The sequence below is a fragment of the Cornus florida genome, unplaced genomic scaffold (genome assembly GCF_030987335.1).
Source record: "Cornus florida cultivar Cherokee Brave unplaced genomic scaffold, ASM3098733v1 CherokeeBrave_3.0.0_Hap2_Chr03, whole genome shotgun sequence".
NCBI lineage: Eukaryota > Viridiplantae > Streptophyta > Magnoliopsida > Cornales > Cornaceae > Cornus > Cornus florida.
Genome location: NW_026775573.1, coordinates 21,679,720 through 21,751,808, shown reverse-complemented (window position 1 = coordinate 21,751,808; position 72,089 = coordinate 21,679,720). Strand labels below are relative to the sequence as shown.

Here is a 72,089-nt window from a genome sequence, read left to right as displayed (position 1 = left end):
GGTTGTTCATTTTAGCATGTTTATATGCAGCATATCGTCATGCTTCATGTCTTTTTCCTATATACACTGACATGCTTTATGTGATTTTTTCTACTTATGTGAGTAGATAACCTGTTGCTATGCTATATGCTAATTATTTACCTTTGTCTTATTTTGACATTGTATGCTATTGTAGCTTAGTTGGTAGAGATTTATGCCAGGGCATTGTCTCTTGGGGTCTATCGTATCCCTTGGATGCATTCTTGTCTTGCTGAGTTTCTTCTTTGGGTAGGAGAAATTCATTCTATAAGGAACCCACGACGGGAACCTTCTTGTTCTTCTTGTCAGTTTGGTTGTTTCGAGACCTTGGTTTGACAGTTGATGCGAGTAAGGCTCATGTGAGCGTAGAATCACAGTCCTTGTCTGGAGGAGTGAGACGTGGGCCAAGGAGGCACCGTTTTATTTTCTTTTTTCTTCGTGGCTTCACAACGTGGTCGGAGAGTGTCCGGGGTGTTGGTTTTGTCTCTTGGGGTTTCGTGGTGACCTGGATGTGATAACGTCATTGGGGTCTTATTTCCATCATCATGGGGCAATGAGTCGGCATTGACTCGAGTCCTTCCTTGGGGATTTGGGAAATTGCCACGTAAGCATCAACGATGAGGTTCTCGTGTCTTGCCTTCTTAGGGCGATGGTTGGAGATTTGATAAGTGCGTTGACCTAAAATTCTTCTTGTCTTGCCTTGGATAGCTCTTACGAGCTAAGGTTGGGGTATGAGTGGTTTCGTGTAATTAATTGCATTGGTGCAATTAATTACTCTCCCTTGTCCTTGGAGACTTGAGATTTTATGTTTAGGGTTCCGATAGGATCCTGTAGAGTTCTCATCAAACTCATTAGCATCTTGAGTTGAGTTCTCTTGTTGGTGTCTCGTAATGGTTTGTATTGGGACTATCCATTACATCGTTGTTTATTTTGTGTGGCGTTAGGATTCCACCTTATGTTTGAGCCAGTCTTGGGAAGGACTTGTAGACTCTTTGTTTCAGGGACTTTAGAGTTCACTCTGGGAGATGATTCATTTCCTCACAGTGAGAGATTGGAACCATCCGGGTTTTTGGAATTCACTTTCAGTGAGTTCGTCTTTTTAAGAGGCATTTCATCCAATCTTGCTTTTGAATTGCGGGATTGTTAATTGCATAGTACTTTTTACATATTCGTATGCCTTGTTATTTTGAGTATGCCTTAGAAACATATTTAGGATATGTGACCATCTAGTAGTTATGTGATGATATATATGATGTGTTTTTCATTTACTATATCTGTTTAGCATGCTAGCGTCTTAGATGATGTATAGCATGTCCTTGATGCCTGACCCCTATTTGATAGGTAGCATATTTGATTGCCCTGGTACACTATGTGTTTAGTTGTATGGTACGATGTGGTTTTTATGATTTGATTTTATGAGTCGTGATATGGTTACCTTATATATGTATGTCTTATGACTGATTATTTTGTTTAGTTCACACTTTTATCTTTCCTGTACTGTGCCTGGGGTTGTGTGACCTTGGTTGCTGAGAGTGTGTGTGTGAGCTTGATCCGGTGTCTTGATTCCTAGGCGTAGCCTTGTAGTAGGTCAGCTTTAGGATTATATGAAGGATTTTGGGTTATTTGCCTTGTTAGGAATCGTTGTGACTAGGGCGATGGTGAAGTTGTTTAATTTCATAAAGTCTAATCCATTGGCTTGAGGGCATAGACTTGTCAGGCTTTGGATTCTTGATTGGTGCTGTTGACAACGATGTTTTGAGACTTAGGGTTGTCAGTTTTCTAGTATTGAGGATTTAAGGCCTTAAGCGTAGCGGTGCCTATGACATTGTTGTCAGAGTTTTGGATTAGCCAGAATGGTCCAGCCGGACATCTTTGGACCATATCACAACTCCCACAGAATGGCTGGTTCCTGTGGTGCTTTTGGTAATGATTGTTTAACATCGATGTCATTTGTATCGATAAGTTTCATGGGTAAGCTTGTTGAGGGCAGATGACGAATTAGGGCTTTATACTATCATGTTACCGTACAGGTTGTGTGTGGGCGAGTGCTAGTTGCCGTCGATGCTACCTTGTATTACCTAGATAGTAATATGAGTGTGGGCGGGCACTTGACACTGTGGATGCTACCACACCTTGGGTACGTTATGGGCAGGTTCTAGTCGCTATTCATGCTGCCGTGTTACTTCTGATCGTGTTCCTTGTTTTGGCGTGTTGTTGCCTTGGTTTCCTTTGGGAGGTTGACTTTAGGTTGTATGTCAATTCGTTTGGTGAGGTGTTGTCTTTCGGTTCGTGGTTTCACATTCCTTCAGTTGGATCTTGGGGCTTTTAGAGTTGTCCTTTAGTGCTTTATGACGGTCCTTGTATATTGATGATCTACTTTCGAGTTTTAACCTAGTATACTTGTGTCTTGTATACTTGTCTTAAATGTATTTCAATATTGATTGTATACTTGTGTATGTATACTTGTATATTGATTATCTTGTTGCGTGTACCGCATGCTTCTATGTTGTTTAAATTACATACATGATGTGGGTTATGCTAGAAATGCTTTAAGGTAGCTTAAGATGCTCCTTGAGTCTCACCTTGGACATAGACGCTAGGTGGCATGACCATTTGAGTTAAATTATAGTAACTTAATAAGTTTGTAAAACGTTAGGTCTTTGCATGCTCATCTCCTACGAGTAGTTTTATGTTACTCACCCACGTAGTGGGGACATTTTTCAGGTACCGGGATCAAGATTCGGGATTCACATCATGCTTGGATGATTTGTAAACTTGAAGTTCTCATTTCTTGTAAATGTTGGCTTGAAATGCCATTTATAGCTTTATATGTCCAAATGTGTAAATTTGATTCTATTTGTGTAATGTGTACATAAGTACACTCTTTTCAATGTATTTGACATGTATGAGATGAGGCCGGAGGCCAATGACGTTTATAATGCATTTTATGTAATTCTTGACTTCATGAAATATTATGAAAATATTGAAAAATCACAAGTCATTGTCTTACCATGGTTGCATTAGGTGTGGGAATTCCATTTTTATTCTTTCATAGGGTCTCAGTAATCATGTTTGAAGTGTGGCCAAGGGCCAAACAGTAATTTGAAATCATTTGTCAATTTTGGTTTTCAAATTTACCATTTCATGTGCATTTTTGCCTTTTTGGCCATTGGGGGGTCGGATTTTGCATCGGTTTTTTTTTTAAGCCATGGACCATTGTAGCGCATCCAAATAGGTAAGTTACATTTGTGTGCATGGTCGTTTCTGGGCAAACCTTCTTCTTTGGTGAAATGAACCTCCTATGGACTCATTTTGAAATTTTGTTGAATAATCTAATCTGAGGGCATTCTAGACTTTTCACATCAATTTTATTTTCTTCTTTTGATATGGTCGCTTAGAAAACATGGTTTTGGCGCCTCCTTGACCTTTACCTCTAGCAGGTCGTCCTCGGCCTCTACCAGCTCCCGACATCCTATTTAATGAAAAATGATATAATCATTAATTTTAACGATCAATCAAACCTAAGATGGAGCATGCTACGGAAGCAGATAATCTACGCATTTCATAACACATTTCATATCTTAAATTCCATTCTTACAACATTCCCTTCACCCTAGGATTCTTAAACCCTATACTCTGATACCAAACTGTCACGCCCTAAAAATTATAACATAAGAATCCTTATCTTATACTAAAATCTAGTACTTGACTCACATCATACATTCACCATAATCCATGATTAAATCAATAAGAAAACATTTTATTCAAAAATCTATCAATCCAAATGAAATTTATTACATCCTCAACTAATTTAAAATTCCACCAACTAATTGAATCTTATTACAAAATGTTTAATCAAAATATGGAAAACCGGCAAATCTCCATCTCCCATTGTGCCTCCTTTGCAAGCTAAATTTATGTGCACCTGAAAGTAATAAAGGGGTGAGCTCACAAGCTCAGCAAGAAATTGCTAAATACTATCATCGTTCAGCAAGTCAATCCTTACTTAATCCGTATAAATATACATATATAAGTGACCACGAAAATATCTACTAATTATCGTCATTCTATAATATCAACTCAAACTGTGAACTTGTAACCCATCTAGAATTTAAATTACTAAAATTCCACTTACCTCACATGAGCCCCTAGCTCCCCTCAATCAGTTAGCATTTTTAATGCCATTACCTCACATGAGCCCCTGGCTCTACTCCGATTAAATGGTGTGAATTGCATAGTCCCTGACTACCAACTACACACATGTGGCTGGGTTATACGTCTACTCACCCAGATGGCCCCTGACCACGTCCACAAACTAAGGGCACCTTTAGCCCAATGGCCATAACAAAAGAGTATTTCACTCCCGAAGACAGTCCCTGACTGCACTCAACAACCTCATCATTATAAAAGTCCCAGACTACTGCTCCAACTTGTTTGATCACATCAATTAAACACTGAATATATTTAAATAATTCCTACTCATAATATCATGAGTTTATCCAATACCATAATTAATAATTAATTAATTAATAATGACATACCAACTTATAGCCCTAATTACAATAGGTTGCAAATACTATAAATTTCAATCTCAATATCATTAAATTTGTATACTACCTGCTATACCAACAAATTCAAGGTCTGTCATCAACATAAAGCCAACCTTAAATATCTAATTCTAATTACTCCAAAATGTACCAGTAACTAAGGGCTTAAATAAAAATTATATAAATTAGTGGCCATATTAATTCATGATACCTCAAAACCCATTTACTGCCAACCAAAACCTTCATCCTTTGTCTAATTCATTCATTACTCCAATTAATCATGTACCCATCTTTACATACATTCAACCTATTAGTAAATCACTTGCATCTCTTGAGCCTTATCTACAACTACTGACATAGGTAAATCGATATATATATATATATCCATCCAAGGTGCATATAGAGCCCAGTCCGAGAGACAAAAAATGCGAACAGATGGTAGCATCATTCTGGCGTGAAGGATACTCTTGTTTTAAAACCCTTTGATTCTGACTTTTGAATTACTTGTCAGTGGAAGTATCAATCATGTAGCTTATACAAAAATCACATCCTAGTAGTGACCTACAATAGATTAAATTAATCCCACCAATTATTATGTACATATGTCTAGACCATATATATATATATATATATATATATATATATATATATATATCCATCTGTACAGATCCATCCCATTCTGAATGTATACGATCCACATAGTTCAAATAACACTATTCATACCTATTATATAATTATCCCAGATTATCCAATGAATTCAACTAAAATCATACACTGATATTCTCTTATATATATGAAAATTAAGAGATTCTATAACCAATTATTTTGATATATCCATAATCCGATCAAGGAAAACACTAATACCTCGATAAAATAAATCATTCTAATTCACATATAAATTAACTATCAACTGAAATATAAACAAATTCTAATAAATCAGTAACTCCATGTGTAATCTCCATAAATAAGTCTAATTAAACATAATTATCATGAGTTCTATACTTAAATCATAGATAATCGCCTTACTATCAAATCACATAATTATATGCAGGATATAAGCAAGAATTAACTTGCCTGACAATGGAATCTGCTTAAGCCTCTTCGTTACTCACAGAATAGTATTGCGCCTCTTCGTTACTCACAGAATAGTATTGCACGTAAAAAAAATAATACCGATACACCAAGTCTAGATATATATCTAGTAGTTGAGTTCTATAAGGACTCTTTAAAAAAAAAAAATCAACTAAACTGATAACCTGATATCTCTCAAATTCCATTATACGATAACCCTCATAATTCCACATAGATATATATTATATGGATAAAACATGAATTCAAAAAAAAAAAATATATATATATATATATATATATATATATATATACACAATATATATCTGGGTGTTACATTCTACCCTCCTTAATTGAAATTTCGTCCTCGAAATTTACGTACCTTCATTTATGGTCCAGCAACTCCGCCTTAGGATCATCCTCTTCACTTTTCATTTCTTTGAGAGGAACTGGGTTTGCATTGGGTCCATAAAATTGAGGCCAATCTCGTACACTAGATACCTTTCTTGGTTTGTACTTTGGGATAATACCTATTGGAATAGAACTTTTGGTATCCATTCCTGTCTTTTGAGTTCTCCCTCGTATACAAGCCGATAAATTGATCTTTTGCTCCTGTTTATTCTCATTAATTTTCTTTCCAGTCATCCTGATTCTAAAGTGCAATCAGAAAAAAAATAAATAAATAAAAGCCCGTCTAACTTTTTCACTCATAAAAAAAAAAAAAAAAAAAATCAATGGCAATCGTCCAATAATAATCAATGAATTTACAAGACTTATAAATCCAAATTTATTCATGTCCAAATGCAAAGAACAAACCAAATGTTCAAAGATAAAATAAAAAAAAAAAAAAAAAAAAAAAAAAAAAAAAAAAACTTAGCAACCATTAATAGGTAACCACAAACCTCTACTTTATTCCTATGCCAAAAACTAAAGAGAGAAAAAAAGGCAAATCATAATAATAAATTCCCACTTCTTCATTCATAATCTCCTTCTCCTACTTCTGCGGTTGTGGTTCCTTTTCACCTGCCTCAGAACTCTTACGTGGCTTTGGACAAAACTTTGCCATATGTCCGCTCTCCAAACAATTGTAACAATTTCCCCAGAATTTATATGGCTCCTATCCCCTTTTTGTCGGCCCTACTGATTTGATTTGTCCAGAACCTCTTTGTCGCTTCCATTTCTGTTCATTTTGTCCATCTCTTGAACCCCATTGGCCACGTTGGAACTGATCATTTTTACTTCCTTGAGCTTCTTGGAAAGTACCCTTTCCTTTTCCTTTCTTTTCTAATTGTTGCTCATTTTTCTTTTGAAAAATATTGTTGTTATTTTCTTCAATTGCCATGGCACATTCCACAACCTTTGCATAAGTGTCACACCTATACCCGACTACCAATCTTTTAACATGGGAGATCAAACCCCACTCAAACTTTCGAATCCTGTGTTCCTCATTAGCCACTATGTGAAGAGCAAATTGAGAGAGTTCCGTGAACTTTGTCTCATAGTCACTTACAAGCTGTGGCATGGCTTAGATGGATGAGGCACTTCAAATACCGAATCCTAATGTGGAACAAGTTCCCATGACTACATAAAAAAATACGTAACATCCCAGGATTCGGTATGTTGTCATGGGAACTTGTCCCTTTATGTTTTTCCAGAAAATGTCATCTTGGTACCGAAAATCCCTCGCAAAGTTCAGTTTTCAGTTTTGCAATGCAACAGCTTTTTCACCCTCACTACCAAATTTTGTGGAGGGGCATTTTGGACATTTTACAATGAGTTTTTTTCATTTTATCACGCGTAGCCGAGTAGAAAATTTGATTTCAGAAAGGGTTTCTTTTTCGTGTTTTTCCAGAAAAATTCATCTTCTAGCCCGTTTCAACTCTCAGATCAGGACAGTCACTGTAGCAACTTTTGCCCTCTTGTCCAGTTCTGATGTAAGGGTATTTTGGAGATTTTGCAGTGAGTTTTTTTCATTTCCGTCCATGTTGTTGGGTAGAAAACTCGATTTTAGGGGGGGTTTCTTCTTCGTGTTTTTCCAGAAAAACTCATTTCGACCTCTGTTTCAAGCCTCAGTTCTGGAAACTCATTTTTTTTTTTTTCTTCTTGTTAGCATGTGCATGCCCTTGGGTGCCGCATTGGGCGCCGGCCTTCGTCAAGCTACCGCGACGTCTCAACTTCAAACACTCGTTTCTCCCTCGTCCGAACTCCAAATCGAGTGAACTTTTTTTTAAACTTGACTAATTTTTCGCTGTCTTTCCAACGGTATACTCGGTTGCACCCGGATCTTCCTAGATTATTACCAGTTTACCTTTTTAGCCTTAAGTGCTCGTTTTTCTTCGTCATGCCGTTTCTCCTTCGTCCGAACTCCAAGTCATGCGATTCTTGAGTCCATCTTGATTAAATTTTCATTGTCTTTCCAGCAGTGCGCTCGGTGGCACCCGAGTCCATACTTTTAAAAAATTACCATTTTGCCCCTGGGGGCTTATTTGTCATATTTTTTTATCTTTTGCTCCCGCATCAGTTCTCATTGAGTCCCACGATCTCATGGAAGGTCACTTTGACTTCTTAGAGTCTTGTTTTCTGTTTTTGCTTTCGCATTTCGAATCCGTTATCGGATCTACGTTCGGTTCAGGATGCGCTGGCCTAAAAACCAAGGCCGTCACATGGTTTTGGACATGGAACCCTCAAGGGCTGACTTGGAGGTTGGCATCATCATCTTCATCCTTACATTGTTCCTAAAAACCTAGTTTTAGAGAGGAAAATTTTCTATTCTATAATTGGTAATCAAAAAACTATCTATCTAATGCAATGATTGTTCAATAAATCAATTACACCCCTTTGAGTAAGGACCAAGTCAGAATAATAGCCTGTGATTGGACGAAATTCGTAACTATGTAAGGTAAGTAGAAAACGGCACGTTGGGGAATTAGACAGCTCAATGCCAACAGCATTTTCGATCAATCGAAGATGTTCGACGATCAAACACTTGAGCTTCGATCGATCGAAGCTGACGTGGCACAAAAATATCTTCAGACTTTATCCAAATGGCTGAGCTGGCACCGCCTTAATTTCGATAGATTGAAAATCACTTCGATCGATCGAGACTCCCCTTCGATCGATCGAAGTTGCCCTGATGCATTTTTCTTGGCTTCTTTCCAACTTTGCTCCTTAGCTCCAAAAATGATCTTAATGGCTCTTGTTAGCCTGTTTGAACATTATTCACCTAAAATAGGCAATAACACAAATAAGTATATAAGACATGAAAATAAGATAGATGATTGGACTAGAATACCCTAACTTAGGTGCTAAAATGCGTCACATTTGAGCACTCATCACACCCCCAAATTTAGCTATTGCTAGTCCTTAGCAATGAACTAAAAAGAAAACAAAGGAATAAACAACTAAGTAACTATGGTGAGTAAAATGCCACTACCACTTCCAACTAAATATTTTTTTTTTCTTTCTTAAGTTTCAATAAAAAAAGATAATTTATTTATAATTTTTGTTGGGTCAAAATCTTTTTTCCCGAATGGGCATTTTATTTTTGAATCCTGTCAAAATGACCGAAAACACTAAAGATTGGAGAGAAGGGAGAGTGGGAGACTAACCATATTTGGAAGGGTTGTTGTATAATTTGAAAAAAAAAATTATTTAGGTGTAAAAGTTAAGGTTAGATGTATCATTTTATTTTAAACGGGAGTGCAGGTGTTGAAAAGTGGAGTACGAATATCGCAACCCTTCAAAATAATGCTTGGTGTTTATTCATGTCCAACTCAGTAATTTTAAAATTTTCATTTATTTGAAATTTAAAAGTTTGACTCTATATGACCCTAAAAAGTCTCCTAACTTCATATAATTGTGTGTGTGTGTGTGTATATATATATATAATTTTTCCTCTTTGCAAATCTCTTATATAGCCTCTTTAAATGTGTGTTTATATATAAGGTTAAGTGCAAAAAACACCCTCCTTATATACAAAAGGTGCAAAAAACACCCTATTATTTTTTTGTGTGCAAATAATCCCCTGTTGTATTTTTTGGTGCAAAATACCCCCTAATCAGTCATTTCACTAATTCATTTTAAAAAAAAATTCCAAAATACCCTCCTAATCTAGTGAACACCATTTCCAACCAAGCCTTCACCTTCGTCCCTGTAATTCATCCTTCTCTGAGAAATTCTTCTATGAAGTGAAATGAGGTAAAGAATGGGTGAGTTATGGCGGCAGCAAAAGTAAGGGCAGATTGGCGGAGAACAACTAATTGTTGCTTTGTCCAAGAAAATGCCAAAATAGCTCCTAAATTAGCATGCAACCCATCAGCATCTTCATCATGCAGGCAGGGAGATGCAGGACCTGCAAATGCAAAAGGTGGGAAAAATAATCCCACAGTAGGTTTCATGCCTCTTCACAGGAACCCTTCATATTCTAATTTATCCCGACTCGAGATGGTGGCTCCATCTGCAACCTAATTATGAATATCAAAGGGGTTTAACAAATGAAAAGTTAAATACCTTGTTATTGTCGACGCTTGAAGCAGTGGTGGCTTGGAATGCCGGCGGGCAATTGCCCGGTTAGCACAGTGACGGCGAAGGTGAAGGCTTGGTCATAAATGGTGTTCACTGGACTAGGAGGGCATTTTGAAATTTTTAAAAAAATGAATTAGTCAAAATGGCTTATTAGGGGGTAATTTGCACCCAACAACATAATAGGGGTTTATTTGCCCACACAAAAATAGTAGAGTGTTTTTTGCACTTTTTGTATATAAGGAGGGTGTTTTTTTCCACTTAACCCTTATATATATATTCTAGTACTACAGCTTGCAATATTCCTGATAATTTGGGATACTACAATGTGTCCCAGCAAAAGCCCTGATCCTATTTAAGCAAACAACTAATGACTCTGTTACATAACATATAAACCTCCTCTCTAATCGTATGTACCACAAAAAGAGTAACTGATCATGACTCTCTTTTTTCAGCCTTTGTCACTCATAACTCTTCTCAACACATTGACAGAATCATGTTCAAGGACAAAGATTTCATAATTTCTTTGTCCAATGTGGTTTTCAAGAACACCCAAGATGTCAATATTGGTGGATCCAAAATCAACAAGTGTGTTAAGTGTACGTGATAACAAGTCACAGAAAATTGATTAAATGTTACACACAGTCACATTCTTTTGCAGGGACAGATTCAGATGCATAAGTTAGAGGTCAATGTGAAATTTTTACTAATTTCAGGACGGGCAATAGCATAATTTTATAGATATGTGTGTGTGTGTATATATATATATATAAATCAAAATTCTAAAAATATTAGGACATAATACTAAAAAAACATTTCAAGTGTGAACTCTCTCTCTTGCACTGTATATATTTCGGCTGCCACATTTATAAGTGTCAAAGTGTACGTGACTGACAAGCCACAAATATTGACATTGTATCTTGTTGGTTTAAGTGGTAGGTTTTCTCTATAAATAGAGAAGAGCAGAAGAAGTGAGGTATTGGGGGAGTGAGATATTTGTGAGACCCTTTAGTCTTTTTGACAAAACACTAAACAGTGTTATTTACCGATAGATAGATAGGTAGATGGATGTATGATTTTTTAATTTACCAGGGAGTCACTATTTGTATATTCTTTTCATTTTCATTGTAAATATATTTTTGTTGTGTCTTTGATGATCTCCATCAATGTGGTGGAGGGAAGGAAGTTCCAGCCGTGAATGAAACAGAGCAGAGAATTCGTGGTGTTCGGCCCAATTGCTGACAGATTGCTTGTACTGGGTCAACTCCTTGTGCCTTAGGGTTTTTTGGTTGCTGCCTGGGCAGTTTTCTCTCTTGGGCCTATTCTCTTAGGCCCAAAAGCTTGTTTGTTCTGTAATTTCCAATCTTCTTAATAATATTTGATTTACCGTTTAAAAATTAAAAAATAAAATGTGAAAAGAGAATGTCAAGGTTCACAAATATTGTGTATATATTAACTCACTAAAACTGTGATTTTGATTATACATTAATAAATAATTTAGTTTTAAATCAATGAAGGGCTAAGTATATATTATTATTACATTAAATTCTAAGTTGCTATGCATATTGGGGTGTATAGGGTTTTAAATCAATGAAACCCTGATGGGCCTGGGCTTGGGATGGGTTAGCCTGTAACAAGCTCAGGCTGGGCCAAACCCCAATGAGTGAAATGAGTCTATGTCTCCTATTTTCTGCCAAAAAAATTTTGAAGATGTGAATCAGACAGAATTCATTTCAAGAACCACGAAAGAAGCCTGCAATTATCAAGATCACCCAATGTGCACCAAAGGTAATGTAGATGCCTTCATATATATATATATATATATATATATATATATATATATATATATATATATTCTCTTCTTTAATTGCCTTCAAATATATATATATGTATGTATGTATATGTATATAAATTCTCCTCTTTAATTGCCTTCCATATGTTTGTGATAACAAATGGGTGATATAGATCAAGAGGAACTAACTAAGGTCCTGTTATGAGGATAAGATGATGTTAAACAGAATGAGGAAAGTTCATAAATTGTCTTAATCCTTGAATTCTTAATACAGACAACTGACATGAATTTATTCCTTGTTGAAACCTCAAACACTTGTTGATCAAGTCCGTAACTATCCAAGCATGTCAACAACTACTTGCAGCAGTCTAGTTCCTCCCCATTATGTGTTTTCTCTATCATTTTTCAAGAATATACATATTTATCAAAGAATGGACAAAAAAAAAATAAAAAAAAAAATGATTTCATACAATCTCACTGCAAAATACCTCCTCATTACACATCTATTAAGTTTTATTTATCAAAATTAAATGTTTATGAAACATTTTTCCTTTAATTTGGAGACGGTGAGGCACACCTATAGTGGGGAGCTCTGTAAAACAAACTCTAAGGCAGATGAGGCACACCTAGAAGTGGTGCAGGCCCTAATACTGAGAAGGTTGATTTAAGTTTTTTTTTTTAAACCCTGTTAGGAGGCATATATAATTTTATATATATATGTATTCAATCATTTTTACAATTTTAATAAAATTATTTAATAATCATTAAAAACATAAATTAAAGAGTTTGTAAAAAATGTTGGAGAATTATGATTTTGTATTATCAAAAACTATTTATTGAAACTATAGTATATTGTTTGTAGCATTTAATTAATTACTTTTAAATAAAAAATAAAAAATGTCTTGTCACCACCCTTGTCTGACTTTAACCTCTTGATCTTCAAACCTGTCTCATTCTCCACCATGGCCTTCCACTTCTTGAAAACATCAAATACCTAGATTTGTGCTTCAAAAAATAAATCCATACCTTCCTCGTGTGGTCATCAATGAAAGTCACGAAGTAGGATTTTTCGCCAATGGATAAGACAGGGCTGGCCCCCAGACATCTGTGTGAATTAGCTCAAGTTTCTCCTTTATGAGATCTCTGCCACTCTTCTTGAAATTGACCCTCTTCTGCTTCCCCATTACGCAACTCTCACAGAAGTCAATATCAATTGCCCGTATACCTGGTAGTTTCCCCTTTGAGTGCATAATCTTGAGCCCCCTTTCACTCATGTGACCCAATCTTTGGTGCCAAAGGTTGTGATCTTCTCTGTTTTCTGCAATTGCTATAGACCCACAAGCACTGGTAGTTGTGTAGAGAGTGCCAGATTTCTTACCACGTGCAATGGTCATAGTGCCTCTGAAAACTTTCCATGAGTCTCCATTAAAGGCTGTAACAAAACCTTCCTCTGACAATTGTTCCACCGAAATTAGATTCTTTCTCAAGTCAGTGATGTGTCTCACATCCTTCAACTTCCAAGCTTATCCATTCAACTTGATTTGCACTTCACCCTTGCCAACGATGCTGCAAGGCTGATCATCACAAAGATACACCCTGCTAAGGTTACCCGGTTCATAGCTATTAAATATCTTTTTGCTTGAGGTGCCATGAAACGATGCGCCAGAATCTAAAACCCATGACTCTATCTTGCTCTCCAAAGAGCATATCAATCCATCATCTGATTCTTCTGAGACAACATATGCTTCAGTTTTTTTTTTTTCGATTCCTTTCTTTGAAAGTCTGCAATCAACACGGTAATGTCCCTTCTTCCCACAATTCCAACACTCAACATCACTGAGATCTGTGGAATTACTGAAATTTTGAGACTGTGTCCTTCCATTCCTTAACTTGGATCTGCCTCTATTTCTATTACCGTTGCCTTTATTCTTGTTTGAACCCTTGCCTCTGCTTTCAACATTCAATGCCGAACCACTGGTGGAAACCTCTGTTGTTTGCCTTCTGATTTCTTCAATTAGAATCATGTTCACAACTTCATCAAACTTCAACGTGGTCTTCCCTACAGAGCTACTGATCGCTATACTGTGCCATTCCAACTCTCGGGTAACTGTCTTAGAATTAACAGTGCTCGAACCTCATCTTTGAAGTCGATATCAATAGACTCTAATTGTCCAACTATTTCATTTAATGCATTTAGATATTCGTTGAACTTACCACCTTCGACCATCTTCATATTGAACAACTTCTTTATCAAGTGCACCTTATTTGCTGCAAAAAGCTGTTCATACATACAAGAAAGGGCTGTCATGAGAGACATCATCGTCTTCTCATTCTTAATGTTGAAGGTGACTGACTTTGACAATGTCAATCTAACGGTGCCAAGAGCCTTCTTATCAAGTAATTCCCAATCCGCATCATTTATATCCATTGGCTTCTCTCCCAAAGGCTGATACAGATTTTTCTGAAACAAGAGATCTTCTATTTGCATCTTCTAAAAACCGAAGTTTGTGCCATCGAACTTCTCGATCATATATGTGGATGTCTTAGCTTCTGATGCCATTACTCCCACTCGAACAGATAGATCTGATCGAAAGACTTTCAGAATTTTGTTAAACACTGGGTTCTCAACCAAAGGCTCTAATACCAGTTATTAGAGTTGTACTGCACAATCAACCGGATTTGATACCAGTTGTTATGACAGAAACGCAAAATAAACATGTAATGTTACCGATTTTCTCTTTTTTCTATTCTCGGGAATTTATGTGATTTTTCTGGATTATTTTAATCCTCACCTCGTTTTGCGTGCCACCGCGGGCCCTGAGGGGCGTTTTGGTCATTTTTTTGAGTCAAGGGTTTTAGAAGTATATTTTTAATCATTTTAAGTCAATTAGAAGTGACAATATCATTTTTAAAATTTTTCCAAAGTTGGGACGATTTCCAGACTTGGGAACTTCTCCCGGTTCTCTCATCTTAAGTGAGGGGCGTCATTGGCATTTCATATGTGTGTGTGTGTGTATGTGTGTGTGTGTGTATATATGTATTCATTGAGAAGATATTTTGGGGATAGACATGTTATTACAATGGAAGACCAAGGGCAAGGAGGTAACTTTGCCCAAATTTAGTAGTCCATAAGAATTGGACACATGGTACACTTAGAACTATGGAATTATTGCAAAGAAATCAATCCCATTCCTCTTCCTCTTCATTTGGCCTAAGATCCCTTTCTCTTTTTTTAGTTTTCTTCATCCTCTCTCTATAAATCAATACATCTATATACACCTATCTTTCTATTGTTTCAAGCATTGATTTGAGGTGTTTAGAGTGAGGTTTTGGAGGTGACCAAGAAGGGAAGTTGGAGAGCTTGGAAAGATCTTCCATTTAGCACCCATATTGCTAGGGTTTTGAAGGATTTCAAAATTTTGGGAAGCTTAGGGCTTGTTTGGATTGCTCCATTGAGGTAGGGGAAGTCTAAATTACGAATTTCCTATGATTTTAGTAAGTTCTATGAATTTTTTTATATGATTATTTTGATGTTATAAATCATGTTTAGTTTATAAATTTTGGTTGTGATATTAAGTATGAGATGGTATTGAATTAATTGTTATGGGTTGAGAATATGATGATTTCTTGTATTTGTATCAAGCATGCAAATTTTTCTATGAGAAAATGTGAAAATATGATTTATGTGATCAATCTTTATGCTTTGATGTTTTAATGTAACTATGATATAAATCATGACTTGTATGTTGATGAATGGTAGAATGATATACATATTCTTGGTATGGGGTGAGTCGAGAAGGTCAAGAAGTGATGTAATGATTTATGTTGTAAGTTAAGGTGGAGTTTATGAAGGTGTTAGTGAGATTGGGTTGTAAAGGAAGAAGGGGGCAATTGCATTTTCATGTGTGGTGGAATGGTTTATGAATTTGTGAAATTCGTGTATGATTGATATGCTTCATAATCCCATGATTCCTTTTCTTTGATTCCCTTTCTTTGGTTATGACTCACGGGATTTTTAAAAATATGATTTAGGCTTTTTCTACTGAGCTGTTGAGCTCACCCCATCATTATTAACATTTTTTAGGAAATCTGGAGATGAGTAGGTAAATGTTATGCATCCATGGACATTGGTGTAGTTAGGAATTTATTTCATTTTATTCATATTAAAGCTATGTAAATTTTGGCCATGGAGGCCTCTTTACTTGTATTTAATCCTTTTGAAATTGTATAAAATGAGATTTGTATAATTCGGCATTTAAACGATGTATTGGACTTGTATTCAATTCAATTGAAGGCACGGGAGTTTAATTATGTTTCATATACTGTCAATTGCATGCATTGAGATAGGCTTAGACTTTAAATAAAGTCATCAATGGACCAAGGGAGTACCTATATACACAAATGCTTAGTTTTAGGATTTTCTGGGCTATTTTTAGGTTTCTGGACTTCGGGAAAGGGTGTTTTTGGTTTGCATGGTGACTTTCTGTCCATGTAGAACCAATACCAAGATTTGGGAACCAGTTCCAGCCCTCCAGTGTATATTTTTGCCTTGACAATGTATCAACTTTGACCGTCTGACTTTGTTTGGCCATAACTTCTTCGTTCCAAATCCGAATATGGTCATTCTTGAGCCCATTTTTAAGGATTTTAAGTTAGATTTCCAATGAGATTAACCTCATCCTCAAATTCCATTTATGTTGAGAGTTATTGCTGTTTTAGTGAAATAGTGTCGGGATTTCCCTTGAACCGTGTAAAGGCGCTTTTGGGAAATCACATCCAATGACCATAGAACCTTCAAAAGTCATGAAATGACTCGAATGATTGTTTTAAACTTTATTTGACTAGTTTGAAGGCATAATACCCTCTCATATTATAAAGTGACCATTTCACCCCTAGAGTATTCTCGGGTTCGGGTAAGGACCCGGTTAGCGATTCGGACCCCCGGGTTCGGGTCGTTACAAACTTAGTATCAGAGCATTAGGTTCGAAAACCTAAGGACAACGAGCAGGGTTAAACCAGGTTAAGTTAGAATTGAGTTTGACGTAATTGCATACTTAGGTTGTTGTTTGTTTAGTTCGAAAAGCATGATCAGTTGCTATGTGTTTGCTTACGAGTTAATTTTATAATTTATGAACTCACGAATTAAATAAAGCATGTTAAATGATAATGTGTTATTGTTATTAAGTTTATTATTTAGTAAATGTGAAAGCATGTTTATTTGCTAAATGTTTATGTGCAGTTAATTATATGATTAAGTTACCTAATACATGCTTGAATTATTACATGTTTAATTGTTAACCGTTTACTATTGATGTAAGCATACTTAGTTGATTACATGCTTAATTGTTAAATGCTTATTTTTTTTTTAAAGCATGTTATACAAGTTTTTATTGTAAGTAATTGAGCACGAGTTATGTAAAGCACAAATTATAAAATGTGACAGCTTTTATTTTAGCACAATAGCTATGATCCTGCTTTGGGAAGTAGTTGTACGTTTAGGTTTATGTTGTGGTTGTTCATCCACTAAGGAGTGGATGTTTGTGTGACTAGTTTGTTTCGTTGTTGATGAGTTTGAGGTTTCGAGGTAGTGTTGTGTGTTGGGTTACGGTGGTTTCTGGCCTATGTGTGTGAGGAACTTGATCATTCTTATGCTTGGACATGTTTTAGTTCTTATCGAACGGATAGTGTGATCACCGTTACTCGTGGATTGAGCTATTTTATGTATTCTTATATTAATCGTGTAGTTACTTTTATAGAACCGTGTTTGAGGGCAACGTAGGGAGATGGATCCAGATGAAGTTGGTGAGCGAACAGGTGAAGGGCCATCCCAGCCGGATAGGGTTTTAATGGGATAAGGCCGAGATAGTGAAGCGGATGAAAATCCACAAGTACCGGAAGACGATGTTTCATTAGCAAGGGCTGTAGCCTTAGCCTTTTAGAATTTAGCGAGTACCATAGCTCCTCAAGTGGTACCTCAACCGACTATTCAGCCACAGGAGACAAAGATGGAACGGAACCTTAGGTACCTGTTCCAGTTTAACAAACTCATAAAAGTAGTATTTAAGGGAGGTCCAGATCCGTTGGTAGTGGACGATTGGTTAGATGAAGTTGAAAAGCATTTCAGGGCAATAAACGTACCCGATGATCGGTTGAAGATCACTTTAGCTACGTATAAGTTCATTAGCAATGCGGCAGCATGGTGGAAATCCATGACTAGCGCACATGATATTGACAGTATGAGTTGGGATACATTTAAGAATATTTTCTTTGATAAGTATTTCCCACAGACCAAGAGACGGAAATTGAGGACGCAGTTTGACAGGCTTGAACAAGGTGACATGTCAGTGACAGAGAGTATGAGAACAAGTTCACTTCTCTTTCATGTTTCGCTACAGACGTGTTAGGGAAAGAGGAAGAGAAGACATGGCGGTTTGTGTACGGTCTAAATCGTTTTATTAGGCCAGGGGTGACACTTTTGGGATTAAAGAATTATTCGGAAGCGATTACGAGAGCACTGATGGCAGTAGCAGAAGCCAAAGATTAACAAGAAATGAGTGGTATTGTGGGTTCTCAGGGACAAGGTACAAGTGTGGGTACTTCTTTCGGGAGCCAGGATAAGGAGAGGCATAGAAGTGCTTCATTGTTTTCTCAGTAGCAGCGAATGGCAGGTGCTACTCCTGTTGTTGGTGGGTCTTTAGGGTCCTCTAAGACAAGTTTGGTGTGTTATCATTATAGGCAGCCAGGACACCGTAAGGCGGAGTGTCCTCTTGATCGACCTAGTTCTGGAGTTTGCTTTCAATATGGTCATATAAAGAGGTATTGTCCGCAGAGGAAATAAGACATTACTGTGATTGATTCTTGTGTAATAGGGGAAACCTGTGAGATTAGGCCTGTGCACAGTTGTGCTGGATGTAACGGGGGTTACCTGTAAGTTTTGTAATAGGGGTTACCTGTGACTGTGTTGTAACGAGGGATACCTGTGAGTCGTGTCGGTTGTAACGGGGGAGACTTATGAGCCAGCCTGTGTTATAACGGGAGATACCTGTGAGTCATGTATTGTTGTAATGGGGGTTACCTGTGAGTCATGTCGTGTTGTAACGGAGGACACCTGTGAGTCGTATTGCATGAATGTTTGTGAGTCGTACTACATGATTGTCTGTGAGTCATACTATATGATTATCTGTGATTCGTATTACATGGTTGTCCGTGAGTCATGTTGCATAGTTACCTGGTAGTCATGTTGCATTATCATATGTGCATCTTGTCATGTTGTTATCAGTGCATCGTGTCATGTTGTAACGGGGGCTACCTGTGAGTCGTGTCGTAACAGGGGATACCTGTGAGTCTGGTACAGTAACGGCGGTTACCTGTGACTGTGAGCAGGGGATACCTGCGAGTTTTGTAGTGGGGGGATACTTGCGGATTGAGTGTGATAGGAGATGCCTGTACACTGTTGTTCTAGTAACGAGGGCTACCCATGAGTTTTGGCAGAGGCCTGTACACTTTGTGCAGTGTCAGGATTCATCTATGCCAGGATGGTGGACATATCATGTAGTATGGTTCCGGACTGGGTGATGTTGATGATGCCAAGTGTAAGTTCTTGGGGCAGGAGATAGTTCGAGATATTTTGTATGAGTTTTTAAGTTATAATGATGTACCAGTTGTGACTGTTATGTATTAAAGTAATGATGTATTTGTAAGACTATATGTGAATTCATAAATAGTTTTATTGGATAATAATGTATATTTTGTGAGCAGTTGAGCTCTTATGTAATGGTTTTAATGATGGATTAAGGACAGAAGGGTTTTATCCATGTTACTTTAAAGGTTATTGAGGTTATGGTCAGCGTTACCTAGTTGTTTCTACAAATGAAGGGCATAGATTTTTGCTTATAAGGTTCTTCTTTGGGCAGGATAGGACATGATGTCCTACCGTAGTGGTTGGGAAGGGAAAATATTCTCTTGTGCATATGGATGTTAAGTGTACAAGTTACGGACCAAGTTGTTTCATCTCCGTATATTTCCTATTTTTTGGCATAGCATATGCAAGGTATCGATAGGTGCGTGTTTGGTTCTATTTCGGTAGAGGGATTTGATCTTCCTTCTTCTTGTGTTGGTCTTAGCAAGGACTTTATTGTCTGGAAATTTTGTATCTCTACATAGGAGTTGCACGTGTCAGCGGGCGAAAGAATTTTTTTTTTTTTTTAGAGCTCACTCAATGTTAAGGATCCCAAGTGAGGGTTTGATCTTGATCATTCGACTTACCTTCATGGCAGGAGGTGAAGTCCATGGTTTTGTGGGATTCGTTCCTAGAGGTTGTGATCGATTCGGCGTGAGCCACGACTTGTTGACCGGTGTGTACGTTTTCTTAGAGTTATGGCGTTAGCAGTGGTGTCTAGTAGTTGGGACGTGACTTGTGTGTTAAGGATGGTTAGATCGTGTGTTGTGAACCATGTGTCTAAAGTAGACGTAGAGATTAATGTGTGTGTGTGTGTGTGCTTAAGGATTGGACCTGAGGACAAGAACGATGTTAGTGTTGAGGTCGGATCGACGATGGGAATGGCCTGGCCAACCATTTCTCTGAGTCAATCTTTCCTTAACACAATGTCTGGTCAAAGGTCAACGATCATTAATTTTAGTGTGCTTAGTGACAGTCAGAGAAAGATGTTGTGCGTTGTATACGTATGGTAGTACAATCCCATTTTAGAGTGAGTCTCGCTTGGGATTGATGGTATTCTTTGTACGTGTTCAGGTAACTTGTTGTGGATGGTGGTCTACTTGGTACGGAACTACGTGTCCAAGAAGTTCAGTTACTAGATCAGTTGATCCTTGAGCTATGATGATGGGTTATTTTCCTGGGTACCTAAGGGTACATTGGACAGGTTGAATGGTTCTCTTGATTACAGTCGTGGGTGTTCAGCTATGATGTAGCTATTGAAGGCAGTAATTATCAAAGATCGATGGTTTTAAGGGTATCTTGGGATAGTGAGTTGAGCTCATATGTTGGTTCATTGAGCGGTTTTGTAACCACTGTTTTGTGGGCCTTAGGGCGTTTAGCACGGATTGTGTGAGGCACTGCTGGTTGGACCTACTGTGTATGGGATCCAACAGTTTTCTGGAGAATGTCTCGTGTGGACCGTGTTAGTGCGATTTTATGAATCGGGTTGGTTTTGACCAGGGTTGAGTGTTTTCCCTTGATTTCACGTGCGGAAGTAGATGGTTGAGTGTCGTGGTGATTGGATTGAAGGATTCTTTTCATGATGTGTGGGTTTGACTGAAGTCGTTGTTTGTGGATTCAGTATCGACTAATAGTATGTACTGGTTAGAAAGATGACAATCCTAATGGTTCTCAGTGGCCAGAACTCAGTGGAGTCACGGAGTTAGTTAGGGGCTTATGCCTCGTGTGCTTAGTGTGTGACGCTATTGAGTTTTGTTCGGCACTGCGATGCCTTTTTTGTTTAGGTGGTTATCATGGAGGAAAGGTCACATGTGATTGTGGTCATTGTTCGGTCAAAGTTACGTTGGGTCACAAGCATAGGGTTGCGTGTGACATGAGACGTGGGATTCTTCGTGTTGGGATTTTGAGGTATAGCGTGTTGTGTGAGCTACTCGGAGACGTACTCCGTTTTTATATCCTTTTGTCTTTCTCTTGTGAGGTGGATTAATTTTGATGACGAAATCTTTTAAAATTGGGGAGATTGTAATGTTATCGATTTTCCCTATTTTCTATTCTCAGAAATTTATGTGATTTTTCTGGATTATTTTAATCCTCGCCTCGTTTTACGTGCCACAAGGGCCCCGAGGGGCATTTTGGTCATTTTTTTAAGTCAAGGGTTTTAGAAGTGTATTTTTAATCATTTTAAGTCAATTAAAAGTAACGGTATCATTTTTAGAATTTTTTAAAAATTGGAACGATTTCTGGACTTGGGAACTTTTCCCGGTTCTCTCATCTTAAGTGAGGGGCGTTATCGGCATTTCACATGTGTGTGTGTGTGTATATATATATGTATTCATTGAGAAGATTTTTTGGGGGTAGACATGTTAATACAATGGAAGACCAAGGGCAAGGAGGTAACTTTGCCTAAATTTAGTAGTCCACAAGAATTTGACACATAGCACACTTAGAACCATGGAATTATTGCAAAGAAATCAATCCCATTCCTCTTCCTCTTCATTTGGCCAAAAATCCCTTTCTCTCTCTTTAGTTTTCTTCATCCTCTCTCTATATATCTATACATCTATATACACATATGTCTCTATTGTTTCAAGCTTTGATTTGAGGTGTTTAGAGTGAGGTTTTGGAGGTGACCAAGAAGGGAAGTTGGAGAGCTTGGAGTGATCTTCCATTTGGCACCCATATTGCTAGGGTTTTGAAGGATTTCAAAATTTTGGGAAGCTTAGGGCTTGTTTGGCTTACTCCTTTGAGGTAGGAGAAGTCTTAATTACGAATTTCCTCTGATTTTAGTGAGTTCTATGTATTTTCTTACATGATTATTTTGATGTTGTAAAACATGCTTAGTTTGTAAATTTTGGTTATGATAATAAACATGAGATGGTATTGATTTAATTGTTATGGGTTGAGAATATGATGGTTTCTTGTATTTGTGTCAAGCATGCAAATTTTTCTATGAGAAAATGTGAAAATATGATTTATGTGATCAATCTTTATGCTTGAATGTTTTAATGTAACTATGATGTAAATCATGATTTGTATATTGATGAATGGTAGCATGATATGCATATTCTTGGTATGGGGTAAGTCGAGAGGATGACGGTTTGATGTGGGAGAGAAGGTTAAGAAGTGAGGTGATGATTTGTGTTGTAAGTTAAGGTGAAGTTTATGAAGGTTTTGGCGAGATTGGGTTATAAAGGAAGAATGGGGCAATTCCATTTTCATGTGTGGTGGAATGGTTTATGAATTCATGAAATTCGTGTATGATTGATATGCTTCATAATCCCATGATTCCTTTTCTTTGATTCCCTTTCTTTGGTTGTGGCTCACGAGATTTTTAGGAATGTGATTTAGGCTTTTTCTACTGAGCTGTTGAGCTCACCCTATAATTATTAACATTTTTCAGGAAATCCGGAGGTGAGCCAATGAATGCTATGCATCCATGGAAATTGGTGTAGTTAGGAATTTTTTTATTTTATTCATATTAAAGCTATGTAAATTTTGGCCATGGAGGCCTCTTTACTTATATTTAATCCTTTTGAAATTGTATAAAGTGAGATTTGTATAATTCGGCCTTTAAACGATGTATTGGACTTGTATTCGATTTAATTGAAGGTACGGGAGTTTAATTATGTTTCATATACTGTCAATTGCATGAATTGAGATAGGTTTAGACTTTAAATAAAGTCATCAAGGGACCAAGGGAGTACCTATATACATAAATGCTTAGTTTTAGGCTTTTCTGGGCTATTTTTAGGTTTCTGGACTTCAGGAACCGATTCAGACATTGTAGAACCGGTTCAAGGGTGTTTTTGGTTTACATGGTGACTTTCTGTCCATGTGGAACCGGTACCAAGATTTGGGAACCGGTTCCAGCCCTCCAATGTATATTTTTGCCTTGACAGTGTATCAGTTTTAACCACCTGACTTTGTTTGGCCATAACTTTTTTGTTCCAAACCCGAATAGGGTCATTATTGAGCCCACTTTCAAGGATTTTAAGTTAGCTTTCCAATGAGATCAACCTTATCCTCAAATTCCATTCATGTTGAGAGTTATTGCTGTTTTAGTAAAATAGTGTCAAGATTTCCCCTGAACCGGGTAAAGGCACTTTTGGGAAATCACATCCAATGACCGTAAAACCCCTTCAAAAGTCATAGAATGACTTGAATAATTGTTTTAAACTTTATTTGACTAGTTTGAAGGCAGAATACCCTCTCATATTGTAAAGTGACCATTTTACCCTTAGGGTGTCCTCGGGTTTGGGTAAGGACCCGGTTAGCGATTCGAACCCCCGGGTTCGGGTCGTTACAAAATAACACTGTTCAAGAAATAAACAAGCAATCACGAAAAAGAAAAAAAAATCATACACAAGAACACAAGATATACATGGTTCACCCAAATCTTAGGGCTACATCTATGGAGCACACCGAACAAATTCACTATGAAGAAAATGAAGAATTACAATGAAAAATTTTCTCTCAATCGCTCTCAAGTGCTCTCTCTTATATTGCCACAAATTTATCTCTAACTTTCACACACTCTAAAATCTTATTAGAGTTGATATTTATAGAGTCCCAAACTTGTCTTACAAGAACTTGCCTTTTGTAAAATCTAAAACCAATAAGGAAGTTAAATCAAATCGGGAAACTAAATTTTCCTTAAACCAATAAAGAAGTTAAAACAGATCAGGAAACTGAATTTTCCCTAAAATTCAGCAGTGTTGAAGTTTCCATATAATTAAACATTCTTAAAAATTAATCAGACTCCACAAACCACAACTGTTCTGTTTTCGATTTTTATCATTTTTCATTTTTTGGAATTTTCTGTTCTTGCGACGACATTTTCTTCTTTTCTCGTTTTACGTGCCGAATACCGTGGGGTGTACCGGGTGTGCCCGAGAGTTAGTTGGGGCATTTCAATGAGATCAGGACTGTTTGAAATGCAAGGGTGACCATTTTGGCATTTTTTCCATTTTTCGGGCCGGATAGTCCCGAGTGGAACCCGTTACCGGATTTGTTGTGTACTGAAGGTTGCGTCACGGGTCCATTGCATTTCATGCATTGCTATTTTTGCACAAGTTCATGGTGGTGTATTAATTTGTGTGGTTGGGATATAAAAGATATATATATATATATATATTTGTGGTGGAAAATAAATGGTAAAAAAATATATTAAAAGCAAGTGGGCCCCACCATTTCATTAAGTCATCTCAAAGGCCATTAGACCATATGCAACCATTAGATTCTCTCTCTCACGGCTAAACTCTCTCCCTCTGTTTTCTTTTCTTTTTTCTTTTTCTTTTCTTTGAGCTTCAATTTTTCTTCTTGACTTTTCGGCCAATTGGTAGGGTTTCTGGTCTTGGATTCTTAACAGAAAATGTTCCTCCCATCGTTCTTTATCACATAGTCAAAGGGTTTATTTTTCAGAGGAGTGGTGATTATTTTATGAATTTTTGAAATTTTTGGATCTAAGGCTTCGGATGGAGTTTTGGGCCATTTAGAGTCGGATTCCGGAGCTGACCCTTTAGAATAGTAGAATTTCCTCGTCGAAGGCTACGTTCCCACAGAACAGTTTTCTGTTCTGTAGTAGTTGACCGGTGTTGACTTTTGTTGACTGGCATTAACCGCGTTGACCGGCATTGACCTTTTCGGCCGGAGATGTATTTTGGCTACTTTTGAGGTAATAGTGCTCTAATTCACAATTTCTTAGGTTCTATGTGAATTTTCCTTCTTAAATTGCCTATAAGCATGTTTAATTTCAGTTATTTTGACTATATGATTGTGGTTAATTATATGTAAAATGGTGGATGTATGCTATGTGATAAATGAGTTTGTAAATTTAGTTATATTGTTGTAGTGAAGAAGCATACTTAGAAATGACAAGTTGTTTACTTTATGTATTTCAATTGCCATGGAAATTTAATGTCATAATCGTAGAAGTAAATGTTTAAAATATTCTTTTACAAGTTGTGATTATGATATGAGTAAAACGTATGGAATATGGTTGTTGAATTTGACATTTGGAATCATGAAGCATTTATGCATTTATTGGGAAAGAAAAAAGGGAAAAGTATATATTTTTTTAAAAACCAATGAGATTGTTTTGGGGAAAAGCTTTTGAAAAGTGTTTGTGAAAACCCGGACGCCTAGGAGGCACCTAGTGGTCTGTGGTGTTAGTGTGGTCTAGAGAGGGGACTAGGGAGAGACCCTAGTGTGGTTGAGCTAACCAGGCCGGATGCGACACCTTGGAGGTGCCTTGTGGTTGTGAATGGTTAGCCAATTCCCCTTTCGTGACGCCTTGGAGGTGCCTTGGGTCGGATTACACTAACGGTTTGAAAATTGAAACGGTATAGTTTCGGGAATGGGGAGTGACATTGCATGGCATGGCACATCATTGGCATACGTGGTGTATTTGGTAATTGGTTGAGATATGTGTGTTTGTTGATGATACAGTGGTTTTACTTGACTCCTGAGATATGATCCCGTTTTCTTGCTTTCTATTCTCTATGTGAATTCACAGGGTCATAAGAGGTGTGTCTTAGACACTTCCTACTGAGCGTTTAGCTCACCCCATCATTTTAACATTTTTTAGGTTACGGGAAGAAAGTGGCGGACGACGTTCCTCCACAGGTTTTGATGGGTTAGTGGACTGTTTTTGACATATTTTGTAACTATGATCTCATCTTATTATTATTATTATTGATTATAAACCCTGGAATGACACGTCTATTATGTATTGATATAGGAAAGGACGGTAACGTTTTTAGTGGACCTCGGGTTCGGGTAAGGACCTGGTTAGCTATTCGGACCTCGGGTTCGGGTCGTTACAAATTTGGTATCAGATCGTTAGGTTTAAAAACCTAAGGACGACGGGTAGGGTTGACCTAAGTGGGACTTGTGTGATTTAAAGGTGTTGCATGTTAAAGTGTTTGTTGTTTTGAGAAGCATGCCTACTTGTTACTTGCTTATATGATTACAATTTTGAAAGCATGCCTATTTGTTAAGTGCTTACATATTTAAATTGTCGGTATATGTAAATGGAGTGTTTATGTTATTTAGAAGCATGTTATATATGATAAGGTGGAAAGCATGAGATACATGACGATGGCAAGCAGTAGGCACAGTTGGTGCAATTTTCTTTTATGCTAATGTGAAAAGAAATGAGCATGGGTATGCAAGCATGTTTCGTATGGTATTGTGGGTTTCAATTATTTGGTATATGTATATATTTATATACTTATGTGTGTTTATGCGGTTGAGCATGGGGTGGTTGCTAGTACGGTAGAGTACTTGTTGCAGCATTAATGGTTATGTAGGTTTTGACCTGAGTAGGGGAAGAGCTCTGTTACTCTAGGGTTGTTTGGGCGCCGGTTCTTATCAAACGAATGGCGTAGGTCTTTAGCTCGTGGATCGAGCTATTCAGTGCATGGTTGCTTCAGTTTTCTCATTATTTTTAGGGCGTAGTGCTTGGGGGCACGACCTTCGAACGATTGCTATGGCACAGTGCGATGTCCAGGGTGAGACGAATGAGTTTCATGTGTTAGCGTATGGGCTCCTGTGATCGTGGAGGTCAGGTCTACGATGTGAGGTTTTCGTGAGATATGTATGACTTTTAGAAGTTAGTGTTTGTGACTTAGGTCGCGGTTTGGTACAAGGGTTCTCTTCGAACCGGTTTGTGGTGGGTGTGATAGAGGTTACTAGAGTCACGAGTGTAGTCTATGGGTTATAGACTTGTATTTCAAGTATTTTGGTATGGTCTAAGGAACCGTGTTAGTTATAGTGGTTAAGGGGACTTGTTGGACTCTATGAGTCAAGGTGATGTAGGCATTTACTGGAGTCATGCCAGTACCGGGTGACCGACCGTTTGATGTGATTCAGTTCGTGGGTTGTGAGAATCTGTTTCAGAGACTGGTTTATCAAGGAGTGATTCTCATTTTGGATGGTTGTAGGAGCGTGTTACAAGTAATTAACTCTTAGTGAGTTGATTATATGGTTCGGTGGATGAGTGGGGTTATAGGTTGTCACAATTGTCGAGAGAGTCTCGAGGTAGTGTATAGTGGTTAGCTTTAGTTATGCAGAGTAGGATTGCACTATAAGACAAGTTGTATGGGGTCATTGAAGTGCTTGGTCATTTGCGGATGAAGTGATTGATGAAAAGTATTGTGTTACCACATGGACTATGTTTTGAAGTTAAAAAGTTGTGGGTTGGAGTTGTAATTCAAATTGTGTCTAAAGTATCAGGAGATAGTGCTTGGTGTTTGAGGATTTGAACAGATAGACTGATGATTAGAATGATTGAGACAAGGGTGATCCCGTAGGTTTAGTTGGTAGCCCCATTTGACTTTTGTCGGGGCCAAGGGTGTTTTGAGGAATGGTAGGGGAGGTAATGTTGTTGAACCTAGTGTGCGAAGTTTTCTTGTTTAGGCACGTAGGTTGCCTTAGAAAGAGTGGTTTGAGTTGCCGGTTAAGCGTTGGTGATTGATTGCATTGTAGATGGTTTTGAGGAGATAGTTGAGTGTTGAGCATTCTGGGTTTTACACTCATTTTTGTTTTGAGGATTTATCGGCACGGCATTGCCGTATGGAGGTTCTTTTCTAGTGATAAATAGTGGCCGTCGTGGGGGAGTATCAAGAGTGATGCTTATTCTCTTGTTATAATGGTGTTACCTTAAGGATGTTTGAGGATGAATCGTTTGGTAGTAGCTTGATGGTCCGGTAAGATAAGAGGTTCAAGTTGTCATTTAAGGATGATGGTAATCGAAGCGTTATAGGGTGATGTTTAGTGCTGATGAGCAGAATGATTTGAGGTATGATCCGAGGATAGTTTAGAGATTAAGAATTATTTGTTGTATGTTGTCAGGTAGGTGATGGGGGTTGTGCGCCAATTGAGGCGATTGTGGACGGCTTAGACCTTAAAGCCAGTGAGAGCGGTGTTACCATATAGGCACATTTTTCTTTTGAAGAGTCAGTGGGTTGTTGTGACTGAGGTTACAGGTCTTGTGTGCACGGTGATCGAGGTAGTGTTACCTGGGAAGGTAGAGATGGAATGGGTAGTAATGTGTCATTTTATGACTTAGAGGTTGTCATTTGGGAGTGACGGTTTCTAGCTAGAACGGGATGCGGTGTCCGATGGGTTGTGATCGGTTCTAGTATCGGTATGTCGTGAGCATTGGTGCTCTTATCTAATTGGTTTTTGGTTAACATGGGTGTTGTGGAGTATCGTATGTGAGGTTTATATGTTGATAGTTTATGATGGTCCATTAGGGGCAAGGTCGCCTAGAATTGAGTTCGTGGTTCCGTATGGGTATTCAGTTGGTTCTTTTCCTTGTGTGTAAGGAGTTTAGTTCATCTCAGGTGAGATTGGGTATCCGTGGTTGGATGATTGGTGAGCAAAGTGTGACAGGGTGTCAGGTGCATTCGGGTAGGAGTTGTCAGTCTTTGGTGAGTACAGGGTTCATTACCTTTCCGTTTGTTTTAGTCTTGGCAAAGACGTTGATTATCGCAAGTCTTGTTTACCATTTAGGAGTTGTGTGAATCCGTGGGTGCATGGACCTGTGTGTGGTTTGTTATGTTATTAGAGTTTATCGGTAAAGGTTGGTTGATTTAGTCGACTCACTCCCACGAAGGGAGATAAAGTCATTGGTTTTAGGTGGTGCTTGTTTTGAAAGTGGTTTTGAGACACGAGTTACTGAATAGGGGTTACGTTTTTGGCGTCTAGTACCAGCGGTGAGGGCTAAGGAATGTGTTGTGAACTGTGCATTCGAGGATAATTAGGTGATGTGATATGAGTCATATATTTGGGTATTTTTTATAGACGTTTGATTTGAACAGTGTTTTGGGACTAGTGTCGTTATCGTCTCAGGATTTTATGATATGAAATATGAATGTATGGTTCCTTTGAGAAGTAATCATAGTAATTGACTCTGGTTTCAAGATTTCAAGCATGAGATAGCTTTATGAAGTATTTTAATGAGACGTGAATTAAATCGAATGATGTTATGATGTTGTCTACCTGGTGTGGGTGTTATAAGGTGACCGGAGAGCTTTTAGGCTGGTCGATAATTGTGGTATTTGGCGCTATGTTGCTTTTAGCTTGTTATGATTAGGACACGATTGGGAATTTTATAGTAGGTATGTGACTCTATAGTTGTTGAGGTTGCATAGAGCGATGGATTGATAGTGAGTGGATCTCATGGTTATTTTGTGGACTGTGTGTGACTGTGTTTGAGGTTTAGACTTGAGGACAGGAACGACGTCTGTGTTGAAACCGGATTGATGACGAGAATGGCCTGGCCAACCATTTCTCATGAATCAATCCTTCTTTAGCACGATGTTGGGTCGAAGGTCAACGATTGTTTTGAGTTGTCACGAATAGTGAAAGAATGGTACGGGGCGTTGTGATGGTGTGGATTCAAGAAGTTATCTCGGCTAACGAGGTGTGTTAGGTGGGACCCAATGTCCAATCCGTTTGATTATTAAAGATCTTGTTTCGAGGATTTGTGTCTTGGGTACAGGATAGTATGCTTACTGATTTGGTGACTAATGTTTATGCAGTCATTAGGGGACTCATTGTTTAATCATTTTGAAGTTGTTAAGTGTAATGATTGTCGTATAGTGTGATTAGTAGTCGTGGTACGGTTATGTGGTGGTATAGCCACATACTAGATAGCAAGTGTTTCGTCTAGCGGGGATGTGTAGATTAGAATTGAGATTGATTGAGAGATGGAGATGATTCCTTGTTTGAGGTTTAGTGTGTCCTTTGAAGGATGTGTTGAGATTAGATGTTGTCTTTTTCGGTGGTCTGGTGACTGTTCTTTTCTCGGGCTTTGGAACCTTTTGTGATTGTTCAGAATAGACTAATGTCTATTTTGAGTCAGGCGTAAGATCTAGTTGGTCTGTGTTATGATGAAGGGAGAAATGGGTAACCTCATTGGGTTTTGGTAGCAGTGGCGTGTGATTGCCTGATAACATCCAGTGTCAAAGGCAATAATGTCAGTGAGTTCATAGTCTCGGGGTTTTGTGAAGTGTTCTCGGAAAGTGTGTGGCTATGGGCCTCTTTCTTTAAAGAGGGTAGATTTCGAGGACAAAATCTTTTAAGGAAGGTAGATTGTTATATTTTCGATTTTTATCATTTTTCATTTTTTGGAATTTTCTGTTTTTGCGACGACATTTTCTTCTTTCCTCATTTTGCGTGCCGGACACTGTGGGGTGTGCCGGGTGTGCCCGAGAGTTGGTTGGGGCATTCAATGAGTTCAGGACTGTTTGAAATGCAAGGGTGACCATTTTGGCATTTTTTTCATTTTTCTGGCCAGACAGTCCCGGGTGGAACCCGCTACCGGATTTGTTGTGTACTGGAGATTACGTCACGAGTCCATTGCATTTCATGCATTATTATTTTTGCACAAGTTCATGGTGGTGTATTAATTTGTGTGGTTGGGATTTAAAAGATATATGTATATATACATATATTTGTGGTGGAAAATAAATGGTAAAAAAATATATTAAAAGCAAGTGGGCCCCACCATTTCATTAAGTCATCTCAAAGGCCATTAGGCCATATGCAACCATCAGATTCTCTCTCTCACGGCTCAATTCTCTCCCTCTGTTTTCTTTTCTTTTTTCTTTTTCTTTTCTTTGAGCTTCAATTTTTCTTCTTCACTTTCCGGCCAATTGGTAGGGATTCCGGTCTTGGTTTCTTAACAGAAAACATTCCTCTCATTGTTCTTTATGACATATTCAAAGGGTTTATTTTTCAGAGGAGTGGTGATTATTTTATGAATTTTTGAAATTTTTGGATCTAAGGCTTCGGATGGAGTTTTGGGCCACTTAGAGTCAGATTCTAGAGCTAACCCTTTGGAATAGTAGAATCTCCTCGTCGACGGCTACGTTCACACATAATAGTTTTCTGGTCCGCAGTAGTTGACCGGCGTTGACTTTTGTTGACAGGCATTGACCGCATTGACTGGCGTTGACTTTTTCGGCCGGAGATGTATTTTGGCTACTTTTGAGGTAGGAATGCTCTAATTCACAATTTCTTAGGTTCTATGTGAATTTCCCTTCTTAAATTGCCTATAAGCATGTTTAATTTCAGTTATTTTGACTATATGATTGTGGTTGATTATATGTAAAATGGTGGATGTATACTATGTGATAAATGAGTTTGTAAATTTAGTTATATCGTTGTAGTGAAGAAGCATGCTTAGAAATGACAAGTTGTTTACTTTATGTATTTCAATTGCCATGGAAATTTAATGTCATAATCGTAGAAGTAAATGTTTAAAATATTCTTTTACAAGTTGTGATTATGATATGGGTAAAACGTATGGAATATGGTTGTTGAATTTGACATTTGGAATCATAAAGCATTTATGCATTTATTGGGAAAGAAAAAGGGGAAAAGTACATTTTTTTTTTAAAACCAATGAGATTGTTTTAGGGAAAAGCTTTTGAAAAGTATTTGTGAAAACCCGGACGCCTAAGAGGCGCCTAGTGGTCCGTGGTGTTAGTGTGTTCTAAAGAGGGGACTAAGGAGAAACCCTAGTGTGGTTGAGCTAACCAGGCCGGATGCGACGCCTTGGAGGTGCCTTGTGGTCATGGATGGTTAGCCAATCCCCCTTTCGTGATGCCTTGGAGGTGCCTTGGGTCGGATTACACTGATGGTTTGAAAGTTGAAACGGTATGGTTTCGGAAATGGGGAGTGACATTGCATGGCATGGCACGGCACATCATTGGCATACGTGGCGCATTTGGTAATTGGTTGAGATATGTATGTTTGTTGATGATACAGTGGTTTTACTTGACTCCCGAGATATGATCCCGTTTTCTTGCTTTCTATTCTCTATGTGAATTCACGGGGTTATAAGAGGTGTGTCTTAGACACTTCCTACTGAGCGTTTAGCTCACCCCATCATTTTAACATTTTTCAGGTCACGGGAAGGAAGTGGCGGACGACGTTCCTCCACAGGTTTTGATGGGTTAATGGACTATTTTTGACATATTTTGTAGGTATGATCTCATCTTATTATTATTATTATTATTGATTATAAACCCTGGAATGACACATTTATTATATATTGATATAAGAAAGGACGGTAATGTTTTTAGTGGACCTCGGGTTTGGGTAAGGACCCGGTTAGCTATTCGGACCCTCGGGTTCGGGTCATTACAACAACACACATAACAAGAAGCCTCCTACAACAAGCTTTCCCAGTTTTGTGCTTGAAGCATTCAAAGATACAACAATTATCATACTTCTGGCCAAATTCATGGGCACAGATAAACGAATCTAGCATCCCAGGTGATCGAAAGCGACCCCCGAGGCAACAAATCCGTTCACTGCAAAAGCAATAGCTATTGAATGTGGTATTCTCAAACCCTATGAAGATTCAAATGATGCAGTAGTAGAAGGTATAATGGTCAGAAATTACTCACCAGAAAGAGGGAATGTTAAAGGTTGAGTCTATCCGTGTAATTGTGCAATGTTTGAAAGCAGAAAGGCTAACCCAAAACACTTGCATCATCAACATAAGTCACGCACACCGAACTCGTTAATCCAACCCGATCCTTTTTTTTGTGTCATACTTTTTCTTTTTCTTTTTAAAAATTCATGTCGAAATAGATAATTTATTCAATAAAAACAACTTTTTTTTCTGATCTAACCAAAAGAAATAATTTATTCAGTAGAATTTTTTTTTTTTTTTTTTTTTTGGGTGAGCTTTCCGAGCAAAGCTCACTAAGCATCTGAGCCCCCTTTGGAGGTACCTTGGGCCATGGATAAACCAAACCTCAAGGCTTTTTTTTTTATACTTTTTATTTTATTTTTTGAGCCACGTAAAAGAATAGTTTATTCAACAAAAGGCGGTGCAGCATGAGCGGATGAGCGCGTAGTTAGGAGATAGATACCACTTAGAGAGAACCATGAAACTATAACTTTTTTTATAACTTTTTTTTGGGTTAAATTTTAGTATCTAAGTTAATGTGCGCTTCCCCAAAGGGGAAGCGCACATTAACTTAAAACAGATAATGTATTAACATAAATAAAGCGGTGTATAACCAACCAAGATATACATAAATTAAATGAAAGTAAATATAACTGAAATAAATAAGGCAGTGTATAACCGACCAAGATATATGTAAATTAAGCGAAAGTAAATATAACTAAAATTAAACTTACAAATTACTGATAATAGTCTGACAAATACAGCATACTGGTATGGTATTACACTCAGAAGGGATAAATTAAACTGAACTGAAGATTACAATTTGAAATTGAGAAAATGTAATGAAGCCTGAAATCTCTCCAATGAAGCCTGAATTGTAATGAGGCTGAGTACTGCTTTTATAACCGACCTCCTGCACTGTTGGAGGATGCTTCAGCGCGAATCTTAGCTTTTTGAAAAGTAACTTTTGCTTTTGACAGCTTTGACTGTAGATGAATAGTAACTTTCACTGTGGATGAATAGTATCTTGTCGGGGTACTGTAGAAACAGTGATTCTGCCGACAGTTACTGTAGAAATAGTAACTTTGACTGGTTACGTAGCATTCTTGACTTTTACTGTAGCAAATAGTAACTTTGACCAAATAGTGACTTTTTCTTCCATATCAATTTTCAATTGAATGGATCTTCGTATGGATTCTGATTGTCTTGGAACACAGAGTCGTCATACAAATTGACTACTGGGTGACTTGATTCAGCAGCAGAGGAGGCATCATCTGCTTCTTCTCCATCTTTAGATAGCTCTTGGATGCGATCAATCAGTGAGGCTGCCATCTTCTTAAGCTCTTCTAGTTCTGACTTGGGAGTTTGCTTTTGTGGCTTGGTGGAAACAGTAGAACCAGTAGGGGAAAACTGTTTCTGTTGAATGACTTGCTTTGTTTGAAGAGTGACTTGTGTTTGGGAAGTAACTTAGGTGGAGGATTGTTTGGGATAATCATCGTTGACATATCCAATAATCCTATCAAATTTGAAAGTATCCCACCATTTAACATAGTGGCGACGGATGACTATATTGTCTTTGATATTATATTGCCATTTAAATATCCATGGGACTTTATATTTACTGCAAAATAACAAGAGGATTCAAAATTGGGAACTATGTTTATTAACTTTGTGAACAGTATGAAAGTATTTGACTTGATCTGCAAGAGAGGGGGGGGATTTCTGGAATAGCTCCATGAATAGTCCACCATCTCAGAAACCAGGTAGGGATTTGACTGTTGAAATGACTGTCAAAATTTATGAACCATGAATGAGTAAATGACTCATTTTGATATAACAGAACAGAGGACCAGGCTGTCATATAATCATAATATGTAAAGTGAATATTATGATCAGGTAAGGGTTGAGGTAGGTAAGGGTGACTGCCCCATTCATTCATGGAGATTATCCGTCGAATGTACAGAGAATGGTAAATAACGTTGGAAGAATCATTCTTATCATAAGTTGTCTTGACTGTGATGGAGTCAGTATGGTACAGGATATCTCTGTAAAACCTAAGAGTTTTAGAAGGATGGCCTGGGGCATAGTGAAGGTTACTTGGAAAATAGGAGCGGGCCAATTCAAGTGGGTCTTTAATGTGACTAAGGTGTGGCTCAATGTAAAACAAGGAAGTAGGGGGTTTTTTCAATGTATGGACTTGGTGGTTTTTTAGTAGAGAATTGTTGGATCTGGGACTGGGTGTGAATTCGGGGTTGAACTTGGAAAGGATCTGGTATTGGATTAACTAGAGTTGACTTGAAAGTTGATGGGGAAGCAAGAGGTTGGAATCTGTTGGTAACTGCTAATGCTGAAGAGGATTGTGACTAGGATCTGGTAACTGGAGCTTTGCCTAAGCAAATATCAAAAGGTTTAACTAGTTGGGGCCTCAGGGGAGGCTGCCGGTCTGCCATCAGATTTCTGCAAGAATTCCCTTGTAAGAAAATCTGGAATGGAATTGTTACTGCCTTTGATATATTCTATATCAAAATCAAATATAATTAATATAGCTTGCCACCGGGCAAAAATTTGTTTAGAAGCAATATTTTGAACATCTTTTTCTAAAACATATTTTGCACTTTGACAATCAACTCCGACTAAAAACTTTTGATTTAAAATATCATCTTGAAACTTACTAATACACAAAACAATAGATAAAATTTCTTTTTTAATAGTACTATAGTTACTCTGTGCTTTCGTCCAAACACCATAATGGAATCGAACTAATTGTTGAGGTGCATTTGGACTGACTCGTTGTTTGAGGATGCCACCATATCCAATGTTAAAGGCATCTGTTTCAATGATTTTGAAAGAATCAGTGGTGGGAATGCCAAGACAAGGCAATGTCTTAACATATTGTTTGATAGATTTGATTATGCGAGTATGATCAGAAGTCCATGGAGGAGGATTACTTTGAAGGCGCTCAAATAGTAGTTTACATATTGCGAAGATCTTTGTAAAAATCAGCAATGTAATTGAGGGATCCTAAGAATCTCTGGAGTTGTGACTTATCAAGGATTTCATATGGAAATTTATCAGCAAATTGGATTGAGCGATCAATAGGACGAATTTGGCCTTGGTGAATATGATAACCAAGAAAACGGATTTTTGTTTGAAATAACTTGATTTTAGAAGCAGAGATTACAAGACCATTTTTTTGGATGACAGCAAGAAATGTTTTTAAATGTTTCGAATGCTCATCAAGTGACTTTGAAAATAGAAGGATATCATCAATATAGACAATAAAGAAATGACTGTAAGGATTAAAGATGTCATTCATGATGTTCTGGAATTCACTGGGGGCATTTTTCAATCCAAAGGGCATAACTTTCCACTCATAGTGACCAAAGGGGGTGGTGAAGACAGTTTTATACCTATCCTTTTTTCGTAAACAGATTTGCCAAAATCCTGATTTCATATCAAATTTGGAAAAGATGACTGCTTGATTAAGGCGGCTGATAAGGTCTTTCTTATTAGGGATAGGGTACCTAATCTATTCTAAAACCTTATTGAGTGGTTTGTAGTTTATGACTAGACGATGAACTCTTCTTTCTATTTCAAAGTTTTTCTGAACATAGAAAGCTGGGCAAGACCATGGTGACTTACTTTTTCTAATAATCTTCTTATGTAAAAGATCATTAATTTCTTTTTTACAGAATTCCATGACGTCTGGACTCATCTGAATTGGTCTTGCCTTAGTAGGAATGTGTCTTCTCCTAAAGCCTTTGATGTAAGGTAACTTAACTGAATGTCTTTTTCTATGCCAGAAGGCAGTTGGTAGATCAGAACAAACCTAATTTTTTATTTGTTGTTCGAAATCTTGAATTTTTTGTTGGAGAACTTGATCAGCTAACTGATCATCAATGCGTTTATAATTGATTTCTTCTTTTAAGAAATTCAATTGTTGAGTCTTGCTCTGTAATAAATTTATTGACTTGGTTACTGAAGAATCAATGACTGACTTTAATTCTTTTCGAGAAAGAGGACTTAGGAATTTAAATTGAACCTCTTGACCCAAGGGCTGAGTGACTAGTCCTTCATTGTTAGTAGTAAAAGGATAAAGGAGATAGATAAATGAAACTCCTAGGATTAACTTGTCAGTCATATTTTTTACCAAGACAAAGGATGTCTTAAAACATACATTGTTTTGGCAAATATGAGCTTTGGATAGCTTGTATTTTATGTCCATTTTACTTCCATTGGCTGAGCTTAGCCTTTCAGAGGTTTTCTCATAGTATTTAGTGGGTATGAGACCTTCCTGAATGCAATTAAGATCAGCTCCTGTATCGATCAAAGCAACGACTTCAAGTTTGAAATCTTTGTTGATGATAAGGGTAACTTTAGCATACCATTTCTGAAAAGAGATGTGATTTAAAGTTTGGAGTTTTTTGGAAGATTCTGAATTTTCAGAATGTTCAGAGGCTTCTTCATCAGATGATTCTTTTCCTTTGAAGGAAAAGGCAGGATTTTTGTTTAATTCCTGAATATCATATTTCATGACTTGGGTTTCTAACTTAAGGTTTTTAATTTCAGTTTTTATTATGTTAATCTCTGTTTGAAGATATTGAATAGTGACTTCTTTAGGCTTATTATTAAATCTTTCTAAAGTTTTGTAGAGACTGAAATTGGGTTTACTAACGGTTGGGGGTTCAGGTTCTAAGTTACCTAATAAGACCTTAAGTTTTTTAAGATACAAGGTTTTTAACTCAGGGTCATCTACTTTACTGATGAGATCAATAAGTAGATGTTCTTGTTCATCATTTTTTGTGAGAACATTAAGTGACTTAGTAGGATTATAGCAATTATCTTTACATCCTAATGTAATATTAAGAGAACTAGAGGAAGTATTAGATGACTGTGAGGAAGAGCTAACTTTAGGGTCACTACTACTATCCTCAGTATCTCTTAACTGGAGTATGTGATAAATAGAGCTTTTAATTTCATCAGAAATTTGTAACTGGTTGATTTTCTTTTTTGCATAACAATCTTTCGCAAAGTGACCTAATCAACCACATTTGTAGCATTTAACTTTGCTAACATCTGTAGTATTTGTGTTATCCTTTTTTCTAAAAGTCTTCTTACTAAATTTCTTCTTAGGTTTAGATTTTTGAGAATAATATTCATTTTTGGGGAATACTAGTTTTTTATTTTTGTAATGTCGACGATAACCTTTGTAACTTTTCCTATGTGGCTTGGGGTTTTGTCTGGAGGGGGCTATAGGTGGAAGACCATATTGTTTACAAAAGGTTCCCATTTCATATTTAGCTCTCTTTCTATCATCTTGTAACTGGTTACTGATTTTCATGTCAATACACATTCTTAATCCTTCATTTTGGATTAAGCTGATGATATTGCCATAAGTGAGGTTATCATAGTCAATGTTACCTGTGGATTTACTAAGAGTGTCTCTAATTTTGTGTGCAAAGAGATTAGGTAAACCATTAATGAATTTTTCTTTCCAAAATGGTTTTACTGTCATCTCTAAGCATAACTCTGGATAAGAATACATCTTTATACCACATAAAATCACTCATGGTTGGACAAGTGAGATTGGTAAGTTGATCATGTATTCTGAAGGTAATGTTCCTTGGAGTACCTATGAAATGGTCAACTATGATATACAATAATGTGTTAACTCCATCAGGGATACCACGGCCTATAGTTTCATCAAATATGGGAAGACCATTATCATCTTATTGAACAACATTTCTTATCTAGGTTCGAGAATCTTCAGTGAGATGTTTTTCCCACCAGGATTTTAACATGACTGAGAATCCCGAAGTAAGTAAATCAACAATTTTTAGTTGACTTAGGTTATGGGTGGTGACATAATTATTGGCTACCATAGATATATGACTAAGTTTATTAAGAATCTCTTATTCAGATAGGCCATCTATATTCCATTCATAGAGTTTATCTGAAGAAACAAAGAATTGATTTTGAATATTCTTTTCCTCAAACTGGAGGTCTGGAGGTGTTGGTCTGGGATACCAATTTTTGGTAAGGCTAGTGGGATTGATCTTTTTGTTAGTAATACGATTGAGTTCCAACTTGGAGAAAGCATTTTCAATGTTTTGAATGTCAGAAGGGTAATTAGAACCATCTGAAGAGGAACTGTCAGTATTATTAATGACAGTGAGGACGTTCTCATCTTTTTCTTCTTTGACTTTAGTTTTACCTTTTTGAAGGGATTTCAGAATAGCTTCAATTTGGTGAACAACAGAAGGATCTGGCAAAGCTGGGGGAAGACCCTTTTTGTGTGTAGGCATGGAAATGATAGGTGTTTCCATGGGAGGAGTAATAAGAGGCTTGACTAAAGGTTTTGGAGATTGAGCCATTGAGAACTCAATTTTGTTTAACTGGGTACCAAGGGTATGGAAGTACTGATTGGTAAAATTATTTTGTTCAATTATTTTCCTAGTATTAGCATCGACTGAGGTACTGGCTTTTAATAGAGAAGCAGTGATTTCAGTTCCCATGTGATCAAGGATCACATTTTCTAAAGGAGGATGGGAAGAGGAAACTGTTGTTGTATCAGAAGTTTTCCAATTAACTTTAGTGAGGACATCGACTTGATTGTAGCAATTTTCTAGATAATCAAAAATTTTGATTTCTAGTTGATTTTCAATCATGAACTTTTGTCAATGACGGAGAATTTTATTTTGTTCTTTTTCAGTATGGGTTTTGTGAAAAGTTCTACGCTTTTCTTTGTTACTGGGGGATGAGTATTCATCATGTAAGTTTGAAAGATTATACTTAAAAGGTTTACTAATAGTAGTTAACTGAGGATTGATTGCATTGTATTCTGCAATAAAATCAGATGGTGTAGGAGAGGTAGGGGTAGATTTAGCTTTTGGAGTAACATAACAAGGACAAGTAACATGTTCTTCAATTTGAATACCTTTTAATTTTGTATCTGTTGGTTGGAGATGAAATCTAGAATTTTTTCTTTCTAGAGGAATTTCACTTTCTTTGTCTAATAGATGTTCATCAGATCTATTACAAGAAGTGGAAGGACGTGAGCGAGTCAGAAGGCGTTGTTCATCAAAGCTTATTCTGACTGTTTCGTCAATAAATTCCTGTATTCTATCTAGATTACTAACATCATTTTGTATTTTGACCGGATGGTTCTCATTTTCGAGAAACCATTCATTGGGTAAGGAAATGTCTTTCCAGGCTATGGTTTTCTTAAGCAGAATATTAGCATCTGGAGTACTGCTTTCAATAAGTAGTGTGTGACCTTTGATATCTTTCTTAAGGGCTTTGACATTAAGATTAGTTTTTCTGGTTTTGTAATAGATTCTATAGATCAGACCTAAAGGCTGTGATCTTGGAAGCATTTTATAACCTGAAGTTTTAACATTAAGAGTTAAGGCCTTTAGAAGGAGCGGGTCAGTAAGACTAAGGGTGAGATCAGGATAGCAGTTAAAATGAACTGGACCATTACAAAGACTGGTTTCAACTATTCCTAGAAAACTATCATTATAATCCAGGAATCTAGCATCACGAAGAGCTAAGAGGACTGAGGCATTAAAACCAGTATTGGTGAAAGGGTTGACTGCTACTTGAACAAGACCTATGTGAATGAAGTTATATCCACGATCTTTGTGACTTTTGATTGCTTGAGTTGTGAATAACTGACATTTTTCATGTTCTTTAGATAGAGAGTAAATTTACTCTACAGTTTTGACTGCGTAATCACTAAGGAAAGTTGACTTAAGAAAACTAGTTTTGTAGATTTCACGGGTTGGGATCCTAGGGATATTCCAATTACTAAAATCTAAATGGACATCTTCAACTCGATAATCTTCTTCATTAACTATGTTTGGAACTGGAGGAAGACTAGTACTAGCTCTAGATCTAGAGCTTACAGAAGAGGAAGATCTAAATAACCTATTCATGGTTACTTAACTCTCACTATTCTTGATAGGTTGACTGGTTAAAACAAACTAGTTTCATGATTCTCTCTAAGTGGTATCTATCTCCTAACTACGCGTTCATCCGCTCACGCCGCACCGCTCAGGCCCTCTCTTTGGGACTTTCTGTTTGGATCTAGGACTTACTGTTTGGATCTGGACTCACAAGAAAGGAAATAGAAGTACAAAGTGAGAGATAATGAATAGAATGTTAGAACAGAATCAACAGAATCAAGGTAAGCTAGATAATGTATTAACATAAAAAGATAATTTATTTATAAATTTTTTAGGGTTAAATTTTTTTTTTTTTTTTCTCGGGTGGGCATTTTATTTTTGAATCCCGTCAAAATGACCGAAAACATTAACGATTGGAGAGAAGGGAGACTAACCATATTTTGAAGAGTTGTTGTGTAATTTAAAAAAAAAAAAAAATTAAAATAAATAAAATAAATAAATAAATAAATTTATTCAGGTGTAAAAGTTAAGATTAGATGTTTCATTTCATTTTAAACGAGAGTGCAAGTGTTGAAAAGTGGAGTACAAATATCGCCTCCTTTCAAAATAACTGTTTATTCATGTCCAACTCAGTAATTTTAAAATTTTATTTATTTGAAATTTAAAAGTTCACTCTATATGACCCTAAAAAGTCTCCTAACTTCATATAATTATACATATATATAATTTTTCCTATTTGCAAATCTCTTATATAGTTTCTTTAAATGTGTGTTTATATATATATCCTGATACTACAGCTTGCAATATGTCTGATAATTGGGGTACGACAATGTTTCCCAACAAGAGCCCTGATCCTATTTAAGCAAACAACTAATAACTCTGTTACATAACATATAAACATATAAACCTCCTCTCTAATCGTATGTACCACAAAAAGAGTAACTGATCATGACTCTCTTTTTTCAGCCTTTGTTACTCACCTTTCATCCCTCATAGCTCATCTCAACACATTGACACAATCATGTTCAAGGACAGTGATTTCATAATTTCTTTGTCCAATGTGGTTTTAAAGAACACCCGATGTGTCAATATTGGTGGCTCCAAAGTCAACAAGTGTGTAAGTGTACGTGATGACAAGTCACAGGAAATTAATTAAATGTTACACATAGTCACATGTTTGCACGGACGGATCCAAAAACAAGTTAGGTATCAATGTGGAATTTTTTACTAATTTTGGAGGGGCAAGATCATAATTTTATAGACAGATATGTCAAAATTCTAAAAGTATAATCCTAATAGATCCTTGCCTGCATGAATGCACCTATCTCTCTTGCACTATGCATAATGCGGCTGCCACAAGTGTGAACTCTCTCTACTGCACTGTATATATTTCGGCTGATACATTTGTAAGTGTCAAAGTGTAGGTCCACAAATATTGACATTGTAACTTGTTGTTTAAGTGGTAGGTTTTCTCTACAAATAGAGAAGAGCAGAAGAAGTGAGGTATTGGGGGGAGAGATATTTGTGAGACCCTCAAGTCTTTTCGACAAATCACTAAAGAGTGTTATTTACGGAAATATATATACATATATTTTAAATTTACCCAAAAAAAATCACTAAAGAGTGTTATTGGGTGTATTTGAGTTTTGAGTGTTAGTCACTATTTGTATATTCTTTTCATTTTCATAGGAAAAATTTTTGCTCTGTTTTTTATGATCTCCATCAATATGGTGGAGTGAAGGAAGTTGCTGCCGTAAATGAAACAGAGCAGAGAATTCGTGGTGTTCGGCTCCAACACATAACAAAAAGCTATTGAATGTGGTATTCTCAAACCCTATGAATTAAGATTCAAATCATGCAGTAGCAGAAGGTGTAACGTCAGAAATTACTCACAAGAAAGAGGGAATGTTAAAGGTTGAGTCTATCCGTGTAATGGTGCAATGTTTGAAGCAGAAAGGCCACGCGGTAGCAGTCACAGGCGATGGAAACACCGATGCCACTCAAAGAAGCAGATAATTGGGCTCTCCATGGAGATCCATGGCACAGAAGTGGCAAAAAAGAGCTCAGATCGATAGAATCATTTGGATGATAATTTCTCCTCTTTGGTGACAGTTCAGAGGTAGGGCAGGTGTGTTCACAACAGCATTCAAAAGTTTCACGTGGACGAAAAGGTCAAGGACCATGGTTATCAAAATCGCGATTCTGAGTCGTAGAATCGCACGATTCTGCGACTCAGCTCTTAAAATCGACTCAAATCGGATCAGAATCGCCCAATTGGTAGAATCGGTAGTAGAATCGTTGGTAGAATCGTAGAATAGTACGATTCTACACGATTCTACGGATTCTATCAAAATGTGTGTTTGGGCGGGCTTTATACTATTTGGTCTTTGGGCCTTTATTCTTTTAGTTGTTTGGGCCAAAGCCTGGCCCAAATTTTGTATAGAAATTTACTAAATTATATATTTAATTATTTATTCTATAAATCATAAAATACAAAACCTACTCTATTATAATATTAGAAACGGGGACCCTATCTCAGAGAGGAGAGGAGTGAGGACTGAAAGGAGGCGGCAGTGCAGAGGCTTATAACGAGCAGATCAGAATCATCGAATCCATACAGCAGCTTGCAGGTTCGGCCAGGTATGTTCTTCCTTGATCAAGAAATTTCTAGAGTTTTTTCTAATCTATATGACCCTTCGTAGCTTAATTATTCTAAGATTGTTCTAACCTTGATTATTCCTTGATTATTCTAACCTTTTATCTACTTGTTCTTAGAAATTATTCATCATGTTTTGATAATCTTTTGCATTAATGGTCTTAGTTTAGTTTTAATTTTAAGTTCTGAGTCTTCTGACTATCTTTTCCAATTTCTTTAGTTTTTGTTTTAATTTTACCTGGCCATTTAAATTTTTATCACTATTTTTTAGCACTATTTATGAAACTAAAAAAATTAATAGAAACTGAAACTGAAAAAATTAATAGAAAGGGAAAATAAGCAGAAAATCACTATTTATGAAACTGAAATAGTGATTTTCTGAAACTAAAAAAATTAATAGTGCGGAGGATGAGTGCGCAAATCACTATTTATGAAACTGAAAAAATTAATAGAAAGGGAAAAATAAGAAGAAAAAAAAAAGTGAGTAAGAAGGAACAGTGTAACATTGCAATACTTAAAAGTATGTGACAAAATGAATTTGATTTGTAATATAGACATTTGTTTCATCAGTGTGAATATTCCAAAATCATATGAAGTGGACTCCACCACAAATGCGGATTCTACATATGCCCTAACTCTTTGGAAAGATTTTTTAATTTGGGCATCTTTAAATTGGAAACAAAAATTAAAGAGAAGCAGGGTCATGATTTGGAAGCTAACCTCAGCTAGTGATGTGTATCATATTTGGAGGGAAATGAATATCAAATAGAACCTTAACTCTAGGACAAACAATGAATGATGTGATCAATTTTGTGTTACATCTTTTTTTATTTATATTCAGACTTTGAAATATTTTCTTTTACTTTTATTTATATTCGGACTTTAGAATATTGTTAGGATTTGAGATTTGAAGTCATGGATATGTAATATGGTGTGTTTTAGCCTTATTTTAGTTATATTTTACATATCTTATTGTTTAAGAAGTTAGTTTCAATTTTTTTTTTATAATTTGGTAGAATTTTACGATTCACGATCCGATTTTACGATTCCGGTTCTACGAAGCCCAAAACGATTCTATGTAGAATCCCGATTTTAACAACCTTGTCAAGGACACACTCATTTTCAATAGTTTTATTTTCTGCCAAGTTTTTAACGAGTTCAATGCAAGGAAGCTGTAGAAGAAGAACATATTTAAGGGGTTACTGAAAAACAAACTGTTTCTAGGGATGGTCGATCGGGATCGATGACAGTAGTTCTTCAAGTGGTTATGGTGGAGCTTCTAAAGAGGCTTGCTAGTACTAGAAGGCTGATTTATTGTCGTGATATGGCCACAATTATTGCTAGTGCTGATTACTTTCGGTGGCTTGGTTCACTTTGCATTTGTTATTGCCCACCCACTTCCACAATGCCTTTATATTCAAGGCTAAAGTTAAGGAATGTTGAAGTTGAAGACAAACATCATAATCACAAAAGCACACAAGCTTTCTCTGAGTAATAATTTCCTTTTTCTTAATGATCTTGTTTCAGGTGTCTCGATATTTCAACATATATATATATATATGGTTTGCAACACCTGATTGTGGTTGTCTGTTTCAGGATGCAGAAGCTCTATATGTTGGAAGGCTGAGGAAGCTCTATATGTTCCAATGCATGCACGCCATTGATCCCATTTCAGCCTTTCAGTATTAGCAAACCTCTTTAAAAGAACTAGTGTCATCCCAACGATCCCTAGAAACAGTCAGTTCTTCAGTATCCCCTTAAATATGTTCTTCTTCTCCAGCTTCCTTGCATTAAACTCACTAAAAACTTGGCAGAGAAGAAAACTATTGAAATTGATCAGCGTGTCCTTGACCTTCTTCTTCACATGAAACTTTTGAATGTTGTTGTAAACACACCTGCCCCACCTCAGAACTGTCACCAAAGAGGAGAAATTATCATCCAAGATGACTATATCTGAGCTCTCTTTTGCCACTTCTGTGCCCTGGATCCCCATGGAGAGCCCAATATCTGCTTCTTTGAGTGTGGGTGCATCGTTGGAAACGTGGCCGCCTTCTTCAAACATTGCACCTTCAGAAGCTTGTCAAACGGGGATGATCGATCTGGCCATTACATGGAGAGACTCAACCTTTAACATTCCCTCTTTCTTGTGAGTAATTTCTGACCGTTACACCTGCTGCTACTGCATGATTTGAATCTTAATTCATAGGGTTTGAGAATAGCACATTCAATAGTTATAGATTTTGCATCGAAGGCAATGGACAGCAAATTAGCACATGGAATGATCGATGTATGGTTTCCTGGTTTCACCAGAAACTTCAAGAGTGTGTGGAGAATGTAAATCAAAGCAACTTGTTGGATCATGAGACTAATATTGAAGTTATTAATGTTCATTCAGGAAAAATATATATTTATTCTAGTGTTTAATCTATTATCTTATAATTTGTGTAATTTTAGAGTTCTCTATTTCTGCCTATATATACCTGTTCTTGAATCATTTTTGTAACCAGCTAGTGGACAAAAATCCCTTAAAAGATATATATATATATATATATATATATATATATATATATATATATATATCAAAGGAAGGAACAAGTCCGATCGGATGCTAATACCTAGCATTCTGAAAGATCAAAGAAATCAACCTTTGGTTGATTGCCAATACTAAACTGTGCTTCGCCATGAACTCTCAAAGAACAGTTTAGTTTTGACGGAAGGCTGTATTAAAGAAATGTTGAATTCTTTAGTTTTGTAGTCTACATTTTTTAACTTGCAGTTCAGCAATCGAAATTGTTGTTTCATGTTTACCTTTTAACTCTCAAAGCCATTGCCCCCTCACCATACAAGTGTTTCATTCAAGCTTATTTGAAGAGACTCGAATAAAAAGCCTCTTGATGAACTAGCATGGACGATCCAGAAAGTTGTGAGTGGGGAAAAGTGAATTTAATATATATATATATATATATATATATATATATTTTGTTATTTTAGGTGAGAGCAAAGTAAAATTTTTGTAGGTGTATAATTGAAAATAATAAAAAATAAAAACTTAATAGTATATAAAAAATAAAATAAATAAAAATTCAGTGGGCAATTGCCACTCTAACGTGCCTCCATCGTCCCCGTGTAGTGGGACAATCTATGGGTCCACACCATAAATGTGAATGAGAGAAAAAATTGGCAAGTAGTTCGGGGTGTGAGAAATAGTATGGTAATAGTGTAAGAATAGTGTGTGCATGTGGGTGGATTGCATGTGGGTCCATGAATACTATTTCAAGTGGAAGTTTGCAAGCTAAAAGTGAAAGGTTGTAGTTTTTTTTTTCGTTTTTTGGTAAAGTTGGTTTCCAAACAAAGTGTTAGGAAATTTAAAAAAGGGTGAAAAGTTGTTTAGGAAACTTTAAATATAGGTATAATAGTGGTTTTGTTGGATTATGAAAGAAAAGATGGGCTTGTATCCAATGGTCACTGTATAATATATATGATGTGGATAAAATCTCTTACTCATAGATAATCAATAGAGTAGATCACTATTCTCTGGTAGTTAGGGTACGCAATTATAACAAATTTAGTGATGAACAATTGTCTAATGATCTTTAAATATTTGCAACAAGGAGTGTAATGCCACTCTTGCTTGTCTGAAGTAGATTTCATTGCATTGCACTCATCAACCAAGACTGCAAAAAATAGGTGCTTACGCGGTTTCGTTAGATTGAAGAATGCTATCAAAAAAAATAAGCCCAAGAGAAGATCAAACAATGAACAAATAAAGTAAAAGAATCACTTTTGTTTTAAGAAATTGCTTTCATTTTCGTGTGTATAAATGTATGGATAATAGAGGTTTTGTATCACTTTTGTTTTTGTAAATTTTAAAGAATTGGAATGTAAGAGAAATGACTTCATTTTCTTGCTTTTCAATTTTATTTCTCACAAGACAAGATGTGTAGGTCGCTTGAAACACGATAATGACTAAATGGTCAACATGATCGACAAGAATGTTATCATGATATGAACAAAAAGGTTATGTTTGTCTATATAAATTTGTACATTTGATCAAATATAAAAAGAAAACACATGAAGTCTTTGACAAGGACATTACGTATTACTCTCGAAAGAAAGAAAAAATATAGTGACATTCATAAAATGAAATACCACTATTAGCATGAACCCTAAGTGACATTCTCAAGACTCGCCTTCACACACCCTCTAATTTCTTATTTAACAAACAGCTACGTTTACCTGGAAGTTAAAAAGATATCTCTTTTTTCATTTTTCCTGTTTTTTAATTTCTGAAAATAAATAATAAGTGTGAAAAATTATATCATCCTACCAAAAATTTTCTTAGTCCTTTGGCAGTCAAAGGACGTATTCAATGGGCAAGAGAAAAAAAGCCTGTGGAATTTCATATTTTATTTTGTTTTCAGCGAACGACCTGAGTCAACAACAACTTGCTGGGCAACAACTTGGTAAAACACTAATTCTTAGAAAAACCTAAATGCAAGGCACATGAAGCTCCAATGAAATTTCATAACAATTTCAGCGTTTTAAAACTTCTATTTAAGCAGAAAATAACACTCTGTGTTGCATAACATAAAATATTACTCTACAAAAGAATATTAACGCAACACTCTCTCTTCCTCTATATTCAGCCTTTCTTCCAAATCTTGCTCTTATTCTTCATCATCATTCATGCCCCTCATAAGTCTGCTCAACACCATCATACAATCATGTTCAAGGACACAGATTGTTCCATTGTCAGACCCCACAAACGATTAAAATTGGCTTTCACAGCCAAATATTTCGTAGTTGCTTTGTCCAAGAAGGTTTTCAACAACACCCGATTTCCCACCAGTGTCATTCATAGCCCCCCATTCATTACAATCGACATTCAACCCACAAATGATGCTGGCAATGACGATGATCACGTACCCTTTCTTGCCATTGACCAGAAGGCAATCACCGATCTGGTTAAAGAGAAAGACTTTGATGTTCTCCAACAATATGGAGGGGTGAAACAAGTTGCGGCCCTTCTTGAAACCGATGAGAAGTTTGGTATCAGTGGCGGCAACATTGTTGATACCAAGCACAGAATCGACATTTTCGGCTCCAACACATATGAGAAGCCTCCTACAAAAAGCTTTATCAGTTTCGTGCTTGAAGCATTCAAAGACACAACAATTATCATACTCCTGGTATGTGCAGTTTTTTCTCTTGGCTTTGGGATTAAGCAGCATGGTATCAAGGAAGGGTGGTATGACGGAGGCAGCATCATTGTTGCTGTTGTGTTAGTTGTTGCAGTCTCTGCTATAAGTAACTTCAAGCAGAGCAGACAGTTTGAGAAGTTGTCGGAGGAGAGCAGCGACCTAAAAATGGAAGTAGTGAGAGATGGGCGGCAACAACCCATATCAATCTTTGAGGTTGTAGTGGGTGACATAGTGTGCTTGAATATTGGTGATCAGATTCCTGCAGATGGATTGCTCTTGGATGGCCACTCGTTGAAGGTGGATGAATCTAGCATGACGGGTGAAAGCGACCATGTTGAAGTCAATGAGCCCACAAATCCGTTTCTGCTTTCTGGTACGAAGGTGACGGATGGCTATGGCCACATGCTTGTCACAGCAGTAGGCATGAACACGGCATGGGGCCAGATGATGAGCTCCATAAGCCGTGACTTGGATGAGCAGACACCGCTGCAAGCCCGCCTCAACAAGTTGACTTCTTATATTGGAAAGATTGGTTTGTTGGTGGCTTTTCTCGTTCTCACGGTTTTGATGATTTGTTACTTCACAGGACATACTAAAGACCATAGCGGGCACCGGGAATTCAACGGCAGCAAGACCAAAGCTGATGAGATCATGAATGCCATGGTGCGTATCATTGCTGTAGCAGTTACAATAGTTGTGGTGGCAATCCCCGAGGGTCTGCCTTTGGCTGTTACTCTGACTCTTGCTTATTCGATGAAGAAAATGATGGCTGACAATGCCATGGTCAGGCAACTCTCTGCCTGTGAGACGATGGGTTCAGCTACAACAATCTGCACAGACAAAACAGGCACGCTAACATTAAACCAGATGAAGGTCACTGAGTTTTGGCTAGGAAAAGAGGAACTGAAGGACAGCACATCATCAGAATTTGCTCCTAATTTTCTTGAATTGCTCCAAGAAAGTATTGGTTTAAATACAGCAGGAGAAGTTTATAGACCAGTATCTACATCAGCTCCTGAAATTTCTGGTAGTCCAACTGAGTCAGCCATTCTCTCTTGGGCCGTGTTTGATTTGAACATGGATCTTGATGAGCTAAAGGAAGTTAATGAAATTCTCCACGTAGAAACTTTCAATTCGGAGAAGAAACAAAGTGGGGTTCTGGTGAGGAGAAAAGGTGGGAAGACAGTGCATACGCACTGGAAGGGAGCTGCAGAGATGATTCTGTCAATGTGCTCAAATTATTACGTGAAAAGTGGGATGATCGCAGCAATGGATGATACAGAGAGAGTGCAGTTTGAAACAATTATTAAAGATATGGCAGCTAAAAGCCTGCGATGCATCACCTTTGCATGCAAAAAAGTCGCAGGAGAAAGTTTACAAGGCAATGGAAAGCTCGAAGAAAGCGGGCTGACATTATTAGGGCTTGTGGGTTTGAAGGATCCATGTCGGCCAGGTGTTAGAGCAGCAGTACAGTCATGCAGGAATGCTGGAGTTGACGTAAAAATGATCACTGGTGACAATATTTTCACTGCAAAAGCTATAGCTATTGAATGTGGAATTCTCAAACCCTTTGAAGATTCAAATGATGTAGTGGTAGAAGGCGTAACGTTCAGAAATTACTCACAGGAAGACAGAATGTTAAAGGTTGAGTCTATCCGTGTAATGGCCAGATCATCCCCATTTGACAAACTTCTGATGGTGCAATGTTTGAAGCAGAAAGGCCACGTGGTAGCAGTCACGGGCGATGGAAACAACGATGCAATGGCACTCAAAGAAGCAGATATTGGGCTCTCCATGGGGATCCAAGGCACAGAAGTGGCAAAAGAGAGCTCAGATATAGTCATCTTGGATGATAATTTCTCATCTTTGGTGACAGTTCTGAGGTGGGGCAGGTGTGTGTACAAAAACATTCAAAAGTTCATCCAATTTCAACTCACAGTCAATGTCGCTGCCCTAGTCATCAACTTTGTTGCTGCCCTATCATCTGGTGAAGTCCCACTTACAGCAGTCCAGCTGTTGTGGGTGAATCTCATAATGGATACTTTGGGGGCTTTAGCCTTGGCCACTGAGCAACCCACTAATGATCTCATGGAAAAGCCACCTGTCGGTCGAACTGAACCGCTCATAACAAGAGTCATGTGGAGGAATTTAATTGCTCAGGCCTTGTATCAAGTCACCATTTTGCTGATCTTGGAGTTCAAAGGAAGATCTATCTTTCATGTGAACGAGAAAGTCAAGGACACCCTCATTTTCAATAGTTTTGTTCTCTGCCAAGTTTTTAATGAGTTTAATGCACGGAAGCTGGAGAGGAAGAACATATTTAAAGGGATACTGAAGAACAAACTGTTTCAAGGGATCATTGGGATGACAGTAGTTCTTCAAGTGGTTATGGTGGAGCTTCTAAAGAGGTTTGCTAATACTGAAAGGCTGAATTGGGGCCAGTGGGGTGCATGCATTGGAATTGGTGTGTTGTCATGGCCGATTGGTTGGGTTGTCAAGTACATTCCAGTCTCCCGTGAACACTTTCTCAGCCTTCCATCATATAGAGCTACTGCATCCTGAAACAGACAACGAAGACATGTGTCAGCATCACAATCATATTTGGTTTACCTTTGTGGTAGAATTTAGTAGACAATCTTTACGGCTTTTTTTTTGTTCCTAGTTGGTACTCACACACTTGTCTCTTTTGAAACTTGAACCCCTGACCTCCCTTTGGAGGTTAAAGGCTGATACCAATAGGCCACTGGCCGTTGGTATCCTTACGGCTTTAAAGCTTCCGATTTCTTCAGTCTGAATAGTTTCTTATATGTTTTCCGAATTTTAGTTCTTGTAAAATATTGATCAATCTAAATGATCATACATCTTTAGGTCTTGAATAAAAGCTTTCTCAGAAGTAATTTCCTTTTTATTAATTTTCATGCTTCAGTGTCTCGATATTTCAGAAACACATGTGCAGTTAAATATCCTGTTATCAATTTATGATGGGAGTTCTACAGGACATCAATGTTGAAGTGATTCCTCAGACATGAAGGCAGCTTCTTCATTTAGGAAGAAAATACAAGGGCCCATCATTTCCCATGGTTTTTATTTTATTTTTTATTTTTTAATCTACATTGTTCCTCCAAAGTGAAAGGAAATACACATACACACAGGGAAAAAATAATAATAATAAAGAACTAAATAGTGAAATTATCCTACACATTTATTTGTAATAAATGTGAAGGATTAAACAGATATAGTGTGCTTAGTACGCTGATAAACAATGATGCATATTTTAATAAATTTAAAATTACTTTACACATAGATGATCCCTCTTAACAAAAAGGATACCTACAATAAGGCAACTGTCCAACATCATCCTCCATTCTTCATACGAAAATATTAGCCAGAGCATAATAATGTGGGTCACAATGGAGCTACTAACATAATTTTCCAGAACCAATTTTTTATTTTCCCACCATCTTTAAGGCTTCTTTTATTGGAATAACTTTGAGAAAAATTCATTTTTAATGTCATATGTAGTAATTTAAAAGGTTTATTCCATGAATCTTTATCGAATAGACAAAGAGGAGGGGAGGGGATTGAGTCCCAGCGTGGGCAACAGTGTGTGTGAGTACCTACCTGATCAATATATATATATATATATATATTAATTCAACTGATTGCCTTCCCCAAGCCTTTGACACAACACAAAACTTGGCAGAAAGCAAAGGCGGACCAATTTTTTCCCTGAGGATTATAGTGAAAAGAAAGAAAATATACATTAAAAATATAGAATTAACTGGAACCATATTTGAAAGTTTTAGTTTCGAAATATATATATATATATATATATATATATATATATATATATATATACACACATATATATATCAGCAAAAATGTAAACAATACATAGAAAATCAAAATATACAGACAACACTTAAAAGACCAGAGCAAGCATCGAAATCACATAAGTACAGTTGAAACTACCATCAATGATAAGACAAGGCATGCTGAATAATCTTCTAGTCATACTTCCAATCCAAGAGGTTGTAACACCAGGGAAGCCTCATAAGGTGTTGCATTCAGTTAAATGCTTTTTATTATTCTGAATTATACAGCCGCCAAAATTGATACTACATATAATCATATCCCCTATTAAATTCTGACTCCTACGACTCCAAATTTGAGTAAGCTGGTTCTTATATTGTAGCTAGTTATTTATTTTTGGTATATGAGTAAGCTAGTTCTTTTGTTTCCATAAATATAATTTTAAGAAAGCATAGCTACAAACTGTTACTACCAAAGGATGTAGTCAGTGGTATCTCCTCTACCTCTCAAAGTGGAGGTTGAGGGTTCAAGTCCTATAGGGGCAACCAGTGTGTGTGAGTTGCTTGCCAAAATAAAAATTATATATATATATATTATATTTTACAATTAAGATGATAAGATTTGAGTTCAATATATTTATGCTTTAATATCATGTCAACAGCTATTATTCTAAAAGATTAAGTAACAAAAGGATGTTAAGTAATTATGTTATCAACATGATCCCTTATGTGTAGTCAGACAAACTTCCCTCCAAGCCTAACACACATTCATATTGACTATCACAACATATGGATGATCCGCACTTAACCGGCTGCACAGGAATTATTCTTTGTTATGAACAACTTTGCAAGAAGTGTAAATTATCAAAGTGGTGTAACTTAAGTACTTGAATAGTCAACACATATAAACTTAATGAACCATCAATCTAGAAGTTAGGATATTTATACTAATTCCAAATTACATTGAAGTAGCTGCAGCTCATGCTTGTCCCAAAGCTCTGATTGGGACTCCCATTAATCAGCATGAAGCCAGGCACAACACATTGAAGTCACAGCATCCAAATGCCCACAATACTATAATAATTTCAAAAAATAATAACTTAATGGTTTCAAATAAAAATATATATAACATAATTGGAAATTTGGAACTAGTTACTGATTATTTTCAAGATATTAAATCTTGGGTGTTTACCGTGTTTTAACCATCAAGTTCATCAACCATTCAGATAGTATAAAAAAGATCCCTAACTGCCAAAGAACCAGGTTGTATAGTTTCATTTGCTCACCGTTCTATAATAACTCAAATTATTGAATAAGTAACAGGTTTCAGATTATTGGACCAGATTCTGCAACTTCATTTACTCCAGCTTCATTCGTCTCTCTAGATTTCATCTTTAATTCGGATTCGTTTTCTTTATATATAGCTTGAAAAATAAACTAATTACAAAAGGTTTACGCTCTTAACCCAATTGGTATTTCCTCCTTCAAATGTTGAGGGTTCGAGGAATTGGTGTGTGATTCACTTATGAAAAAAAAAAAAAGGAACGAACCAACTTAATTCATTTCTCATAACATTTGAAACTATTTGGCCGTGAATTCTTCTTCTTTATTTATTTATATTTTTCCCACCCTTTCTGTAAAAAAGTTCCACATATTTGCTCTTTCAACCCATATCAGGTTATTGATTTCCCCACCTTTATATAAAAATATATTCAGAGCGAAGTCATTTTCAATTGTTAATTATGCAAGTTGAAGTTGGAAAAAAAAACACTCTCTTTCTTTTTTATTTTTTGTTCTCTTCAGCTGAAACAGGGTAGACATTGCATTCAACCCAATTTAAAAAAAAAAGTTGATTACCAGCAAAACAATATTGTGTGTGCACACATTATAAAGAACAATTCTTTTTTTAGACAACACTACTTAAAATCTAAAATTAAAAATTAAAATAGTGACACTGGTGTTAGACAAATGAGCAATTAACAGAAGTAAATGGCATAGTCAATGTGTAAGTGTGTGCACACACAGAGACCCACATGTATGTGTAAAATACACACACATATACAATATATATATAGAGTGATAGAGAGAGTAATGGTACCTCCGTTCGAAAGCTCATTGATAGTGGGGACGCAGAAAGCTGATATGATTGTACCGCCTGAAAATTGAACAATTTCTGAAAGTTTAGGGTTTTTAAACGAGGGGATAAGACTTTTGGGATTGAGGATGATTACACACCGTTGAGACTGGTCTATAAGAATGCCCTCCCGGATTTGAGTTTTTGGATTGCAATCGGGTTGACCCATTGAGAAATGGAATATCATCACTTATGGGCCCGAAAAGAAAAGGGAGTTGATATGTCTGATTTGAATTTTGAACATAATGCACTGAATTTTTGGTAAAAGTAAAATTAAAATGACAAATTAAAAGTTAAATTTAAATTCAGATTTTCTCATATTATTAAAGGAAGATGAAAACTGCATTCTTTCTTTCTTTCTTTTCTATTTTTTTTTTTTTTCTTATCTATTTATTAGTTAAGGATATTTATGTCATTCCACTTGAAGGAGTGAAGTGTGCCAAATATGGGCTCCCATTGTCAAAGTATGTATATATATATATTTAATTTGATACATAATTTGGAACTCATATTTGACACACTTCACTCCTTGAAGTGGAATGAACACACACATATGGCATTTGGTAGCATGAAATTATGTTTCAAAATTAGAATTGAAAACTATTTTAGTTCAAATGTAAATATATTTTTGTCCAAGTTTTTGCATTCATAATATTTTAGTTATTTGATGGAATTATTATAGTTGTGGTAGCTTTTCAAAATTATTGGGATAAACTAATGAAATTTTTTTGAGTTACGCCTATGCGGGTTGTATGTGGAAGTTTGATGTAAAAAATAATTTAAAGGAGTGAATATGTTTTTACTTGTTCTTAATTGGATTTTTAAATTATTTTAATTTAATAAAAAACCCACAAAACAAAAATAGAGTGCAAATAAAGTAAATAAAATTTGAGAAATGATACCAAGATTTTTTATGCGTGGAAACCTTTAGTTGGAATAAATCTGACCAACCGACAACCACAAAGATTTTTGCAGTCTATCCATTATCTTTCACACCCACTCCACTTTATCAAGAATTAGTTATTGAATATCTGATGTCCACTCTCGCTACTCCTCGTTTAATTACTGTAGACGGTTTTTTTTTTTTTGTTTACTGAACTATTCTTGTAGAAAGGTTGCTGGTAGATTACGAACACTACGCAAATGCTCTGACCTCTTTGTAGTGTGATCGATTCAAATTTTGAATTGGTGATGGCAAAATAAAAATCATGCTTTTGTTGAATAAAATCAACTAGATCTTCAATAGCTTGAACACTAATTCGATAGAGAACACCCCGTTCATGACCACTCTTGTATAATAGTGTGTACCCTCAAGTATATAAAAATATACCAAATTTTTTTTTTTTTTTTCATTAAAACCTTACCTAATCTATAAAGAAAGAAAGTTTATATAGACTTAGAGAGTCCCCAAATATATGAAAATATGTTTTTAAATCGTCGTGCTTCACTTAACAACGTTGGGTTGGTTATTGAAAAATGGACCGTGGATCCCTTGATCTGATCCATTGTTTACACACCACAAATTGGCCCATGAAGACTACTAAAAACTTCAATAAAATGTTATCCTAGTCAATGCATTCATGAAAGAATGTGGGTCAGTTTTGAGCTGGATAAATGGTTCTAAATAAACTTATTTCTCAGTTCAATGGATGAAAATATGCTAATTTCTTAGTTCAAGACTTCAAACTCCTTAACCTAGTTATGGACCAAGTTCTCAAGAATGATAGTTTGAACCTTATGAATTGCATGTGGTTCATATTCCTATTATAATTAGTTTATATTTTAGAGTTATTGTATTATGCTAATTTCTTGTAAGGCAAGTCTTATCCTCTAAGAAATTTTATGCAAGATAAGTTTTGATCACTAAGAAATTGTAATCCTTGAGCAACAAGGAATTGGGTGTAGGACTCTATAAATAGATACTAGGGTATTGTTGAGAAGTATGAGAGAAAAAACATGTAACTAGTTAGGGTAGCTGTTGAGGGAGTTGTGGGTGTATTGGAGGTATAAAGAGTCAAGTTAGGTAGAGTGAACAATGTAAATACTAGGGTATTATTGAGAAGTATGAGTGGAGAGACGTGTAACTTGTAAGGTTAGCCTCATGGAGACAATGAAGACGAGAGGGTATGTCTCAGTACACCGTATGAGGTTCGAGTATTCCTCTTCTGTCCCAGATTGCATAGGGAAAGCTCTAGGAGAGTGAATATATATATATATATACATGTTGTTCCAGTGTTGGTAATTCTATAAAAATTGTAATATCTCCTCATTATTATTGTAGATTTTCCTCATCCGTGAACGTAGCTCTCATTTAGGGTGAACTATGTAAGTATATCTTGTGTTCTGCATGTGTGTTATTGCTTAAATAGTGCGGTTGGATTTTTAATTTAATTGCATATGCTTTCTTGGGAAGTGCAATCGGTTGCACTATTACCAACATGTCACGTATACTCACGAAGTCAGGATTTCAATTTAGGTGGCACAATGCAAAAAAATAAAAATAAAATAACAAAAAAAATAAAGAGAAGAAGAAAAAGAAGAACCATCTAGGCCGTAGAAGAAGAAGAAAAAAGAATAACGTAACTTTGAAAAGAAAAAGAAATAGAGCAGAAATTCTAATACATAATTAAAAAAATAAAAATAAAAAATAAAAAAGAGAATAGATTAGGGGCAATACTTACGTCGATTTGGTAATTAAAAAGAATGTGTTCATCTATTATTGATTCATATCAACCCTACGTACACTTTCATGGGTAGTGTGTTTCGCGCTTCTTCTTCTGCGTAGACTGTGTGTCTCCTTACATACTAAGTAGGGGCGGCAATTCGTGTTCGCGGGTCATAATTGTGTTATGTCGATCTAAGGGTATTCTACTAAACAGCTCAATCCGAACACAACCTATTTAATAATCGAGTCAGAAACCCTTAACACTAACCCAACTTGTTTATTAAACGGGTTACATAACCCGTTTAATGACATGTTTAATAAAATTAAATATTTTATTATTTAAATTATTAATAATACTCGATCAAATATTAAATACTGAAAAAATATAAGTTTCAATTCAACTAAATTACTAAATAATATCTAATCTACAAAAAAACATATTATAAGAAACAAGTTTAAATAGTTATTTTAGAACTTAAATAGAAATTTACTTATAACATATATAGTTAAACGGGTTACACGGTTGAATCTCTCAACCTAAACACGACACGATTAACTAAATAAGTTAATCGTGTCGATCCGTTTACGATCCAAACTTATTTAAGGGGAATCCAAATTCATTGTTCGAGTTTCGTGTCATATTAAACTTTGTCGTCATGATACAAAGGTACAAAATATATCAAAGATAAAGTTTCAAAAAACTTGCATCAACTTTGGGCCAGATAACATACATCACACGTCTCAGGTGGGATTTAAATCTTTCTACGTCCCCATTTAGGAAGGAGACATCATATCATTGGGTCAGGAGTACTCCTTTTGGTCAGGTAAGGGACAAGTTGCTTTACAAAAGAAATTTGAGTAGTCTACCTGGAAAGTTGAAAGAAGTATTGGAAAGTTTTAAAAGTATGTTCAGATGGCGGCCGGTGATCACTGTTGGATTTCGACTAGTGGCCAATACATCGAACTCTAGCTAGAGCTAGTCACAATATATACTTTATTTCTCTTTCACTCATGCATTTTATTCAACTCAAAGTCACAGGTCGGTGATGGAAGCTTTATTACTTGTCTTCAAATCACTTGATTATAGTATTCAGTTTTCTCTCTCTATATAGTACGTATGATCAGTTTAAGTACATGCATATATCCCTATCTTGCTCTGCAATTATTCTTCACTTTTCTCTTTAGATTCTTTTCTTCGCAATTGGGTGGTTTAAAACATTTTAATTTGGACACAAGTTGCTGTCGTACTCAGCATGAGTCACGAAGCGTTGACTTCAATGTATTGTTTACTTGCCGATTAAGTAAACTACTATGGTGTTTTTTATTATTATTATTTTTATTTTTAAGCCAGCAAGAAATTCAGAGCACTTAGATTTGAGTTCAATTAAATACATTGTGAAAAATTTCTTTTCTAATTTTGATAATGCTGATTTTCAGTCAATATTTAGTATTTTCTAGAAGCCTAAGAAGTGTTTTGCTCGAGACGAATTTCGATTTGGAGGTTCCCCGAGTTTTCTTTTTTACAAAGCATCTCTTTTTGGTACTACATTTTGGAATCTAAGATAGAAAGAAAGACAAAACAAAAACAAATGAATTTGTTTTGTAGGAGTTTTTATTTGTAATTTCTTCTATTGTCATATTATCATTTAAGTAATTTATTTTTAAAATATTTACTGTCTAATATTTTTCCTCCCTACGTGTCATTACGCTTGGGAAACCCATTCAAAGTTTCAAACCCTTTCTCCGATGGGCTATTCGGGTGAATTGTATATATTCACAAATGAATTCTCAAGCTATATCAAATTTTAATAATTGTTGTTGTAGATCTCCTCAGATAGAAGGTTGTGCTTTCAAGTTCTTATTCGTATTTATTAAAAAATAGAAATATAATAGTTATCCTAAATTAAATTGAACTAACAAATCACATTAGACATAATTTATACAAATTAGTTAAGGAATAAGACTGCCATGTGTGATGGATATATATATTACAATTCTGTCAATTTAAATGCCAAGTCCTAGGAATAAGACTGCCATGATGTAATTCGTCTCCTGCCTTTATTGAGAAGGGTCATTATATTTTGTATAGGCTTATCAAGTATCAAACGCATGTTTATAGAATTTCATGTCCAACACGAATAATGCACTTCTGTAAAAGCCTCCATTTCAGTTCATCGTATAAAGTAACGCTTAAAAGATTGGATAAGAATAAAACAAACTTATCTTACGTGAGATTGTCTCCCTTTTGACAAATAGAAGCAAGTACTCTCTTGCCTTTCTCCCTTTTTTTCTTTTCCTTTTTTTTTTTTTTTTTTTCCCTTTCTTTTAGGTTCCCATTTTTATGTTTTCATTAATCATTAGTTTTTTCCTGTCCTAGTGTGACTGGACTATACCTAAGATTTTGCCATTTTCTTTTAAAAGAAATGACATGAAGTTATTTAAAACTTTTCATACTTAAATTCCAATTTTATGGAAAGGAAAAAGAAAAGAAGAAAAGATGCTTATTTTAGGGAAAATGAAAAAGAGAAGTAAAAATGCCCCATTTGAGTTGATTTTAAGATAGCCTAATTTTTTTTTGTGTTATTCCATTTTAAGTTCACACTTTGTAATATTTTTGATAAATTATACTTATACTTCTTGGGATTGAATCATATTTCACTTAAATTAATATTTTAATTGAAAATATCACTTACATTTAAATTAGTAATTTAGCATTTTACTAGGGTTACAATGCTTTTGAAGTGTTAATGACTATATTGAGTTGATTATTTTTGTGACCAAATTACGCCCAAAATGTAATCTTAAATGACAAAAGCCCCTCTGTATACTTTACAAATAACCCATCTTCTCTCTTCTCCTGTCTCTCTATCTCTCCGCACCGACCACTCCTCTGACGGCAGCGGATGATGCCGCGTCGTCGCCAATGGTGGGCTTGGTTTTGGAGTCGATGAATTCGGCCAGGCGAGAGAAGTCTCCGGCGTCCATCTGAAGCGAATCATCCTTGAGGTTGCGGGCATCGGGTTGATGCATGAGGCTGATGTGAGGGAGGGCTTTGATGCCGAACTGTGCAACGGTGGTTTGGGACCCTGCGACTCTGTCCGAGTTGGACTCGGAAGAGACGGTGTTGACGTCGTCGATTGCCACTGTCGCCTCGGCCGGATCCGGTGTATTTTTCCCGAGTGTAATTCTCCTCTCCCAACTTTCTCTCTTTACAACGCTTGAAATTCTCCGGATTTTGGTAAAATTCAATCAACGATTCTACCCATCAAGCCCGCCTCCGACGATTGGGGTGATCGGTTTGTGACTTTGTGGACGGTTTGCTAATTATAGTGGTGTGGGGGTGGTATTTGTGGGTTTGTTTGTTGGCAGTGATCCGAATTGGTGATTGGGTGGTTGAATTGGTTGTGTTGATAGTGGGGGTAGTGATTGGGTGTGTGGATTTGGATTGTTGCTTACAGAGATTTAGGGGGTGATATTTTTGGGTATTATTTGGGTATTTCCTTGTTGGGGTAGGGCTTTGCAAAATGCTGGTTTTAGGTGCAAGGTGGAGAGTCTGATGATGAAGGTGGAGTGAGTTTTCTTCTTCGCCAATTTCATCTTTTCTACATATCTGAACTTATCTGTTCAGTGTATCAGGGTGGAAGGCAACGATGATGTAGGAAGTTTTGGCAATACAAAAGATTTAATCTTCCCATTTCAATGGTGTTCCATAATTGGGTTGTGGTTTACCATTGTGGGGGTTTGATGATGAAATGGTTTGCTAATATTTTAAAAAAAAAAAAAAAGGGTTTGCCGGTTAGGTGGGTGAAAGAGAGAGTATTTTTTAAAGAAAGAGAAAAGAGGTCAAGACGGATGGTGATGGTGGACATTAACAGGGGAAGAAAATGGAGGCGTGGCTCTGCCCAAAAATTAGTCTGCAGGCCAGGAGAGGAGAGAGAAAGCACCCTGTATATTATATAGGTTTAAGTGCAGTAAACTCTCCGAATTTTCTCTCTTTCTCAAAAAATTCCTTGAACTTTAAATAATACACATAATCTCTTAAACTATCTCATTTGTTACAAAAATTCAAATTTTTGTATGTATATATTTATATATGGTCAAATTTGTCTCTACAACAACTAAAAGGGTAATTTAGGTACAATAAAACAATTGAAAAGGTTGACCACGTTGACCAATAATTGCCATTATTGGATGGTTGTTATGTGTTATAAAAATATAAATTTCAGGAAATGTAATTTAGTAAATAAAAGGAGAGATCAGTGTATATTGACGAGACTTCAGAAGAGATAAGTATAATTAATCTAATTTGAAATAGATATAGAATTTGTAGGGTTTTAAATAATAAGGGTGTATTAGTAAAAATAATACAAAAATAAAATTTTCCTTTCTTTCAACAACATAAAATAAAAATAAAAAATGTATCACTACATCTATCATTTCTATCATTCATTACATCCAATCAAAATAAAATAAAAAAATGAGAAAAACATTTTCCATTCTCTAAAAATACCTCTTCCCTTCTCCTCTTTCTCAAATCCATCCATTTTTTTTATTCCTTCAACCAAACGTGGAGCCGTCTACCGAGTCCCTAACAAATTTTTTGAGTCAATGTTTATTAGTTTTGAGTGGATTTTTCGAACTGAAAGTTTGAACCGTGATGCGTGTTGTGCGATGTCTTACCTCATTTTCCCTGCTCGTAGACACTTAAAACGTGGGGCCGTCTTCTTTCAATCGCATTGTTTGTTGACCAAACATGAATCACATTAACCTTTTGAAAAGAATACATGAAACACATGATCTTTTGTAATAAATAAAAAACAACAACAGGAAACACGCTATCGTTATCAGATATATATATATATATATATATATATATATATATATATATATAATCAAAGAATTAAAAAAAAAAAAAAAATGAAACCTAGATAAATAAAGATGAAAAACTCATTGAAAAAAAAAAAAATTAGAGAAGGAAAAAAAAGTTACAGGGTAAAAATAGAAAAGCCAAACAAAAATTATCTTTAGGTTCTGTTTGGTTAGATAAAAGAACTAAGAAAAAAAAAAATTAAAAAATTAAAAGAAGAAAGAAGAAAGTATAAGGACCTTGTGAACCAGTAATATTTTTTTTTGTCTCTGAAAATGAATGGTGAAAGTTCCAAACTCCCAAAATAACAGAAGTGTGTGTGTGAGTGTTGTGTTTTTCTTGCTTAAAATATATATATATATACAGAAGTACTCTATCGTTGTAGATTAGTCCGTTCTTTTCAGGGTAGTGTGTTTTTTCTTAATTTATTGTACTCTCGTGTTTTGCCACGTTGGTTGCAACAAAGCGCGTGTATATAAATATATATATGTATTGAGGGAACAAACTTTACTTGGAAACGCAGCAAAGTTGAAAGGAAGAGATTATAGGTAAATACCAAATTTCTATATATATCCATGTTAATTAGAGAAAAGTTGCATAGCAGAAACAGAAGTCTTTGAAGGCACAAACAAACTTCACAGTCTTCACATTTAGTTTATGTTGTTGGTCTTGCTTAATTTGGCTATTCATACAACATGTTGGCTTCACTGGCTAGTTGTTCGAAAAATCCTAACGAGCCCCGTCTTCGTTCATTGTCCTCCTCCCATGATTCGACTACACTAGTTGTTGACATCCCCGCCACCATGGAGCTCAGAAAGCCCAGAAGGCGATGGCGCTACGCTTTTGCAGTAATCTATTCTACTCGCGCTCTGCTTTCTCAGCTTGCTAAACAAATTGTAGTCAACACTCATACCATCCTCGACATCAATCCAAGCCAAGAACGAGGTAAGAAGGGCCCAGTGGGGGCAGCTACCCAGCTGAATTTTTTATTTATCATTGTTGTATTTAGGACCGACATTTAAAAAAAAAAAAAAAAAAAAAAAAATTTGGTCACTGAGGTTTTTATCATAATTATATAATCCTACCAATGGACATTAACCCATATGGTCTAAGTTCTAGCTCCTCTCCAAATGAGGTGGTTGGAGGTTCGAACTTCAATGAAAAGCATATATAACACACACACACACATACATACACACACACACACACACACACATACATACATACATACATACATATATATATATATATATATATATATATATATTGGATGCGTGTTTTTGTTTGAACTTTTGAATAATAAAAATAATTATATAGTCCTATCGAATGGTCATTAAAATTTTATCATAACTATACAATTCTAAAACTTGTACATGAGGAGATTTCAACTTGCCTGCTTGTTTACCTCTTTCTCAAAACTCGTTTATTGTTTCACTAATCTTTTAATGTATAATTGGCAAAAGTGCAAAAAATAAAAATAGAAAAAGCTCAAAGTTTCACCAAATGAGCATAATAATCTCATGTGGTATAAAAGTGAGCAAGCTAGTCCATATACTTTTCAAAGTGAGCAACTTGCCCCTTTGCATTTCACATCCGACCACTTTCTGTCCATATTGTGAAGCACATGATTGATACCTTTATTAATACTGAAAGTATTCTCCAATATGATGGTTATACCCCCATCTTCTTATGAAAAGGCTTTTGCATTCTTTCGAAAAATTATTTTTCCCTTTTATTCTATTTTCTTTTTTCTTTTCTTAACTAAATCCGTTAACCAAACATAATTCATTTAGTCATACATATTCTAATATTCCATTATTAGTTGCATTTTCTTCACTTTACGTCAGACATGACATCTATTATTGTAAACCAAACTCAAAATTATATAGAAAGCCGGTGAAGATGTAATATGATTTATTCCATCTGCCATAATACAACTTAGTTCTTTCTATCTAAGTTATGTTCATGGTAATTTCAACCTCTAGTAGCCCTCATTCAACAATATTTGTGTTATTTATTTATTTTTTTCAAAACTATTCTCTAGGTCATGATGTTAACTCATTTTTCACATATTATGCTTGTTAAATTTTATTATAACTTTTAACCTATATACGACTCATTCCAAATTCAAGTTTTTTATTTATTTATTTTTAAAAAATTATAAAGAAAAAAAGAGAGTAAAAGACAATCAATTAGTCAATTTAGGGCCATGTATTTACGAACCAGGCGAGGAGTTACACACTTAATCAATTTAGAGTCATACAATGCATCAGAGGGTTTTTAAGGTAGTTTACCTTTTATTTATTAGTATATATATATATTTTTACATTTTCAATGGAAATATTAACTAATGTCAAAAAAATTATGGAAAAGATTTAATTGACAACTATAAAATCCCAATAAAAACCGATTGACATAAAAATCTAATGTGACTATCATAAAATTTTAACTCAAACACAGTTATTTCCATAATCTCTATAATAAAATCATTCCTACTAGGTATGGCAACGGGGGCAGTTTTCGGCAGGTGTATCTTCTCCCGCCCCCGCAATTGTTTAGAAACCCCCGTCCTGTCCCCTCCCAAAACCGCCTAAACTGGGGGCCTTTCTACCCCATCCCCGCCTCGTTTAACTTTTTCATCCCCACGGGCACCCGTCCCGCCTTGTTTAGTTCCATAATTTCTCCACATTTTTTATTTTTTCCTTCAAATACAATTATATAACTATTGAAAAAATTCAAAAAAAATGGACAATCAATAATTTAACATAAAATTTAAGTGTATGAGCGTTCTTAATTCGTAGGGCTCTGTCGCTCTTTAGAACGGTTGAGAAAGTATTGGGTGAATGTGACCTAATTAAGGTTCTAAAACTAACTATATATACTAATAAAATAAGTATAATTTAGTAATTTACTAACCTAAACGGGACAGGGTAACCTACCCCCATCCCGAACTCGCGCGGGTTTTCATTAATAAAAACCATCCTTGCCCAAATATGCTAAACGGTTTCCCAAAACAGCTATAAATAGGGTAGGGTAGGGTAGGTACCCGTCTCCGCGGGGCAAATTGTCATCCCTACTTCCAACTTTAACACGATTCTTTCAATAACCTTATTATCCTAAAATTCCATCTCATACATATTCTTTCCATCACTTTATTTTTTTATTTTATTTTATTTTTTTATATATTTTTTTTTCAAATGTAGTTAGAATAATACATAAACAAACTCTTTCCATATATATATTCTTCATTTTCACAAACTAAGTTTGCATATATCTTAAATGTATTGAAATACTTTTATAAGAATTCTATAAGAAATTAATTTTGACTAGGGGTGCACAAAAATCCGGTCAAACCAAAAATCCAAACCAGACCGGACAGTTTGCTTTGGTTTGCTAATGGTTTGGTTCGTTCACGATTCTAAATTTATGAAACCGTAAAGATATGGTTTGGACATGGTTTGAGGTCCTTTAAGACCGAACTAGACCGAACCGAACCATTATATATATATATATATATATATATATATAAATTATTTATATATATGTTAATTTATAGAGGATATATAATATAATATAATCCTACAATCCAAATCATTTAGAAGTTTATAACAACTATCAATCATGTGGTCCACTTTTAATTATCTTAGGTATTATCAATTTATTAGATAATTTTTTTTTTTTTTTTTTAAGTGGCTGAATTGAATTGTGGCTGATTGTTTATTGCTGAAATAGTAATTCTAAATGTATTAGGTTATTACTAATTCTGAATTTATTTACTTCAATTCCAAAAGTGATAGAGAAGAATGAATTAAAAGTTCTGAATATATTAATAGTTCTGAATGTGTTGCTAATTTGGTTTATTATTGTGCATGTGATATAATATGAATACTTCTGTAAATAAAAAAATAAAAAATAAAAAAAAAAATCGAACCGAACCGAACCGGTTTTTCACGATTTGGTTTGGTTTGGTTCCTTTGGTCAAATGGTTCGGTTTGATTCTAAAACACTCTTAAACCGGTCCAAACCGAACCGTATGCACCCCTAGTTTTGAATATCAACAAAAATCCATGATTGAAGAATTTAAATTCATATTTTATTAATTTGTTTGTGTTTTTTATTTTTATTTTTTATTTTTATCATGGTTATTGTTTTGTTAAATTTTTAATTGTTACTTTCTTTGGAATTTATTTTTGTTTTTTTTCTTTTGTAGTAAGTAAAGAGAGTTATTTTATTTTATTTTTATTTTTCTTAGTTGGAACTCACACATACTGCCTCCATTGAGGTTCGAACCCCTAACATCCCTTTAAAAAGTAAGAGTTTTGTACTGTTAAACCACGGGCCTGTTGGTAAGAGAATTATTTTTGTTAATTTATTTTTGGAGGTTTTTGTTTTGAAAGGCATTTTATACTTTGGTTTTGAATTACTTATTTTTACACTATCCCATGAAGTCAGTGAAGTATACATGGGTTTTGTATTTGTCCCGTCAAATAGCACTACTCAAAAATTATTTATTATGAAAATTTAACAATGTTTTATCTTATTGTTGTTCAAGACCCCTCTCTCTCAAATCATTTTCAGACTCCATCAGTGAATCAACGCATTGATTATCACATTTTAAATGATCAAAATCACCACTACAACATCGAACCAGCAAGCCTAGTAAAGATGGTGAAGGAGAAGAGCTTTGATCTTCTTCGCCAACTTGGTGGTGTAGAAGGCATAGTGATTAATCTTGAAAGTCATGCTGATAATGGAATCAATGGCTATGGTGAAGATGTGAAAAGGCGACGCGAGGCCTTTGGTTCAAACACTTACCACAAGCCACCTCCAGAAGGCTTTTTTCATTTCTTGTTGGAAGCCATAAAAGATGCCACTATTATTATCCTTCTAGTATGTGCAGCTCTTTCTCTTGCCTTTGGCATTAAAGAAAATGGGATAAAGGAGGGTTGGTATGACGGCTCGAGCATTCTTTTCGCTGTCCTTTTGGTGGTGGTGGTATCAGCGGTGACTAACTTCAGGCAATCAAGACAATTTGATGAATTGTCCAAAGTTAGTGACAATATTCAAGTTGAAGTCACGAGAAATGGAAGGCCTCAACAAATGTCCATATTTGATATTTTAGTTGGAGATGTTGTGAACTTGAAAATTGGAGATCAAATTCCAGCTGATGGGTTGTTCTTGTATGGCCATTCCTTACAAGTAGACGAATCAAGCATGACAGGAGAGAGCAACCACGTCGAAATTGATGAAAATGTCAATCCATTCTTATTTTCCGGAGCCAAGATAGCGAACGGGTATGCCCGGATGGTTGTCACAGCAGTGGGGATGAACACTTTGTGGGGTGAGATGATGAGCTCCATAAGCCATGACTCGAAAGAGCAAACTCCATTGCAGTCAAGACTCAACAAATTAACTTCCTCTATCGGAAAGGTTGGTTTGGTCGTTGCTTTTCTTGTTCTTCTTGTGCTGCTAGCTCGTTACTTCACAGGGAATACAGAAGATGATAAAGGAAATCGTGAATTCAATGGTAAAAGTACCAAATTTGATGATATTATGAATGCCATGGTACGTATTATAGCAGCCGCGGTGACAATTATTGTTGTCGCGATTCCTGAAGGTTTGCCGTTGGCAGTGACACTCACTTTGGCCTATTCTATGAAAAGAATGATGGCTGATCAAGCAATGGTTAGGAAACTCTCGGCATGTGAGACAATGGGCTCAGCAACCATCATTTGCACTGACAAAACTGGTACACTTACCATGAATAAAATGAAGGTGACCAAATTTGTGCTAGGCAAAGATCACATTACAGGCAATTTTAGGGACATAGTATCTCTTAATGCTCTTGAATTGCTCTACCAAGGAGTGAGCCAGAACACTACTGCTATTCTTTACAAAGCCACCAAATGGTCTGAATCAGAGTTCTCTGGCAGTCCAACGGAAAAAGCTATCCTCTCTTGGTCTGTCCAAGAATTAGACATGAATGTCGAAGAATTGAAACAAAATTATGTCATCTCCCATGTGGAGACCTTTAATTCGCAAAAGAAACGAAGTGGGGTTCTAATAAAAAGTAGGATTGACAACACTTTCCATGTCCACTGGAAAGGAGCTGCTGAAATGATACTAGCCATGTGTTCAAGTTACTACGACAAGTCTGGCATCATCAAACCCTTGGATGATGGCGAGAGAGATGAGATCAAGCGAATAATTGAAGGTATTGTTTATCAATTTTTACTATAAAAGCTATAGCTATTAGAAAAGATGTGACTTTAATTTTTTTGTTCTCTAATACTCACGCACTCTCACACATGACTTTCTTTATATCCAACACACGTTTCAATTTCAATTATTGGTGCATATGACTTTCTTTATGTTCAACACATGTTTCAATTTCAATTATTTATGTTCTCTAACAGGTATGGCTGCGGAAGCCCTTCGATGTATTGCATTTGCTCATAAACAAATTATAGAGCCAAAGTCACGTTCCACTGATGATGGCAAGACACGTATAGAATTAAATGAAGACAACTTGATTTTCTTAGGCATAGTTGGTTTGAAGGACCCATGTAGGCCTGGGGTGAAAAGAGCTGTGCAAATTTGCAGAAATGCTGGAGTGGATATAAAGATGATCACAGGTGACAACATTTTCACTGCAAGAGCTATAGCCATTGAATGTGGGATACTTGGATCAGATCAAACCATGCATGACAGGGAAGTAGTGGAAGGTGTAGAATTTCGAAACTATACTCCGGATGAGAGGATGGACCGGGTTGAAAAAATTCGCATCATGGCAAGATCTTCCCCACTTGATAAGCTTTTAATGGTGCGGTGCTTGAAGCAGAAAGGCCATGTTGTCGCGGTCACAGGGGATGGCACAAATGATGCACCGGCTCTAAAAGAAGCCGATGTTGGACTGTCTATGGGCATTCAAGGCACTGAAGTGGCTAAGGAGTGCTCAGACATTGTCATTTTGAATGACAACTTCACTTCAGTGGTGACTGTATTGAAATGGGGGAGATGTGTGTATAACAATATCCAAAAGTTCATTCAATTCCAACTCACTGTCAATGTCGCCGCCCTTGCGATCAACTTGGTTGCAGCATGTTCTGCTGGTGAAGTCCCACTAACGGCAGTTCAATTGTTGTGGGTTAATCTGATCATGGACACATTGGGGGCTCTAGCTCTGGCCACAGAGAGGCCTACTGATGAACTCATGGAGAAAAAGCCGGTGGGTCGAGTAGAGCCACTTGTGACCAATGTCATGTGGAGGAACCTCATTTCTCAAGCACTCTATCAAATCTTGATCCTCTTAATACTTCAATTTAAAGGACAGTCTATCTTCAATGTGAACTTAGAGGTAAAGAACACCCTTATCTTCAACACATTTGTTCTTTGTCAAGTCTTCAATGAGTTTAATGCTAGGAAAATGGAGAAGAAGAATGTCTTCAAAGGGATACACAAGAACAAGTTGTTTCTCTGGATAGTGGCATTAACTGTTGTTCTTCAGGTTATAATGGTGGAGTTTTTACAGAAATTTGCAAATACAAAAAGGCTGAATTGGCTGCAATGGGGTTTGTGCATTGTATTAGCAGCAATGTCCTGGCCTCTTGCTTGGGTTGTGAAGTGCATACCAGTTCCTGAAAAACCATTTCTTACCTATGTATCATGGGGATGCTTGAGAAGTATAATTTAGATATATATGTATATGTGTGTTGGGGAATGTTCTTAAGTATTGTAATAAGGAGATAAAAAGTAATTAATATGTGTAAGATGTACAATCAATGCAAATGCTGCGTTTAACCACTAATCTGAGACAATTACTCTGGAAGCTTGATCAATTTAGATGCAAAACTAGTACTTTTTAATGATCTTTAGAGATTTTTTGCTATTAGCTAAATTTTTTAGGGTTTTTTCCCGGTTGTAAATAGTTGTAATTCTCAAGCTTTTGAGTACCTTTTCTCATTAATAACAACTTTGCTCTCTCTCTTATTGGATTAACCCTTTGGAGTATTTATTTTTTGAGAATTTGCTCATTAGTTTTTATATAATTATTCAGTTTCTAAATATATTTTGTGAATGAGTAACCCAACTCGGGACTAACCTAAATTAATCTCGATTTTCAGTTTGATTTTTCCAACTTGAATTCACAATTTTAAATGTGAATTAGATTCCGGTTGGAGAGCTTGGATTGAAGGTCAAGCATAGATGTCTGTACATGGGAGCCTTTGATTAAACCCCCAAATAGGGATGCAATTCGGATGAGTTGGAGGCTCTGAAGTATAAAATCTTCATATCAAACCCAACCCGACTCGGCCCGACCATCAACCCAAAAGGCAACCAATTCTTAATTTTGTACGATCAAGTCGGGCTGAAATTTCAAGTTGAATTCAGGCTTCCAACTCAGATTAAAATTTTTGTTGTTGTTATAACAAATGCAATGACGTTAACCATTTCACAACTAAATAATTAAAAATGTTGGCTTGACATAATAACAAATATATCAAAAATTAATAAGTTCAATATGTCTGATTCAATTAAGTGGACCCCCCTAAATAAACGAATCACACGCAACCAACACAAATATATATACATATATTTATTTATATAGGGTTTATAGTCCGGATTTGTCGGGTTTTGTAATTCAGGTTGGGCATCGGATTCCTTCACACACACAAGTCCTGCCCAAAATGAAATTGGATTCTTACATTTCAACTCAAACACGGACCAAATTGAAATTTACATAAACTAATGTTACGCCACACAGGTGCCACACAAGGTCCAAATCCGTGACACTAAACCCAAAACTTTTGGGATTGGGACCCCCCGGGTTGCAACCCCACCCCAACTAGCTCAACCTCCTTTCCAAGTTTACTAACCATTCTGATTATGAGTCCCCGAATGCCATCAATGAGGAGTGCAATGCACTCTTGCTTGTCTGAAGTAGATTGCACGCATTGCACTCTTCAATCAAGAGAGCAAAGAATAAGTGCTTACTCGGTTTCAATACATTGAAGAATACGAGGATCACGAAAAATAAGTCAAGAGAAGATCAAACAACGAACAAATAAAGAATTAAGTAAGGGAATCAGGTTCCAATGAAATATTAAGTGTACAAAACCCCTTCATTATATACAAGATGTGTAATAAACCCCCTACTGTTTCAAATTGTGCAAATAAGGACTTTATGCCAATTTAGCAATTAAAATGTCTAAAATACCCCCATAAAATCAAAGGAGGCGACCCTTCTGTGAAGCTCTGTTCTAGTTCGCACTGTTCAGAGCACCGCAATCCTCGTCACTGGTGGGTTCTAAACTCTTCACCGTAGAACTAGAATCATGCAATTTCTGTTGCCAAACAAGAGAATCAGGAAATAAATATGGAACAAATATAACAAAAAAATAAGTGAAGAGAATTAGGTGTGGAGGTGTTGCTCCAGTGGTAAAAGGATCAAGCCTATTAATTATAGTTTCAACTCCCCCCTTCCCAACCAACTACTAACTATTGCCAAGCTCAAAAAGAAAATTTCAAGCCAAAAAGTCCTCCAGCCCTCAAAGTCTCCTTTGAAAAATCTTACATGTGCTAAAATAATAATAATAATAATAATAAATTTAAAAAAAGGATCACTATTATAGTTACTACTATTGAACACATTTGTTAAAGATTTAAGTGTTGGGAAATCTTAAAAATGCTAAAAAAAAAAAATTTTAAAAAAAAATTAAAAAAAATAATCACTTCAAGACCCATGCATCAGTTGGAAGGAAGAAGCTAACAACTTTAAATTCTTTATTTTA

At 36.1% G+C, this 72,089-nt stretch overlaps 3 protein-coding genes and 1 long non-coding RNA gene across 4 annotated transcripts; 3 read left to right on the top strand and 1 right to left on the bottom strand.

The window, feature by feature from the left end:
- Window positions 1–12,998: 12,998 nt before the first annotated feature.
- LOC132301252 (uncharacterized mitochondrial protein AtMg00300-like) lies at window positions 12,999–13,340 on the bottom strand. Its single transcript, XM_059798524.1, has one exon. It carries the CDS (start codon window positions 13,338–13,340, stop codon window positions 12,999–13,001), a length of 342 nt encoding a protein of 113 aa, XP_059654507.1.
- Window positions 13,341–42,477: 29,137 nt separating this feature from the next.
- Window positions 42,478–46,035, top strand: LOC132299889 (uncharacterized). The gene is made up of 2 exons (XR_009480220.1): window positions 42,478–43,603; window positions 45,216–46,035. It is a non-coding gene; the product is annotated as an uncharacterized LOC132299889 (long non-coding RNA).
- Window positions 46,036–48,159: 2,124 nt separating this feature from the next.
- On the top strand, window positions 48,160–51,741 carry LOC132299888 (putative calcium-transporting ATPase 13, plasma membrane-type). Its single transcript, XM_059796761.1, has one exon. It carries the CDS (start codon window positions 48,344–48,346, stop codon window positions 51,380–51,382), a length of 3,039 nt encoding a protein of 1,012 aa, XP_059652744.1. The 5' UTR covers window positions 48,160–48,343; the 3' UTR covers window positions 51,383–51,741.
- A 14,059-nt stretch (window positions 51,742–65,800) lies between these two features.
- On the top strand, window positions 65,801–70,270 carry LOC132299887 (putative calcium-transporting ATPase 13, plasma membrane-type). The gene is made up of 2 exons (XM_059796760.1): window positions 65,801–68,512; window positions 68,715–70,270. Exons 1-2 carry the CDS (start codon window positions 66,826–66,828, stop codon window positions 69,989–69,991), a joined length of 2,964 nt encoding a protein of 987 aa, XP_059652743.1. The 5' UTR covers window positions 65,801–66,825; the 3' UTR covers window positions 69,992–70,270.
- Window positions 70,271–72,089: the final 1,819 nt, after the last annotated feature.

Coding starts and splice junctions, on each gene's coding strand:
- LOC132299888 (XM_059796761.1), top strand. CDS start 48,344: ATGTTCAAGGACACAGATTGTTCCATTGTCAGACCCCACAAACGATTA.
- LOC132301252 (XM_059798524.1), bottom strand. CDS start 13,340: ATGACCATTGCACGTGGTAAGAAATCTGGCACTCTCTACACAACTACC.
- LOC132299887 (XM_059796760.1), top strand. CDS start 66,826: ATGTTTTATCTTATTGTTGTTCAAGACCCCTCTCTCTCAAATCATTTT. Junction 68,513..68,714: donor GATCAAGCGAATAATTGAAG/GTATTGTTTATC, acceptor GTTCTCTAACAG/GTATGGCTGCGGAAGCCCTT.